General features: G+C 42.7%; 1 protein-coding gene across 3 annotated transcripts; it reads left to right on the top strand.

Moving 5' to 3' along the window:
- Positions 1 to 50,341: 50,341 nt before the first annotated feature.
- Positions 50,342 to 71,432, top strand: gtpbp8 (GTP binding protein 8 (putative)). Of its 3 annotated transcripts, none has more exons than XM_031279200.2 (8): positions 50,342 to 50,476; positions 51,543 to 51,742; positions 52,590 to 52,743; positions 54,493 to 54,591; positions 61,450 to 61,580; positions 63,872 to 63,971; positions 67,346 to 67,464; positions 71,231 to 71,432. In XM_031279200.2, the coding sequence occupies exons 2-8, from the start codon at positions 51,573 to 51,575 to the stop codon at positions 71,319 to 71,321; spliced, it is 864 nt and encodes a 287-aa protein (XP_031135060.1). In that variant the 5' UTR covers positions 50,342 to 50,476; positions 51,543 to 51,572; the 3' UTR covers positions 71,322 to 71,432. The 3 variants fall into 3 exon arrangements, with proteins under 3 accessions (XP_031135060.1, XP_031135064.1, XP_031135061.1); XM_031279201.2 differs by having other exon boundaries at positions 50,351 to 50,476; positions 51,567 to 51,742; XM_031279204.2 differs by lacking the exon at positions 67,346 to 67,464.
- Positions 71,433 to 72,089: the final 657 nt, after the last annotated feature.

The raw sequence follows: 72,089 nt of genomic DNA, 5'->3' as shown, positions 1-72,089 counted from the left end.
GTGGGGAGTCACATCAGGTTTAGCATTCAGGATCTATTCCTGCATAGCCTGAGCTTAATCTGACTGAATCAGATTTTTATTAAGAAAAACTAACTTCTCTGCCTCTTAAAGTTACAACCTTTTTTAATATAACAAACCCCATTTTTGACACTATTTACTGTAGAAAAATGTTCTCTGGTTTATTGGCATTTCTTTAAACCAATCACAATCGTCTTGGGCGGCGCTAAGCCCCGGGCACAATGACTTTGCTAAATAGTCTCGGGAAGGAACTTGTTTTGGTAGAACATGTGTACGTTCAAAAGTAGTTTTAGTCGTGCAACAGAAAACTCAGATTGGACAGATAGTCTAGCTAGCTGTCTGGATTTACCCTGCAGAAATCTGAGGAGCAGTTAACCATAGTCCTCATAAATCCATTGAGTTTAAAATGCCAACACAAAGAAAGAGGAAGGAGACGGACATCCACATAGACTAGGTCTTCACTAACTCCTGAGGGGAAATATCTGGTAGCTAAATGCTCCACTATCTTCACCAGAGCGGTTAGAGTAAACCAAAACAGTAACATTGTGGATCCTAAAACCATCCAGATCCATTGTGGTTCCCAAAACAATGAGCTGAAAGATGTTATTAAGGTCTGTATAGAAGAGGGAACTGTGATACATTTCTGCTGGTTCGTTACTATGAGGCCCTTTCACATCATTCACATCGTCATTTGATCGATTTTTAACAGACAATCATCGATTTGTGTGGCTTTATGCTAACGTTAAGTGGACAGAACAAGCTATAGAATATAATGAACCAATATGTGGTATTAAATAAGGAAGCAATATTCATTTGTCAATGAAGCATGCGGTTTATTGAATAGGATTGTCACTGCATTGTCTTCACTAGTGCCAAGCCGCACAATATATCATTGATTGTCTGTGCTAATGTAGCTAACATTGCAGATGTGGCTATAATAAGCCTTTTGATTTACCACCTTATAATATATCTGTATGTGCATGTAAAAACAATTTTCTAGTCAAGAAATAGCAGACATTTTAATGTTTCTTTTCTCTAAAAAAAGAGGGACTTTTGTTCTGAAAGATAGACAGAGAGAGCAAGAGAGAGAGAGAGAGAGAGAGAGAGAGACAGATTGAATGTCTGTTGAGTTTTCTTTTCTCCTCATGGCTCTTGGTTGTTCTCCAGCCGTGTGTTGGCAGGAGGATGTGGCAGGAACCATTAGGATGAGAAATGACAGTGAAGTCTGGGCCAACCTTCAGGGCTTGCACAGAGGAGAGTCCTAACAACCACATGCACTCAAACACCACACACACACATACATACACACACACACGGTGCAGAGTAGCCTACATGCATATGCATACAACGGTAAACGTCATGTCCGTCCCCGCTTCACCAACATTCTCACTGTGCCGGTGCTCTTTTGAAGCAACCTTCACTATACTGGTTGGCAAGCGTATTCATCCTTGAACAGTTAAGAGAAAAGGTTGACTTTATATGTCTGAACTTCTATCTGCAGTGGCCATGTGATCCAAAGAGAGCCGAGTCGTGCAGACAAAAGGAGAGAAGCACTTAGGGATAACAACCACAGTAGACTTCTCACTTCAGAGCTGTTTCACTGCCACCAAGACTCTGTGATTCACCATTAAGCAGACAATGAAGCCACTCTGACAGCCCTCTTCAAGTCTGTGTACTGTAAGGCTTTATGCTGGCGACTGGAACTCCCGCACTCATTACTGAAATTGAAAGCATCACTGCAGATCAATGCAAATGGGTTCCCTGGAAAGAATCGTTTGGAATCTGGGTAAGAGTTAACCCAACATTACATCTTGTATATTCATTTAAAGGTATAGAAAATATGTATGCTGCCAAAGATGGAATATGCATGTGTGGATGTCACAGATGAGAAGACTTCATGTTATATTCCCAGAAACCTACATTTTGTTCCAGTTGGAAGAACGTCATCAAATGAATGAAGGATTTTTCGTTAAGGAGCGGCTCACAGCGATAGACAACCGACTCAGTTAATATCTATGGCAGGACAGGAATTTAATTGGGGCCATGAGGATCTTGGGGGCCGTGCCTCTACAGTTTGGCATTTTGCCCCTCAAAAAATCACATGGCCTTGATGCCCTGCCCGCACTGTCCCAGCTAATTTTGCCTTTTTCTCCTCTGCCACTTTCCTGTCTCTACAGTTTTGGACACAATTGTCTTTTTTTGACATTCCAAATTGTTATTTCGCAACATCAAGTGAAACTTGATGTTGCGAAATAACAATTTGGAAATCCATTTCCAGCCTGGTATAAATCGCTTGAAGACTGAGCCATTTAATATTGACAGTTTTACACAAATCTAGTAGCACGGTCAACCAGTAGACTTAATCAAACTCATCCTGATTTGCCAATGCCGCAAAACTGTGACTGAGTGAACTGAGAAGAGTAGCTTGACTGATCTGAGGTTATTTGATGGCCTTGCTGCCCTGGAATTTGGCTTTTTGAGCCACGAAAAACTTGATAACACCAAAGGCCAAGTGGCGTTGCCCCAAAATTATGAAATTCCAGGCCTGACCTATGGAATGTTGCACTTTTTCAATGCAATATCCATCACGACTTACAAGCACTCTCACAGTATTGTCAAGTGTCAATGCAGATACAACAATCATGATATCCTGCCCCCTTCTAGTGAATGTGGTCCAACTGGCTGTGTGTGGCATGCAGGACATTAGGCTTTCACACAGAAATTTTAAAGCTCACTCATCCTCACATCATGAATATAGGCCTCAGCCCAGAGGCAGAGCACGGTTCTGCTCTTTCAGCCGTGATCATGTTATGGCCTCTCCAAGGAATCTCTGAAGGCCACAGGTGCAGGTAGAGGCAAGGGTCTCGGGGAGTTCATCCCCACACATGGTGCTGTCGTCTCTGGGACTCGGGATACGGGATCAAAGGGCCTTGGCAGCTGTGGTTGAGGGACATTATGAGGGTGTGTTGGAGCTAGTTAAGTTCCAGTGGCTCCGCGCCGACATTGTCCAGGTGGATTCACGCACCAGTTCACAAGGACACACAGAGAAACACAACACGGTGCCACCACCTGCAGGCTCTGGGTCCATCATCTCACTTTATCTACTGGAGACATGCGGGCAGGGGAGGAAGTTGGGCATACATGCACATTTGCATATTATACAAACAATGACTTAAGTTAAATAGCCAAGTGTTACTAAACCACAGAGCTACTTACATGAAAGTGGTTGGTAACCACATTGTTTTACTTTTATTTGATATTTTTACTTTATATTGCTTATTTTCAATTTCTTTAGTTTTCTATACTGTCTACTACTTTTGCACTAATTAGAAGGTTTTTGTTGTATTGTCCTAAGCTTTTTTATTGTATATATCATCTTTTATCTTTGTACTTGTACGTGTACTTATTGCACCGTGGGTCTGAGAGAAACTTATTTTCGTTTCCTTGTCTGGCACATATTGCAGAATTGACAATAAGAAAAAGTTGACTTGTCTTGATAATAAACCACTGATACTACAATAGTGTGTGAATGAGGAAAGCAAACATTTGCGGTTTTTACTAAGTCAAATTTTTAGACACAGTGGAAGACATAATGATTGCAGGCAAGTCCCCAACAAATGTTCAGTGAGTAAGCATTCTACACACACATTCAGTTAATAGTTTGCTGTTGTATGCTCTTCTTTTTGCTAAATGGGCTTTCATAATGAAGGAAAACTGTTATGAAGGACACCTCATACTAAGCAGGTGGAGATAGGGGCGGGCCTAGAAGGGGAACATGGGGTGGCATTGGCCCCCCTTGGTGCCCCCCCCAGGCTAGGTGCTGTCAATTGGCTGCCTGTTCTGCCAATCTCCCCAGCCCTTGTCACATGACCAATTAATGTTTCCATGGTGACTATCTAAAATTCTGATACCATGGAACCAGCACTGGAATTGTTGTTTTTTTGTTGTTTTTTTAAGTGGCAGACTGAGCCTATAGTATAGAAAATGTGCCCCTGGATGTAGATAAAGATTGTTTGAATTGTATTTAACGCCATCAACAAGAGTGGTTATTCTAAAAATCCATTTTCTGCTTAGACTCTAAAATCAGTCAAAAATCAATAAAACAATACAAATTACGTAACACACATGGCCCGGGAATGATTAATGGACAAGACCCAACCTCCCATCCATCTCTCTCTCTCTCTCTCTCTCTCTCTCTCTCTCCATGGCTCATCTGTGTCCCACACTTGACCTCTCCTCCCCTTGACCCTGTCTTGAGACCCAGGCCTCATGTCTTTTCACAGTCCATAGACAGGAAGTCAGAATGATCTATGTTTCTGTCTGTGTGTGTGTGTGTGTGTGTGTGTGTGTGTGTGTGTGTGTGTGTGTGCGTGTGTGAGTGTGTGTGTTTGTGTGTATGTGTATGTGGAGTTTCACCATGAAGAGTTGTGTCCGGGAATAACTCTGGCTGAATTGCAGCCTCTTTCAGAAAGCTAGCATGACGCTAACTGGAGCATAGAAAGCTAAAACAAAAAAAGTTTTCAGTGGTGCTTGTGCCCAGCTGCTGCACTCCTTGAAAAAGTGACGGATTGAGCCATTACAAGCAGGAGACACTTTGCAACGGCTGTTAATTAAATAAATAATTTTAAGGAATGACACATCAATATGTTTAATGCACCAAAAAAGTGCCACTATGGGGTCTTATTTGATGACACTGCTTCAATATAGCTGACAGAGCTGACGTAGTAGTCAAGGGCTGACACTTTTTAAAAAAAAATCTAATAGGAATGAATACAAACCAGCATGTAATTTGTTCATTACATGCTGGTTAATTTGAACCCAAGCCACATAGCTTAATCCTAAACTTGAATAATCAACGTTTTGTTCAGCTGCAGCACACCCCCTGCCTCACTTGGCTGATTACTGTAGGAGTTACAACAAGTCAGGAAACAGAGATCTATTTTTCCAAAAAGCCTCAACACACTATTTCTAAGATGATTAATCATTTAGCACAGCTCACCAGTTTTCTCTATTTTGCGTTAGCTAAAGAATTACCATATTGAACCGAACATAAGACAACCCTGATTGTAAGAAGATCCCTTTTTCAAGACTCATTTTTGGAAAAATGCTTTTTGAAGACCAAAAATTGTTTAGGAAAGTGGCAGGAGCGCTTCTGGTATCCTTTCAAACCACCGGTGCTCATAGAACGGAATAAAGTTCAGGGAGAAGAGGAAGAGTTAGTTACCAAAGAGTCATAAAAAGACCATATTCAGGCTATCAAGGTTACAAAAAGTGGTGTATGGCCTTTAATTCATTAGGCAAAAAAGTAAAGGAAACCTAGTACACCATAAATTGTATGGATAAGGACATTTTTTTTAAATCTGGAATATTTTTAGATGAAATTGTCACATTTTAATGACATACAATGTAATAACAATTGTAATACATTTGTAAATGAACAAGTTATGGTATTAAAATACATTAAAAATGAAAATAAACCATTGTCTATTGGTATTGGTATCCATCTCATAGTAAAAAAAACAATGTAGCCCATCAAACAACGTTATTAACCATCCATCACCATGATCTTAAAATTGGCATAATCTAGGACTGTGAAGCTATGAATTTTTTCTTATGCGGTTAAAAGCATTGTATCCCCGGAGTTTGGCAGTCCACTCTTTGTTTATTGCAAACATGTAATGTAAGTGCACATTGTCCTTTTAAATCAACAAACTAAACTAAGTAGCACAGAGGCCTCGCATTGAATAGCTTATGGTCAGATCAGTCGAATGAAGCGCAGGGGGTTAGGGTTAGGGTTAACCTAACCTAATCCTAACCCATAGGGCCTAATTTTAAGAAAAATCTTAGACATGCGGGAACATAGGTGCTGGGGGAACATTGGGCTGATCCCCAAGACGGGATGGGTGACAATTGCTTCAGTGTCGTGTGAAAGTGGTCATTGATGCTGATGTGAGCAACCTTTATTGGCATCATAACTCCTCCTATGTTGATGGTTAACTTGGCCGACTTTTGAGCCACTTCAAGGCGATCACTTTGTGTCTCTCCATCTTAGCACTGTAGGCCGGGTGTTAGGGACGGTGGCTCGCTTCAGTCAGGGGAGGAACGTTTGTTTTACAGATAATGTATTTGGCACCATCTGTTACTGTGAATGTGTATTACTGACATGTAAATGTTGAGACCCCGATTATAAGACAACCCTACTTTTTCAGACATAGTTCCAGTATTCTGACCAATACAGTTGGCCTAATAGCCTATTTTCCTAACAAGGAAGTGTAATAACAAGGAAGTGTAATAACAACACTTTAGGAACCCCCCCCCCCCACTGGTGTATAGAGCACAGCCAGATTATTACAGTTCAAAATTTGAATAAAAAACATGACAGGATTGTGGGCCATAAAGGCAGCACGTCATATTGAAAAGTGCAAGGTGGAGACACTTTTCACTAGCAAGTTGTTTTAGCTCCTAACTGTACTTAACATGTTTTTATTTGACGCCTTGGCATGAAAGTGACGTACAAATGAGTTACTGTAGATCAAGAGAAGGAACACCCAGTTTTAAATTCTGCCTCACACAAATGCCACAAAGTTGCAGATGCATGAAGTAAGACATAAATGCAGGAACTGTTTCTTTTTTTACTCTTTCCTAAATTTCTTCCTTTTTTCAATACAAATTCTGTCCTTTAGAAAACACAGGTGTCAAAGCATGGGTCATTCTGCTTATACATTAGTTCATATATAAAAGACAAATAATGTGAACAAAAACAGCTGTCTCAATGTTTCTCGAGCTGCTGGAGCCTGGGGAAGTAAGAAGTCTCCTGTTACTTCATCTGTGGCATAGAAATGTCAATTTTGTCAAAGCCTGTTAGACTTGATTTCCAGTGATGCTTAGCATCCATTTGTACTTCAGAATAATGTCTTTTTTTCTTTTTCTTTTTTATATGCCTTGCCGGGAAGCATAAGAAGAAAAAGTACAACGGTAAGTTAATTAAATCTGGAACATTCCAGATTTTAATCATTGACTTGAGAGGTTACAGAATAGAGAGAAAAGCTAAACAGTGATTTTGTGCCCATGCCCACCTAAATAGAATGAGAGAAATGCATGTTTCATTTACTAGAAAGGTCCGTCTTCCAGAGGTTCAAAGGAAAAGCTGAGGCATTTTAAATTAGACATGGGGCCTTGTACTTCTTGACTAGTTTTATCAGTAATTGCATTACTCATCTCTAAATCACACTCTCATCATGCTTTATCGAACAAAAATTGGACATATAAGAAAAAATAATTAAGGTGCCCTTTTCCATCAAAGAAATTCATTTATAAATGCAGGAGACATGTACATGGACTTTTTTCTTTCTTCACACTGAGAACACAGAGCAGACTGAGCACTGCTCATTTCAAGCAATTTGGGATATTTTTCTCTCAAGGGCACTCACTCATTAAGACCCACCTTTTGTTAAAATGTAAGAGGCTTGTTGGTGACCACCCACAGACAGGGGTGAAAGTAATAAATTACATTTACTCTTGTTACTGTAACAAAGTTGTTTTTGTGTGCACTTTTCAAAGTATATTTTTTAGGGCTGTCAATCGATTAAAAGATGTAATCTAATTAATTACATACTCTGTGATTAATTAATCGAAATTAATCACATACATAATTAACGGTGCCTGAACCGATACTTTTTAACAAAGTAAAAAAAGGAAAGAAAAAAAAAGGGTACTAAACAACAGTCAGTGACATTAAAGAACGGCTTGTTTATTGCTAAGGCCATATGGTCAAAATTAAATGATTTAATAATAATGTATAACAATAACTTATGTCACTAGTAAATTGCTGTTGAATGAGAAAAACAACCATCAGATGGGAAAAGGACATTTACAATAACTTCAAATGCACAACGATACTGTAGTTTACCAATTTCATTGAACGCACCGTCTGTGTTTTTCTGACAACAGCAGCTGCAGATTGTTACATCCTGGTGTTGAATCCTCTACAGTAAAACACAGTCAAACTTTACACTGTTTAGCATTAGCTGTCAGCATTTTAACCGTGTTTAATCCAGCTACTAGCTAGCGGTAGGCTAACGTTAGCTGCTGTTGAGTATAGTGTTAACTAGCGTCACGTGCAGCGGTGTTTGTGTTGCCTGTATCGTCTGTTTCAGAGCATCAGAGAGAAGAGCAGACATATCAGTGGCACCAGATTTCGGTAGCCAGGGTTGGCAGGAAGAAGATTTTTACAAGTAAATGTTCCAATTAATGATCCAGGCAGCACATTCTCGTCTCCCTCCTTCATTTTACAGTCGAATGGTGGCTAGAACGGCTCCGGGTCAAACGTCAATATGGAATGGATTAATCTGCGTTATTTTTTTAACTAATCTTTATTAATTAATTTTGATTAATTAATCTGAGAAAAAATATTATTATTATTATATAGTTATTATAATAACTTATTTTGACAGCCCTAATTTTTTTTAAATTGTTTAACTTTTTAAGAAAAAAAAAGCTTTATTGTCATTGCACCACCATCTGACAGTCCATCCATCCATCTTCGTCCGCTTATCCGGGGTCGGGTTGTGGGCCAGCAGCTCCAGCAGGGGACCCCAAACTTCCCTTTCCCGAGCCACATTAACCAGCTCCGACTGGGGGATCCCGAGGCGTTCCAAGGCCAGGTTGGAGATATAATCCCTCCACCTAGTCCTGGTCTTCCCCGAGGCCTCCTCCCAGCTGGACGTGCCTGGAACACCTCCCTAGGGAGGCGCCCAGGGGGCATCCTTACCAGATGCCCAAACCACATCAACTGGCTCCTTTCGGCGCAAAGGAGCAGCGGCATTACTCCAAGCTCCTCACGGATGACTGAGCTTCTCACCCTATCTCTAAGGGCGACGCCAGCCACCCTCCTGAGGAAACCCATTTTGGCCGTTCGTACCCTGGATCTCGTTCTTTCGGTCATGACCCAGCCTTCATGACCATAGGTGAGGATAGATACGAAAACTGACTGGTAGATTGAGAGCTTTGCCTTCTGGCTCAGCTCTCTTTTCATCACAACGGTGCGATAAATTGAATGTAATACCTCACCCGCTGCGCCTATTCTCCGACCAATCTCCCTCTCCATTGTCCCCTCACTCGTGAACAAGACCCCAAGGTATTTAAAGTCCTTCACTTCAGGTAAGGACTCATTCCCTACCTGGAGTAGGCACTCCATCGGTTTCCTGCTAAGAACCATGGCCTCAGATTTAAAGGTGCTGATCCTCATCCCAGCCGCTTCACACTCGGCTGTGAACCGATCCAGTGAGTGCTGAAGGTCACAGGCCGATGATGCCATCAGGACCACATCAGCTGCAAAGAGCAGTGATGAGATCCCCAGCCCACTAAACCGCAACCCCTCCCCACCTGTCCATAAATACTACAAAGAGGATTGGTGCAGCTCTGGCGGAGGCCAACCCTCACCTGAAATGAGTCCGACTTACTGCCGAGAACCCGGACACAGCTCTTGCTTTGGTCGTACAGAGATTGGATGGTCCTGAGAAGGGACCCCCCTCACCCCATACTCCCGCAGCACCTCCCACAGTATCTCCCGGGGGGCCTGGTCATACGCCTTCTCCAGATCCACAAAACATGTAGACTGGATGGGCATACTCCCAGGCTCCCTCCAGGATCCTTGCAAGAGTAAAGATCTGGTCCGTTGTTCCACCATCTGACAGTATTACAACAAAATTACGTTGGTACTCCCTGAATATTAAAAAACACAACAAACTAAGAAATTAGAAATAGAATATATAATCTGAAATGTCCCAGCAGTGGATAATTGCTTAAATTGCTGAAGTACATTTCCAGGATAAGTAAGGCCCCTTTCCTCCCGCTCTGTGTCGCCGTTTTCAAAATCCCTTCACTACAGGAAACAACAACAAACTTCGAGCTAGCAAGCTACACGCAGAAAATGTCAAGTTTTCAAAAGAATTTGAATCATGCAGCAAGGCAGGCCTGATTGGTTCTTTCAGGAATGATTGTAAAGATTTATAAAGAATATGTTTACGGCATTTCCTCTCTAACTGGGATGTTTTGGGACAGATTGGTGGGATGGCTGTGGATGAAGTACACACGGAGATACACTGGTAAGAGCTAATGAGGTTTAACCATGTATCAGCTAATTTAACTAACTAATGTAGCTAAGTACATTTACTCAAGTACTGTACTTAAGTACAAATGTTGAGGTACTTGTACTTTACTTGAGTCTTTTCTTTTCATGCCACTTTCTACTTTTACTCCGCTACATTTCAGAGAGAAATATTGTACTTTTTACTCCACTACATTCATCTGACAGCTTTAGTTACTAGTTACTTAACAAATGAACATCTTTGCACACAAATCACATGTAGTTCATACAATCTGATGTTTTAAGTCCATCTGAAATGATTAGACCATTAAACACACAACTGTTTGGATCCTTTACACTTTCTAAAATGGGAGGATTTTTCTGCATTGAGTACTTTTTGATACTTTAAGATTGTGATTGGTTTAAATAAACAACCCAGAGTGTTTTTTTCTCCTATCCCAGAATGTATCTGTGGTGTATCCAGACCTTACTCCACAGCGCTGTGGAGAAAGGTCTGGCAATGCGAGAATACTTAAAGAGATACTTTGCCGATTTTCACTCAGTGTCACTGCAGTGTGGGTAGTATATGCAGACGAACAGTGTTTGACTTCCCTTCAGGTTGCCAGCGCCCGGAGCACACGGACAGAGGGTTTGAAAAGATTGTTTTTACTAACAGCTTTCTGAGTTACCAAGGAAGTACACACAATATTTTCCTTGATGATTTCAAATGAGCTCCAACAAGCGAGCCAACATTGTGGTAAGACAAACTGAGTAATAAAAGTACAGAGTATTACTTTTTAGTTTTATTTTCTTGAGTCATCAGGACTTTTTGAAACGCTGTATCACCCGATTCTATAATTAATAACAATTTTCCTGTATGGCATTCAATCCTTGTGGTTCAGGTTCAGGTGTTCAGGTTTTAAAATGAGATTAATAGTGGCTAAGTATGAATGCATGGGAGATTTTAGCTCACAAAAACAGTCTATAGCTATATAATTAGCTAACTAGGCCTATTTGTACCCTATTCAGAGTCACATGCCTAAAGTTGTTAGCTACTGTAGACACATCCTAATTTTACATTTTTAGTAACCCCTCACCAATTTGCCTCCTATGCGGATTCATCAGATTTAAAGAGGTACATAATCCTGTCACAAATTAGAACTGAGTGGGTGGGCTACACATGATTTGATTTTCCTACTCATCTTTCACAAACACTTGCTTTAACAGTGAAAGTACAGTATGAGCTACTGATTGTCATAAAAGCGATGTCAACTACTCCTACGCAAAAAAAGGAAGGACAACAAAAAAAAAGGTGGGGGAATAAATGGCAGTAACCTGCGAACCATGGGGGGAAGTAGGCAAACTACCAGAAATAGAATGGAGGAGAACAGAAAGAAGACTGGTGAGAGGGCTTCAGTAAGAAGATATTTCATTGACTTCTTTTCTGAATATAAAGACTTTAAAAAGTAGGTGAGACAACCCACTCTTTCTTGTTTCAAGAAGTGGATGACGTGCTGATCCCTGGAGCTGACTGGGCTGAATATTTTTTATCCCCTCCTTGTCCTGCTTGGATCTTGCATTAAACTTGTTCTTTCAAACATATTCCCTTAGAACATGGGCGTCAACCCCCGCGGCCCATTCTAACTTCCTTCCACATCCAACAACGCTAACTTAGACCAGTGGTTCGACAACTTTTTTTCAAAAATGTACCCCCTTTGAAATGTTTTTTTCATCCAAGTACCCCTTGACCAGCACAACACATTTTGTAGAAAAACAATGACTACTTATAAAGAGGCACAATACAGCGCTGCACCATCATGTCTGATAACTGACAAACACTTATGCTACATATCCAATGTTTAGAATCACTAACTGTGTGTGTGTGTGTGTGTGTGTGTGTGTGTGTGTGTGTGTGTGTGTGTGTGTGTGTGTGTGTGTGTGTGTGAACATCTATAACCTATATCTGATTGGATTTAATTTATTTTTATTTGACTGTTTTTTGTATTACTTTATTGTAATACTTTTCTTAGTGTCAAGTGCAAAAAGCATTACATTCTTTAATGTACTACACCTTTTTCCCATATTAACATTCAATAGAAACACCAAGGGGACAGACAGCACACAACAGGGAAGAGAAGAAAAATAGAAATAATAAAAAACACAGAAAGACAGAAAATAAGACAGCAACAAAACGCACACAGAAAAGAGGGGGCAGCTCCACTGTGTGTGTGTGTGTGTGTGTGTGTGTGTGTGTGTGTGTGTGTGTGTGTGTGTGTGTGTGTGTGTGTGTGCGTGTGCGCGTGCGGGCATGCATAGCCATCTACAGAAGGCACTTATTAGAAAGTTTAGTTATTCTTCTAACTATATGCTCTGGATACAATTTATTCCATTCTTCTATTTGATGTCTGACTGTTAGAGTGAGTTTTTCCATTTCCAGTGTTTGTTCTATTGTCTTGTACCATGTTTGAAGAGCAGGGGATTTGGCTTGTTTCCAAAGCCTAGTTACTTGCTTCAGTGCCGTTAAGGTGAGCATTTTAAATATGTATCTGTCCCTAGCATTGATCTTGAGGTTTGTATTAATTCCCAAAAGATTTCCGGGTGTGAGTGGAACTGTAATGTCAAGTACATGTTTAAGATCACTCATTAACTTTTGCCAGAACACCTGAATTACTGAGCAAGTAAAAAATATGTCTGATTTGCTTTTCTCTCACTGCATCCTCTCCAGCAGTTTGTTCCCTCTGTTGCTGTGTTTTGTTTTACATCTGGAGTAATGAAATCTCTTTGACTTATTTTCAAGGCATATTCTTTCCAGTGTTTAGGGTTAGGGTTAGGATTAGACTATTGTGTTTATATTAACAAAGTTCAAAGCTAGCAAACACATTATAATAAATATAATACATTAGTCAGGGTTATCTTTTTAATTGACACAAATTTAAAGCAACATGACTATGATTATCTTTGGGTCTGGCACACTTCTTAAGCATATTAACAGGGTTGGGCCCTGCAGCTGCAGAACCATACTCCCTGTTGAGACACATTGAGGAAGTTGAAAGAATGAATTATTCAGACCTCCGCCAAGGCCACTTGTCCAGTCTTTTATGATATGCAATCTGCAACAGCAACCACTAACTATATATGTCTGGATATATTTCCAAAACTATTAGAACCAGCTTTCAGGACCACTATTAAACTTATGTTGCGACCACTATTAAACTTATTGCATAATGCACAATATAAGGGTGACGCTGTGGAAGCTAACACCATAAAGGTGTGATGATCAATCACAAAAACTGAAACTCACCATCTAAACTTCGCTGCTGAGTGTCTGTCTGTGTCCTGGGTCCTGGGTCACAGCCCCCCCCCCCCCAATCCACTGGGCTAGAGTGCTGGCAATCTGACAAATTTGATTTCCATTGGATCAAACCACTCTCACTTTGCTACCTGTTCTGCCAATCACTGCCTTTCCATTTGGTAAATGGATATATACTTTAAACACATATTGTATGACAACTGTGTACTTTGTTGAAATGTTGAGGCCAGTTTAGAAGTAGAAACATATTGAACTCACTGTAGAGCACTTGTTGCTGTGAGAAAGTAAGTAATTTAGCACAAATTAGTACAAATTTAGCAAGGCAGTGAAGGAGGCTAAACATCGGTACTCTGAGAAGCTCCAACGCCAGTTCTCAGCTAATGACTCTGCGACTGTCTGGAAAGGACTTAGGCAGATCACCAACTTCAAGCCTAAAACCCCCCACTCCTTCAATGACCGACACCTAGCCAACGACCTGAACGAGTTCTACTGTCGATTTGAAAGACAAAAGGACAGTCCTGACACCATCCCCCACGACACCTCCCTACAGCTACAGCCACTGTGCATCACCTCCACCTCGCCCACCTCAGCAGGGTCCTGGGCCCCCCCACCAATGCCCTCCTTAAAGGTCCCCTCCACCTCCACCCCCCCTCCCACCTCAGTGACGACTCTCTCCATTCACGAGAGGGACGTCAACAGACTCTTTAGGAGACAGAATCCCAGGAAAGCTGCTGGACCGGATGCTGTCTCCCCATCCAGCTTGAAGCACTGCGCTGACCAGCTGTCTCCAGTGTTCACAGACATTTTTAACACCTCACTGGAGACATGTCACGTGCCAGCCTGCTTCAAGACCTCAACCATAATCCCTGTCCCCAAGAAGCCAAGGACCACAGGACTTAATGACTTCAGACCCGTCGCCCTGACCTCTGTGGTTATGAAGTCCTTTGAGCGCCTTGTGCTTTCACACCTCAAAGACATCACCGACCCCCTCCTGGACCCCCTGCAGTTTGCCTACAGAGCCAATAGGTCTGTAGATGATGCAGTCAACCTGGCCCTCCACTACATCCTCCGGCACCTGGACTCCGCAGGAACCTACGCCAGGATCCTGTTTGTGGACTTCAGCTCTGCCTTCAACACCATCATCCCGGCTCTGCTTCAGGAGAAACTCTCCCAGCTTGGTGTGCCTGACTCCACCTGCAGGTGGATCACTGACTTCCTGTCTGACAGGAAGCAGCATGTGAAGCTGGGGAAACACGTCTCCGACTCACAGACCATCAGCACCGGATCCCCCCAGGGCTGCGTTCTTTCTCCTCTGCTCTTCTCCCTGTACACCAACAGCTGCACCTCCAGTCACCAGTCCGTCAAGCTTCTGAAGTTTGCGGACGACACCTCCCTCATCGGACTCATCTCTGATGGAGACGAGTCCGCCTACAGGTGGGAGGCTGACCACCTGGTGACCTGGTGCAGGCAAAACAACCTAGAGCTCAACGCTCTAAAGACAGTGGAGATGGTTGTGGACTTCAGAAAGAACCCAGCCCCACCTGCCCCCATCACCCTCTGTGGCTCCACAATCGACACTGTGGAGTCTTTCTGCTTCCTGGGAACTACCATCTCCCAGGACCTCAAGTGGGAGCTGAACATCAGCTCCCTCGTCAAGAAAGCACAACAGAGGATGTACTTCCTGCGGCAGCTGAAGAAATTCAACCTGCCAAAGACAATGATGGTGCACTTCTACACAGCCATCACTGAGTCCATCCTCACATCCTCCATCACCATCTGGTACGCTGCTGCCACTGCCAAGGACAAGGGCAGGCTGCAGCGTGTCATTCGGTCAGCTGAGAAGGTGATTGGCTGCAATCTGCCGCCGCTCCAGGACCTATACGCCACCAGGACTCTGAAGCGTGCTGGAAAGATTGTGGCTGACCCCTCCCACCCCGGACACAAGCTCTTTGAGCCACTCCCCTCTGGCAGGTGGCTGAGGTGCATCAGGACCAAAACCTCACGCCACATAATCAGTTTTTTCCCCTCCGCCACTAGTCTTATCAACAAGGCCCGGAATCCATCCTGACTCTCTCCACACCCCACCTCTGGCTCCTCATGCCACTGTACCTACTCTGCTGTAGCGTCCCTTTTCACTACTGTTTAACTTATTTTACTATTTATTTAAATTTATTTTATCGTTATTAATACGTACTGTGTGTATATGTTTATACTTATATTGTTTATATCTTTTTATCCTTCTTATATTTGTATGTGTGACATGCTCCAACAACACCATGACAAATTCCTCGTATGTACAACGTACTTGGCAATAAAGCCCTTTCTGATTCTGATTCTGAAATATATCACTTTATTTCTGTTCTGTTTCCTGTTATCTGAAAACTGTGTACAGCAAGGTTTTCTTTGTTGAAGTTTGAGACAAGTTTATTGTAAGTGTATTGCACTTTATTTTTATACAGTTCTGTAAAAAAAAAAATCTTCATTGCTCTTGTCATGATAAATTACTGTTTCCATGATAACTATCCAAATGTTTGCCTTAAGAGCCCATAGAAAATATGTATTGTATTTGGATACACCATTTGCTCAAAATAACAAGTGAAATTAATAATCAATGCAATGTGTTTTATTTAGCAAAATTATATTCTGCAGGCTGCCTTTACAGCACGGCACGCATCTCCCAAAGAGCTACCCATCAACGTTTGTATTTGAGCGTTTTCCGATTACAGGTATCCATCTCTGTCTGTGAAATTCAGCAGGCAATGTGTTTAGGATTGCCTGTCTGTAAATAAACCAGAGGACAAGACTGCAATGCTGTTTCCATGGCAATGAGCAGCAAACTAAAGTCAGTCAAGTGACAGTTGGAGCACACTTCCTGGGCAGAGCGACAATTACAGTGGCTGTCAGAGCACCAAAGACCATTATAAAACGGAGCTACGGTAGGGGACTTATGGTTTGGTCTTCTCTTCTCTTGAAGAAAAAGGTAGGAGGGAAAATGAAAGTTTCAATTTAACAGCGTTTTATCCATCTAATTGTCTGTCTTTTACCAAGCAGCATTAGTGTCTTTCATCTCAGGAACAAAGCCTCAATACCAGGTTTTTTATCATCTTTTCTTTGTTTTGCTATTAATTAGCAGAACTTTATCCTCATACACTGAGGTTGGAAGAGCACAGTAGTCTATTAATTCAACACTGACATTAATTCTTTCACTTGCCTCTGCCCTCAAAGCCACCATATCCACTTCATTATTCACTTCTCACTTTGAGTAGCAGTGGGTCCCGCATCGCTCCAAAGCCAGCTGGTTTATTTATTTCTTCTATGTGTTAAGGACGTCAGAGGCGTTGACCAAAGGGGTTGGTGATGTAATGTAATTGATGCTGATGTTGGTGACGATCGTTGTTGATTATATTGTGTCAACTTTGTAAGGCTGATATGCACTTTTCCTACCCTGTGTAGACTACTTTGACGCTGCTATCCATGCACCTTGCTTAGTACTTGTATAAGTCTTTATCCACGACGTTCCACTTCCAGGATTGCTCCGGATGTCCCTCTTTCAGCCGGATGTCTGTTACCTTATTGGTGTTGGCATTCTAAACTCCGGTGGATTTTTTGAGGACTATGGTTAACTGCTCCTCAGATCTCTGCAGGGTAAATCCAGACAGCTAGCTAGACTATCTGTCCAATCTTAGTTTCTGTTGCACGACTAAAACAAAAAAAACTTTTGAATGTACACGTTCCACCAAAACAAGTTCAAGTTTTGCAGCGGCACCGTCGCTCCGTCCGCCGCTTAGCACCGATCATGACGATTGTGATTGGTTTAAAGAAAAGCCAATGAACCAGAGCACGTTTTTCTCCCATCCCAGAATGCTGTGTGGACTAGCTAGACCCTCCTCTGCAGCGCTGTGGAGGAAGGTCTGGAAAAGTGCGACTATACTTGTATATTTCTCTTCTCATCCTGTAACGGTTGTCTTGTATGTCTTTTATGTGTTTATACCTGCCACACACCCAATCGCCTTTCGGGGACACAAATAAAGTTGAAGTTGAAGTCAAATGAATTTCACCTTCCTTCATAAAAATGTTGTTACCGTGATCCTCCGTCACAATTGTTTTTTTTGTTACAAACTGTGACTGTATGTTCAGATGTAGCCTTACATTTTATCTGATTGTCCTGAGGCCCCACACAGATTCTAATAACTGATGTGTGAGAGACCCAAGCAAGAGCTGGCCACAACAAAAGAATAATTTGACTAGTCACCTCTCTAAGCCCCAGGTAAGACGACAGGTAATTTTGCAGAGTATTTGCCAGATTAACCTGTGTTGTTTTACCGGGGCACATTATCAACACGCCCCACTGCTGCAATCTTCTCCCTCGATAAATTACACCTTCCTATCGCTCTGTATCAGCATTCATCTGAGTGGGGGGGGTTTGGGCTGTGATCGGAGCATGGAAAAACTACCTTTCCTGCTTGAAGGCATTCGTCCTTCTCAACTTTGTGTGCATGTTTCAACTAAAATTGCATGCAGTCATCTTGTTTTGTTGTCAAAAATAATTTTAAAGAAACATATCAAGTTTTTTCATTTTTATATATATATATATATATATATATATATATATATATATATATATATATATATGTTTTCAGTTTGATTCCAGAGGATATATTATATTACAATCTGTTTCATATGCTTTTATAACGCTTTTTTATAAGAGCCTTTACTCTGTGTGTGTGTGTGTGTGTGTGTGTGTGTGTGTGTGTGTGTGTGTGTGTGTGTGTGTGTGTGTGTGTGTGTGTGTGTGTTTGTTCTAATTCAGGCTTCATAATTCTGATCAAGAACTGCTTCATTCCTTCATTTTAGAACAAACTACACAGGATTTCCTGGTTATTTGCAGTGGGGGAAAAGTCACATGAATATTTAATCAAGAAAGAAAAGTACTTGCCTTGCTTTTTATTTCACTGTAATTTAGATTTTTCTTTTGAGCCTCTGTACATTTTTGACATTGGTATGATTACACATATGTTTTCATTGACCTTCTTACTAAATATCTAACTGGTAAAGTCTTGACGTTGATAGCATGGTGCCACATGGTGGTCTTACTCTAGCCACACATACCACAGTCCACTGTTAACTGCAGCCTTTCATTGATACAGGCTGTGTAAAAGCATGCAGTCTGCCAGGCGTTCGCCGTCACCTGTGCTGTTCCCAGTTGTCGATGCCTGCAGCCTCCTGTCAGCATCACCATTATCATGAAACTCAGTTTGGCGCTGGGGGGAAACGAGTGACGAGTGAAAGAACTAGAGGCGGCCGGGGAAGGAGATGACGACAAAGTCCCAAACCACATTCTGAATCAGAGCCCCCCTCCTTTGGGAACTAACTTCTTGTGGACTCAGCACTGCACCTCCAGAGGCCCAGGACCCCGGCGCTGACGGATACCCAGGTGGTTGACCGTGAGGGAGGAAGGGCCCATTAGCAGATGGAAGAAGGACCCTGAAGCCGACAGGGTTAGTGTGAGACGTAGCACAGCTGAAGGGGGCAACAGGGCTGTCATCATCACCGCGACGGCCCAAAATGGAACCCAATCCCCATGCTAATTACCAAGAAACCATAGGCAGAATTATAATGAAAAGATGCTGATGACACTCCATTTTGTACTGGCCATTTGTCTGCGTCAATTTGTATTTCACCATGTAGTTTAATAAAGTTTTATTACAGACATAAAAAGGATACTCAAAATATGAATAGTGCTTCTCTTTAGGCCTGTGTGCTCGCTGTGCCTGTGTGATACTATGGACAGAGTCACAATATGCAATGCACTGGCCCAGTGGATCCCAAAGTGGGGTCCGGGGAACCCCTGGGGTTCCAGCGGGTCCCCAGAAAACAGGAGAATCATTTATTTGCATCCATTTATTTTTATTCCATCCATAAATAAGACAATGACACAATGTGGGACTATTTCTGTAATTGGTTTCAGACACTTTCGGTAATAAAACTTTTAAAGCAAAAATCAGATGCTGGACCCTGGGACAAAAAACATATCAAATGGGGGTCTGTGGTGTAATTTGTGTCAGTTTAGGGGTCCTTGATGTGAAAAAGTGTGGGAACCACTGTACTAGCCAACATGGTCTCATCAGTGCACTCTAGCTACACGGCAGTTCTGCTACAATAATGCCTAAACAAATCTCTTCTATTTGTAGCAGCTTTATGCGTGAAAATAAACATTATCTCCAAGAAAATATAAATCCATTTAAATACCGTTGTTTAAACCTAACTTCACAGACACTGCAAGGAAATAGAGCAAAATAAACTTTGTACCTTCCCAGGTGAAATCCCGGAACAGTAAAGAAGAGTAAATAAAGCTAGTAAAGTGCAACACACACACACACACACACACACACAAACACATGCATGCATGCACACGCACACAAAAAGTCAATAGAATTCCTTTGAAAATAACAAATCTTTACAGGAAAGTGTAAAAAATGCACATCCAAAGATATAGAAGATGTGTTTTGATAAACCCTTCAAAATAGCTACCTCCACATATGATTTTACATTAATTTATATAGTTAATAATTTATCGCAACAACATAAACACTACTATACAAGTACAAATGTTCCTCAATGTCATTGCCGTGCTTATATGTCACCAGATGTGACAGACTTAGACCTGTTGTACAAACGTCTTCAGTACTTCATGAAAGCAGATAAATGTGCTCCAAAGTGCTTTTGCATACAGTGTCTGAAACTTTTTAAATAATATCTTCTCTAAATAGGCCAAAATATTCAGATATTTCCTCAGACCGACCCACACACAGCTGGAGCGCTGCAGTATTTCTCTTTATACTGACTCCTAAATGCTGTTTAGCAGTAACAGGTCACCGAGTCTTGACTGAATGTAAACATGTTTGACAGCAGCACCTCGCATCAGGAACATGATAGCAGCAACAAGGAGTGTCCCCAAAGCCCTTAAATCCCTCTATGGAGAGTGTCTTTTCGCACCTGCAGGCCATGAGCACCAACACCATGGCTTCAATCCATCCGCCTGTCTCCCAGGCCAAGGTCCACCATTTGAGGGGGTGGGGGAAGCCATCATTCAGCCCGGGTCAGCTCTCCTGGGATGGGATAACTTGGGCTAGTTGGTCCCCCCCACCCCCCACCCCTGGCTCCTCCAGTTTGGCTAATGCTTTAAACACCTGCCTCTATACTTTCAGGAGAGATAAGCTAGTTTTAGACAGTGGATCACAAGGGTTGCTATGATACAGACCTGTGCCAGGCAGTGTTTGCTAACCACTGTTAGTGTGTGCTATGACCGGCTCGGTGAAGATTGACTGCCTCTGGATGATTCAGACGGTGATAAAAAAAAAGCCTGTTATCTAATAACAAAAAAAATAATTTATACTGCGCCCCTTGCAGCCTAACATGCTTACCATGGAAACACAACGTCCATGGTTCAAATACAGACAGGGACCTTTGTTTGTTACATGTCCCTCTCTCCACATTTCCAGTCTGTCTTCAGTGCTAAATAATGGTTAAAAATGACAAATGATAATGATTTACTACTACTTCCATGTGACTGTGTCAATGGTGGTACTTTTTTAATGTAGTACTTTGTGTCTGTTAGTATTTGTGTTTCATTGTCTCATTATGGGTCCTTATCTGCCAATACTGTTTAACCCTGTTTGGGGTATATGCTCTATTCATTAAAAAAATAAATTATTTCCTGAGACACAATTCAAGCAGAATTATGCTTCATCTCTTAGTTTACATGAATACCTGATTTACCATGCCATTGTTGACAAATTATAGAGTGAAAAGATTACTTCTTTTAGCCCTGATTGTTGGTGGTGTTTATACCTTGCTGCACAGCTACAAAACCGAAAACATGTTGCTTTGTTGATGAAGTCTTTGTTTTCTAAAAACAATAGATTCAAAGAGCAAATATTGACTCTGATACGAGTGTTTTGTCTCAGCTCAGATGGTTGTAGTAAAATACACACAGTTATATCCGAGCTAAGGCCAGCATCTTATTACCAGAGTGGGTAAAAGACTTCATGTGAAATAGCCAGGATTTTCATTTTACTATTGTAGAAAGGATCTGGCGTTAACGTGCAGGACATTTTTAAGATACAATCTTTCCTCGCAAATTACCCCCTAGGCTGGTTGCCATGGGGATAGGATTAACTTATTTTCTTTAAGCATCCCTACAAAAAGAAAACAAACAGTAAAAGAGCCTTCATCAGATATGGCTCCCCCAGTTTGGGTTATGTTTCATTATCACCCAAGTGCTCAACAAAAGCTAAAAGAATCCAGAGGTCCCTCTATCGCATAAAAAGGACAGACAAAAAAATCTGCCAAACAACTTAGTGCAGATACAGAACAAAACTGCACTTCATTTTGCCTCTAATTACACTAATGGAAGTCCCTTTGTAGGCCTCAGTGCTTCCAAACCGTGGAGCTAAAAGAGGATAGGCACTCTGCTAAAGGCCCCATTGTGCTGGGTAAGCCCCTGGCTTAGACGGAGAGGGAGACAGGACCAGCTGTAATTAGTTTAGCTCCCTCGCTGCTTCACATCTTGCCAGGAGAGAGCTTTGCTCAGTGAAAGGTGTCTCCACAGGGCTCTGTGTCTGAATCGAGGGTGGATCATCCACCAAAGGTCCTGTGGAAAGAGGCAGGGGATCCCTTACGTCCGATCTGACATGCTGTGACTAAATTGGACGAGGGGGAGTCATACAATATACATGGTTAGATGAGTGAAGGGATCTAATTATGAAGTAGTAAGGGAGGATAGTGAGGTATTCACTCAGCCTCTGGGACCAGCAACCTACTCGTATAACTCTTGAAATAAAGGTAAAAAATCAATTAAACAGAAACCTGGCTGTACTGTACTTAGAACTCATGGTGCATATGGAATTTGAAAATAATTCCATATGCACAGAGGAACAGATGAATGGGATTAACCACATTAGGACAATTCAGTGTACATTTTCAATCAAGAATGGCACACAAAATCACCTTTAAATACTTCAATGTGACACACATTGCATTATTCCATGAGACAACTCCCACTCATCTGGTGCTTAAATAGGTTCATACAAACCAAAAACATATTTGTAATTACTGTTACAATACACAATGCTGACTGCAGTCCATACGGAATGGACGAGGCATTCATGGAAAACATGAAAAAAACCTGTGTATATCATGGGAAATATATGAAGTCCTGCCACAGTTTCCCTGGATAGGCTGGCGTTTCCCAATGTTTGTCTAAATCCTGCCTACCAGAGTTGTTTTCCATTTTCATTGAGGATTTTTTTTTCCCACTGTGGATGTTGTCTTTGGGAGGTGGGTTGTTCACACCTCAGTGAGCAGCCTCAATGGTACCCAACCCAAAGTCGGCCATTTTACCCAGCCTTTTGCCCTGTTTGAATGGATGCCTTCTCCTCCCATTTACCCTTTAGAAAAGGGCCTAAATAATCTCCTCTTGCTTTAATCAGGGAAGCTCAGGAGGATTGTACAGAACCAAGGGGTTTGTGCCTTTGTGCTGGCCTTGACTGTCTTGATTCCGTTGGCATTTTCTGGCAAAGTCCACCACCCTGGGCCTTTTTAATTTGCTCTCTATTGACTCTGTGTTAATTGGGTTGGGGAGAGATGCATCCACATTTCAACCCCAAGTTCAGTCATCTTAAACCTTTGTTGTGTTTTTCACACATTTCACAAAAGATGAACAACCTGCTGCGACGCAAGCAGTGTGAGGGAAGTGGAGGAGCCAGACAGCGAGGGGGGGGGGGATATTGGCAGAAAAGGATTCAGGATTTCGGTTGTATGTTTGAGAAAGGGTGAGATGACAGCCTGTTGGATTTCTAAGACGTTCAACACTGTCTTTCTTTTGGTATTATTGTGACTGGGTGATCTCATAGGTTAATAGGGCCACAAGTAACTATCTATCTATCTATCTATCTATCTATCTATCTAGCTGACCCCATTTCCCCCAGGTATTAACATGCAATATGTATTGCATAACCTGGATATGGAAAAATGTCAAGAAAGGTGTAATGCAAACTGATGCATTGCAATCGATTGTTGACGACGTAAGACTCGCAATAACCAAAGTGCATTTTAGATCTGGTGTGCTATGGTCAAAGCCTTTGTTCCCGTCCTTTATTTGTAAAAATGGCACGCTCATGCTGTGTGAAAAAGCTGCAATAACTTATTGCAGCTTTTCACAACTCACAATGAAAAAGGTTGGACCACAGGTCAAAGTGTTTTAGGTTTCCCACCAGGGAAAAAGGCCATGGACGAAGCTATTCTATCTAAGAGTAATGCTGGCCATAGCTGTCTATTACGCTGCCTTTGTCTCTCCGTAGGTGGTGTGCAAGGTTAGGGGGGAGTTGGGGTTCGGGGGGGGCTGACTGATACAAATGAAGTGTCCTTGTAAGAGCACCGCGGTGTTTAAGTGTGTAATCATTTGTTGCCTCCCTGCGGACCCACTAGCCAGACGGAAAGAAGTCAACGCTAAAAGAATCATGAAATCCCAGCAAATTTCAGAATGCACCCCAAGGAATCTCATTAAGGAGCTCCACACGTCGATGGCGCAGCCTCACACTGCTGTTTTTCTTAGCAGTCCATGGAGGATTTAACTGGATAATGGTATTGGTTTCACATCAGCGCAGGAGCAGGAAGACCACAGTGAATAAGCTGTGAGGACAGACTCTCTCTCTCTCCCCTGTTTCCCACTTCTTGACTGAGTAATTATTCCTTAAGCCCACCTACCCAGGCAACAAAAATAGAATTGATTTCCCATTATGTGAAGCATCACTCCTGCTGGGGAGGTCCTGTCAGGGTGACCAGGCAGCAAGCTGTCGTCTAACCCGAGAGCCTGGGACTGGCTGTGAGCTGCTGCACAGGGCTATCGATGTGATCCTGTGCTTCATTTACTAAAACAAAGTAGACACGCTGTTGTTACACCTTTCTGCCCCGGATGAGTCGCTTGGCCGCAGTTAGAAAAGGCTGAGATAAAGGGAGCCAGACTCACACAAACACACACTGCTGGGTTTATTGACTTTAAAGTGTGTGAGTTTTAAAAGGTCTCTGCACTGGTACACTATCAAGTTATGTTTGACTGTGGTGGGCCTAAATCAAAGTCAGTCCCATGGCATAGGTTAAAGATGATGCCAAGCTATTTCTTGAGTTGATATTACTTAACATTTTAAAGATATGAGAAAGAATCACATTAGGGACCAAACACATGGTAATAAAATTGTTGTTTTTCAAACAAACTAGAGCGATAAGTAAGCTTCCCCATATATAATTTCCACTAATATATGTGGAGCTTTTTTTCTGCATGAGCCCGGCACAGCCAGCTTACACCGTGCCAAGTACATAGAAACTCATTTGCACGCCAATATTCACTATTGTATGGTTTCTAAATGTTATTACTTCCATAAGTAGATGTGGATCAGATGGCGAGTTGTGTGTTGACTGTTGAACTGAAAGATGCACTTTGCATTGGAGAGATGGAGAGACAGTAATAATATAGAATGTTTCAAAGTCACAAAGTGCTTCATAGGAGTATAATTGTTATAAGTAAAATAAAATGTAAAGACGAGACAAAAATGAGACAACAGAACATATGACGTATGGTTATTCAACAGTGTCGGAGCCAGCACTTTATACAGGCACAGTCACCTTTTGCTTTTAAGTCAAGTGCAAGGGACAACCAGTAAGCCCTGGTCAGACGAGTGACCTACTGGTAATATAAGGAATGGAGCAGAACAGAGATGTGCATAGGTGCCTTACCATGCCAGGCTCCATATGTCTGAATCCTAAACTTGATAGGGATCCAAAGTAAAGAGGATAAGATGGGGAGTGATGTAAGTTGTCCGTCGTGCTTGTGTTTCGCTACTTCACAACTTATTCGGCAAAGGCGTTTCCATATCCAATTTAGCGAATCAACTCTTTTTCCACAAAGGCAAAAACGACCTTGAGCGAGTGTAAAAACCCTTTTTGCGCAATTAAGGATGTTTTATTGAATTTGGCTGTTTTCATTCAGCTATTTTAATACAATACTTGCGGTAATGGCATGGTCTTGAGCTTATGATGTGTTTCTAATCATTTTTGGACAGCAATGGAGCTCTATGGCACAGAGAAAAAAATCTATATCAGGCTTTAGATACACACACAATACTTCTTAGAAGAATCAATTCATTGTTGGTTTTGGTCTTTTTATGGGATGACAATAAGAAAAATATAGAACTTCATCAGTCTCTATTGTTCTTCATATTAAATGATACCAAATAATGGGCAAACCGGTACACACAAAAAGCTGGTAAAATACAGATGACTACCTCCAATACCACTTCTGTGTGTTGGTACATCAAGCAGCTTTAATCACTGAAACATTTGCAACATCAAAGTTTACCGTTCATGTTCAGTCTGTCAAATACGACCTCGCTCTCTCATTGCTGATTGCTGTGGGATGGATTCAGTGTTCCCTCAGCAAAGCTCTGCTTTCATCCCATTTCACAGCCACACTGTCCTCCTAAGCAGGTGCCAATCACAGCAGGCTAACTCGCCCAAAGCCCTGAGCGGCTGGAACTCATTAGAAAAAGCTGGGCATGTTTTGGTCCAGCCCGCATTCATCCAGAACCCAATGTGAGACATTCCTTGGGGCGGGGAGAGGTTAATCAGCAGGGCAAAAACAATGAGCTGAGATCCAGCAGGTAGGGAGGAGGAGAAAGAGGAGGAGAAGGAGGAAGAGGAGGGCGGATGATAGTCTGTGTCCGAGGGTGTACGAAGGACGGCATGGTGGGTCGACTGTGAAATGAGGAAATGCATCAGGAAATGGACAAGGACATCCAGGATGCTACACATTTCTGTGTGTGCGGCACTTTTTGCAATGCATACTAAATCGCAGCATATGAAGTGTGTTATAGACATGGAAGTGGTTGAAATGCACCATCTGTTACAAGTGAAAGGTCTAGTGTTTTAGTAAGACGGCACAGCTCTACACTGGCCTCTGATCACTTGGTGTGTCACTATTCCGTTGCATTCCTCCCTTTGTGTTACAAGGCTCGGGAATGTGTTCAGAGCAGCACGCTGCTGAATGTTTGGCTACAATAGCATGAAACAGAAATGCACTGACTAAGCTGCCTTTGCAGGTAGATATCAATATGCCCTTAACAAAGAATTCAGAAATCGAATAGAGTGCAAACCCGAGGAAATTCGAGGAAACGTGTTTTAGTTATGCTTTTTCTTATTTGCTTTGAAATGGTTTTTGGGAGGCTTCGTCTCTGTAACGTGGGAGCAGATCTAAAATATAATGGATTGTGGATAGCTTGCACAGTTTGATATGTACACCATGGCCTATTTTAACCGCTAATGATGCAGGCCGAGTGTCGATTCAAGGCCAGTCCAGCTGTAAGACTCGCTGCGGTTAGCTTTTCATGAGACACTCAGCGGACAAGCCCTTGGCCCTGGCCCATGCCAGGCAAGCCACATTTCCCTAGCACCGCCACACATATGGGACAGAAATACTGACCAGCAAACATAGTTATAAAAAAGAATGATTAAAATAAGACACCAAGGATCTACATTTTCTTTGGTGACTCTAGGGAAGATTATTTACAGTGATACTGTTTGCAAAAGATGTCAAATGCCAGTACACTCTTGCTCACACTCCACCCTCAAGGATTTTGAAACTCCTCTGTCTTCCCCTGCTGCAGCTACTGGACACATTCATTAGCATATCTGGTCATTTTCCCTTGTTAACATGCACCAGCCTTATTAGTTTGTGCCTCAGTTATCAGCCCGTACCATATGCTGTGTAGGTGGTAGCACAGAGTCTAGACAGATCCTTTGGCAACTCTATCTACGTGCCCCGAGACTTTCCTCTTGGTTTGACTGCTTCACGACATGAGTTTATTCATCTCCTTCTATGTTTGATAACCCTCCCGACCTGGGCACTGTGAGTGTTTGCGTGTGTTTGTGTGTGTGTGTGTGTGTGTGTGTGTGTGTGTGTGTGTGTGTGTGTGTGTGTGTGTGTGTGTGTGTGTGTGTGTGTGCGTGCGTGTGCGTGTGTGTGTGTGTGTGTGTGTAAGTGCCTGCATTGCTGAAAAGGCCAATGATGCAAATTCTTTCATATTTCATTTTCATATTTTAAGCCATGCTAGCGGTATGACCCATGGGATGACTAAGTTGGTCGGTTGATCCCCCACTTTGGGCCAGACTGAAATATATCAAAAACTATAAGATGTATTGCCATTTTTTAAGGACATGCCTGTTCCCCAGAGGATGAATTCTACAGACTCCCCTCTTCTTTTTTTTAGCTCCATGATGTGGTTGACATTTGTGTTTTTTTTAAGTGAACAACAATTGAATGGATTGCCATTTAATTTGGTATGTTCCCCACAGGATGAATTATAATAATTTCAGTAATACCTTAATGTTCCCTCTAGTAACTCCATCAGTTAAAAAGTGTTATTTGTCTAATATTGGTTTATGGCCAAATACCTGCAAAGCTTACCACATTTCTACCAGCCTCAGCTCTATGTTTATTACTATTAAGGTGACGTTAGCATGCTAACACACTGAACTAATATGGTGACTATGCTGAACACCAGTTAACGTTGTCATTGTGAGCAAGTTAGCATGTTGATGTTGCATTTAGCTCAAAGCACCAATGTGTTTGCATGTATCCTGATTATACGTGCAAAAAGGTTTTGAGGATTGAAAAATAAATGTGCAAAAGTCTTTATGGGTAAAATCCCTTCTAACATATCCTAAAATCTGATACGTACCCTAGAGCTGTCACATTGCCTCCACACAGATGTGTAACGCTTAAATGGGGCTTCATCTAACGTAACGTGTAACGATAGTTAGCTAAAAATAGGCTATCTCTACTCCATTCCTTGCATGTTTGCTCTATTGTGGGTTTTGGGAAGGCGCTAATGAGACAGAACCTCCTCCAGAACCTTTGGATGCAAACAATCGCCATGCACACTGCTTTGGCATGTTGAGAAATTCAAAGCATGACTGGCCTGCTGTGTCTAGCTACAGTTGCTTGGGTAATGATCAGTTAGCAAATGTTAGTTATGTCGTTATACATAAATAGACAGTTTTGGCCAGACAGAAATGATAAATCCAAATAATCTAGGGCCTCATAGGTCATTTCCCCCCCATGTTTTTATAGTATGGTTTAGAGGAATAGAAAAGAAAGAAAAGTTCTGTCAATCATCCTAATGTCAGTTGGCTCACAGTTCCAATGTAACCCCTTCATAAATCTTTGAATTTAACACAGATATTATTTTACAGCTAATAAATATGTATCCAATGAGAATTGGATTTCTCCAACAGTTCAAGTGATTTTGTTGCCAAATGACCACCCTGCTCTTTGGGTTCCCACAGTGACCTCATTATGTTCTAAATTTATCGATTTGGTTCCTTCTCTGTGGTTAGCTTTCCTAAAAACCTCCATGGAGCTTTGACTAGCATAGGAATCAATAGTTAATGACTGAATGACAGATCTATTTTTTTAAGCATACAGTATGTCAAAAAACACCAGATGGAGCCCATTTGTGGTCAGATCAATGTTCCCATTAATTTGTCAAAATGTTGTCCTACAGCTAGTACAAGACTGATTATTTCATTGCAAAGAGTTGATGGGATTTTCCTCAGTGTAAGTACACGACCACCCCTTCCCAGTCTGTAGGGGGGAGCAGTTGGACCTCACCCACCAGCAGCAGAGAAGTTACCAACGTGACATCAGATCTCACCTGCAGGGGCTCCATGATCTCAGCTGAAGCCAGATTTCAGATAGAGGGGACGGGTTGTCCAGACAGGCTGCTTGGACGTGGGCCAGCCGCACAAGCTGTGAAAAGGTCCTGCGGCCTCCCTCACATACGCCGGCGCTAGATTTGTTCTAGCTCCTCTTTACTTCCCCCGCCATCTGTGGTCTTAATGAAGCTGTCAAGAAGCTGTCATTCACTCATGAGTGGCTGTGCTTCACAGCACGACGGCTAAAATGTAGCCAACAGGGACTCAGCAAAGCCCTGAGCCGTGGCATAAAGTTTCAGAATTGCTGCGTAAATGACTTTTTAGCGCACCAGACATCATCGGTTGTCAGCATCTTTTTACCTGTGATGATACAAGCTGGTTGAATCAGAGACCAAAGGCACACCATTGCTTGTATTCGTTCTCGGGAGAATAAACTCACAGGGTGTGTGAAATGAATGGGCAACAGCAAATCACAGCATGCCATAAAGTCTTGGACCAGAGCGAGATGGTAGTCGTGAGGAACAAAAGAAAAAGTCCTACTGTTGGTGGCGAAGGAGTCATGGCAACGGCAGACCGCTGGGTAGTTGGTGAATGACAGAAGGGATTTTGATTCTTGTTCGCATGGTGTCACACATGGCTGCAACAGGGACTGGAGGCTTTGTGGCGCTCTGTGTATCCACGCCCTCCTGTTTATCGACTGCCAATGTCCATTGTTTTTTGGGGCAAAGTAGACCCTCCCTCTGTCTCAAGGTAATTCACCAAAGACAATCTGGAGCTCGTGGGTAGGGGAGGGTATGGGATCTGGGTTTATTGGACACACATTTGCTTCTTTGGTGTTCTTTTAAAATAACCATAATGCTGTGGTTGTTTAAAAGAGACTGCACTGCAATGTAATAAGCTAAAATAACACCATTACTTCACTAAGTGAACTGGAATTACATTGATTTTCGAAGTGGTGTCTAAAGATGACGTCAAAATAATTGGACCTGATTCGAAACTGACCATGGAAAACCTACCTAAAGCAGATGTGCATACATGTTTTTTTTTAAAGAGAGAGACAATCCAAAAGAGGCCTGAGGACTAACAGACTCTATCCAAAAAGACCCCAGGATAATTAGATGCCATTCAAAATTATTTTGACCCAGCCCAAATTGGGTTCCTTGGAAATCAATGCATTGACCGGTAAAGACTTAGTTGTAGTCCAAAGTGTGTGTCATATAAGAACACCAGTCGACTGAGCAGAAGTGGCAAGCGTACAGTAATGCCTCATGTATCATAAGTCCAACAGCCTGTATTGTATGTGGGTGCATGTCCTTGGAAAAAAACCTTCACTCTTAATTACTGTTCTAATCCAGTTTTATCTCTCATGACCATAATTTCCACACTAATGTCATAATCACCCTCAGGCTGCAGCTCTCCTATGATGGTGAGTTGAAGAGGAAAAAGACAAATTGACATAGATTTGGACACAAGTTCAATGTCTTTGAGGGGAGACTTTTTTAACCATGAGAAAGTGTTGCGGGCGGGTGTCGCTTTTTCCGCTGGAGCTTGTCGGACTTGTGAGAGGTGGAGGGGTTGGAGGCTTTTTGCGAGATGCGCGGTGCCAAATGGGGATGAGTAGGCAGTCCAAAGAGCCAGAGGTTGTTCTGGGCCTATGAGGAGCGTAGCCACGCTGACGTTAGCCAGCTCTCCCCTTTTATAGAGGAGAAGTAGCACAGAGCCAAAAGAGGCAGTATAGAGGGAGCCAGCCAAAGATAGCAGGACATCTTAGCGGCTGTGGCCCATTCTCATCCGCAGGCTGCTAAGCCTGGACAGACACCCGCAACCGCAGAGCTTGGAGCGGACCGCTGCTCAGTCCCTTTCATTTAACCAATCACTCTTTCATTTCTCCGACTCCAGCCTCTCTCTTTCACTCATACACATCTGTCTCTGTCAGTTTCTCCCTCCACCTTTGGCTCCCTCTCTATCTGTCTTTTTCCTTCAAGCTTTTTTTGGCTCCCCCACTTGTCAATCTGCTAAACCTATTAGGTATTACTAAGAGGGCAAAAATGTGGCTTAATGAAATAACACGGGGAGTAACACCCTGCCGTGGGTGAAGATGAAACCGGTCTATTTATGAGTGCAGAACAAATAAACTAGCTTTGAGGGTGTGCCTGGACTGTGTCTGCCACAGAGTAGTGGCAGGGCCCCAGAAAGCAGCACTTTTCTGTTCAATAACGCTTGAGGAAAATCCATTTCACTCCCATAACTGAGGTCTTTATGAACAAAGAACATTATGGTTGGCTTTAGCTTAGCAATGTTTCTGCCCACTGTGCCCAAGGCACAAAATTGTAAATTGTATGTATCCAGGGTTGACTTTTAGTCCAAATGTCTGGTCTTGTTGTTCAATACTCAGCTTTATGATTTAAAGTAGCATGTTTATGCTGCTGAGTGCAAAAATAATGATCCACCGTCGGCCATTAATGGAAATATCTATCCTCAAAACCTTTATCCCTGGAAGAACAGCTTTATACGGTACCTTGTGTTTCCAGCCATGGATTGACTAGTGTACATTTATTTCTTTTCACAGATAGCTGGCATACTGTTATGGAGCCATACTGGAGTTGATATAAAATACTGTTACTGTTAATGTCAGGTTTTACAATTTGAATCAAAGAGCAAGGGCTTCTTTCTAGATTGTAGAGGCAATACACATTATTTCACCGTCAGAACGCCATGAATGGACCAGAATGCAATGCAGCCACAAGAAATGCTGTTCTTCATTGCTGCTCTTTCCACCTCGAAGCATAGTGACGCATGTTCTCTGAAGACTGCTGAAAGGCATCTATCTAATAAACCGAGACATATCTGTATGTATGTATGTATGTATGTATGCGTGTGTGTCCATGTTTGGGGGCGTGGTTGGTGGGAAGGTAACCTGCACGTCACACGCAGACATCACAGGCAGAATGCTTAACAACACTTTCCTGATGCACGAGCAGATAGCTGAAAGGAACATCGCGACTGTTGTGTGGAATAGGGTTGGCGAAAAAAGGCCCTTTGCTTTTCCGCTAAGAGAAAACTCAATAAAAAGTAATTTGCCACAACTATATAGTATTAAGTTGCCGTGAGCTGTAGCCTACATTCACCACTTCTAAACAGAGGCAGAACATAAGGTAATCTCGGATATTATTCCTTCACAGCGTTTTGCAATGCAAGAAAATCTCAGAGCTGAACAGGGCAGACACAGCACTTTTCATCAGACTCACCCTGGGTCGGGTTAATTAAGTCTACTGCTAACTTATAATACTAATAACATTACCCTCGGAAAAATACCCCCGCGAATCAAATCCATACTTCACTGTTAACCGTTAAGCCACTAAACCTGTATGGAAATTAACACCTCTGCTGAAGTGTTAAATTTGTTAACGATCATAAGACACAAGACAACGTCTCTCTCTCTCTCTCTCTCTCTCTCTCTCTCTCTCTCTCTCTCTCTCTCTCTCTCTCTCTTTGCACACACACACAAACGGTCTGGTTCCGGTGGTTGATGAGCGCAGATATGTGCTGATTAGCTCTCATAACGGGCCAGGTGGGTAACACACTGCCATGAATCCATGATGCTAATGTCTGATTACTCCCCATTTCCATTGTGATATTTTGTGATTACATTCTGAATCTGCCACGTTCTCTGTCAGGTAAATCAGTAAGTCAGTAGCAGGCTATACAGTTGAGTTGCATATTAAGTGGTTTGGAGTCATTTTGTAAGTTATTTTGGGGTACAATTTGGACTTGAAGAATACTACAAGCAGCAATACCACAGGCCAAGCAATCAGCCCGTTCCAAACAGGCACATTTTCAACGGGCACTCTACTAGTAATAACAATGACCGGAAATGTAGCATGAAGTCGTGTTGCTATGGTTACCTGTAAACACTGGTAAAAAGCAGTGGTTATTTTGAAGCGTCCTGAAAAAACAAGGAAGGGGTCAAAGGCATTGACCATGAGTCAGTGGATGGCTGACCAGTCTCCATTCTTTATACTAAGTTAGGGTAAACATAGTCTCGCATTGCCAGAACCTCCTCCACAGCGCTGCGGAGGAGGGTCTGGCTAGTCCACACAGCATTCTGGGATTGGAGTAAAACGTGTTCTGGTTTATTAGCATGTATTTAAACTAATCAAAATCAACATGGGCAGCACTAAGCTCCGGACGGAGCAACGGTTTCTCTGCTAAATAGCCTCAGGAAGGAACTTGTTTTGGTGAAACGTGTACGTTCAAAAGTTGTTTTAGTCTTGCGAGAGAAAACTCAGATTGGACAGATAGTCTAGCTAGCTGTCTGGATTTATCCTGCAGAGATCTGAGGAACAGTTAAAAGTGATGTAGGTAGGATTGTGAAGATCCAGGACTTAGCAAAGAAATTTGAACATCGACAACTTCTCAGTCCCTCCCCCCTTTCCGCTAAAGCCCAAAACGGTCTCCTAAGCCCCTCCCCCCACAAGGGAGAATGAATTGCATGAGCAGTGATTGACACGCAATTAGACACCCCGGCCCTGATTTGTGCATCTGAACAGGGAGCGGTGGATTTTTGCAAATCGCACTACAGCCTGTAGGTGGTGCCAGAGGAGCCGGATTTTTTTTTTTAAATGACCTGCTTCATGTAGTTCTACTCGAACATAGTCAGTTTCAGCAAATACGACAGCACGTTATTTTTATAAGTCTTACCTACTGCACCTTTAACCATAGTCCTCATAAATCCACCGGAGTTTAGAACACCAACACTAAGAAAGAGGAAGGTAACGGACATCCGGCCGAAATGAGGGACATCCGGCGGATCTTCCGGCGGCACCGGAGCAATCCCCTTAATGAATTGTTGTAGACTAAGCCAAACATGTCCTGACTCCAGCTCTGTACTTAACCCAGACCAAGATTAACCCAAGATTAGTATAAATCCTCTCACATACTTTCAGAAGCATAGCAAATAGGCAAAACGACCTATTCCCTTACTATAATTCAGTCCTGTTCAGTTTACCCTGCTATTCCTCCACCCTTTCCTCTACCTTCTCTCCTGTGTGCATGGCATCGGCCCCGCCTGAGTGGTAGCTTAGTGTGCCAGCACGGAGCTCAGGAGATAATGTGCACAGCTACAGGACAGATTTATTCCAACATGGCTGGCCATGTACACGGCCAAAAGGATCCCCATCGCCTCCCAAAGCAACGCTGTCCTTTGGAGCCATGAGGACAAAGAAGGGGAACGAGCCACGGGGGCCTCAGCAGCACCAAAGTATGCAGTCAATGGCATGCCGAGAGACCCTTTCCACAGGCTCCTTCTTTCTCATTATACACCTCCATCACTTCGCTCTGAGGACTCTCTCTCTCTCTCTCTTTCTCCCTCTCTGTCTCTCTCTCTCTCTCTCTCTCTCTCTCTCTCTCTCTCTCTCTCTCTCATACACACACACATGCATGCACACACGCACACACACACACACACACACACACACACACACACACACACACACACACACACACACAGACACAGAGATCAGTCATCCATACAGATTACAACACCCACTCAGGGGGTTGTGGATGGGTTCTTGTCTGAGACTCTCACTATTGCACTGTTATTTTTGGAGCACCTTTGTCTGATCATCATCAGACATATCTGCTTGTACTGTAATACAATCCACTGTAGCCTACAGACTAGCAAGAGGCTTGCCTGTATACACTCTACAGCTAACGTGACATGACGAGCAGAATGTTGAGGATTAAGCTGCAATAAATTATCAGGGAAACATGCTTGAAGGCCTGGAGTGATACACCTCTGATATTTGTAATCAACAAAGCCTGGAGTCCTTTTCTTTAATCATATCTTGAATTAGTCTTGCAGTGACCTGAGGTACAAGTATACCATATTTCAGTATTTTCCGCAGTGCATAGGGATACATAGAAGCACAGACCATACTGTATTTCCAAAGTCAGATTTTACAATAGAAATATCTTTTCTTAGGCAATACATGTCCTACTAAAACAATATTGCTTTAACTTTATTAACCGTAACATTTTTCTCCAATACCTTTAGGTTAGTTTTATATCATAATAATAGTGCATACAATTAAATGTATGTTTTTATCAGTGATAAAAACTAACCAAAACTAACTTTAGCTTTGTTTAACTCATTCATAAAACAAAAATAAGCCAGTAAAATACTTGCAACATCCAATAGGAAATCTAATCTTTTTTTCTAATCTTTTTTTTTTTTAAAGCAGTAACAAGTTGAATTTTTAACAGGTTAAGAATAGGTGAAGTAGCTCTGCTGACAAATCTGAAGAATCCCTCTTTGGGAAATAGTCCACATTAATCCCAGATCTTTACAGCCATTTTTGGCAGGCAACCACAAATTGAGGTCAGAAAATTCTTGTGGCCACCACATTTGAAATACATTAATGTTGTTTAACCTTGTCCCTTTAATTCCCTTCGTTTTTCAGGTGAGAAACCAAGCTGATTTTGCTACAGTAGCCAAGTAGCCAGTTCCCAAACCTGACCGGTTGGCAGGCTGGTCGCTTTGGCTTGAATGCAACTAATAAACTATTGAGTTGGGGTTTTTTTATTTGAAAAAAAATGCTAAGCTATCATTAAAATCAATTATGTGTGTGGTAAAGTGGATTTATTTTATCCCACTTTACTCTTGAACCAAATGTTGGAAATGTGTGCAAACCTCAGCCCGCCGCGGGCTCAGTTATTCAATCTGGACTTTAAAAAAGTGACCAGGAAAAACTGAGCTGAGAACAGTGGAGATAAATAGTAATAAAATAATGAAAAAATAATAAAAAGTGGGATGAGCCTGAGTAACAAGCATTAGGCCTATACCTCCCGTGTCTGGCAATCTCCTGGGAACTCTTGCAGAGCAACAGATGGTAAACTCTGAATGACTCAGCCACGGCTCCTCCATGCGTGGTCCTCTACTGTCACCTGCTGGCCACATGCAGGACGGATAACTGTATTCAGAAATACAAATAATAGGAAAAAGGTTGCCTTTAACAGACCTTTGTGTTGCCATCATGTGAAATGCCTAAAAACAAGTAGTAAAATATTAAAATCAATTCTAAAACTCACAGGTTTAGAATTTGAATGGCTTAGAACCCATTTGGTCCAATAATTGAAGTTCAGACACCCATTGTGAGTGATGATGAATAGATATCCATGCAGACTCACACTCTAATGATAAACACATGTGAGTCTTCCCACTATCTGGGCCAATTATAGACAGCCGACACTAAATAATCTATCACAGGCGTATAGAAAAATGACCCACCCGATACAAAAGGAGGATGAAAAATGACATGGAATGTGAAGAGGTGAGAGCAGATGGATTATGAACTATAAATGTATAACAAATGAACCGAGCAGGGGGGCTCAGGACTGCCAGACCCTCTCAATCAATCAGCGCTCTAACAAGACACGGGGCAGCATGTTGTTGACTCGCGGGCAGCAAAGCTCCTCGCTCAGAGGACAGTGGCACACACAATCATACACGTCTATGCAGAAAGAGATACACTACTTGCAAAGTTAGTCTCTCTGTTGTTGTGTGGCTTTGTGATGTTATAAAAGATAAGAGAGAGATAAGATGAAGATAAAATAAAATGTTATTGTCTGTTTACACAGAATTTTGTTCTTGCATCATGAGCCAGCGTGTGTTTTATTTTCTCTGTCTCATATCTCTCTCCTTTTTCTGTCTGTCTCTCCTGTCATCTTAGTAGCCACACTGGTATGACTAAGGGGATGGCAATGGTGGCGGTTGTCCACCACACCTGTTTTATATCTAGCACCAGCAGCAGGTTGATGTTTTTGGTTCCAAGTGTAATGTCTCCATAACACTTGAATTGGTTTCTATGAAATTCAGTCCAAGCATTCATGTTCCTCACAGGAAGGATTGTAATACTTTGGTTGTCCTCTGACATTTCCTATAGCGTCCCCATCAGGACAAAATGCATCCATTACGTTTGTTTATGACAAAAAACAACAACTGCAAAACTGATTCTGATCATCCAAATTAGCCTGGTTAGTGCTGATGTGCATGGACGGAACCCTCATGGTAAACGTTACAAGTTCAATAATAACATGTTACACCTTAACAGATTAAACCTACCCCAACTTTTATCCATTTTACAATTGTTTTTTTTTTTTGGCATGGCTGTAGACTAAACACATTCTAGTCAGGATCAAGGGAAGTACATTTCCAGGATAATTGCCTAACTTCGAGTTAGCAAGCTACACGCTGAAAATGGCTGAAAAAAAGTTTTGAACAAAATTTGGATGGTGCAACAAGGCAGGCCTGCTTGGTTCTTTCATGGAATGATTGTTAAGATTTATAAAGAATAGGTTTAGGGCATTTCCTCTCTAACTGGGACGTTTTGGGACTGATTGGTGGGATTGCTGTGGATGAAGTACACATGGAGATACACTGGTAAGAGCTAATGAGGTTTAACCATGTATCAGCTAAATTAAATAGCTCACGTTACTGCATTGTGTCAACAGTTAACTTTTAATATTGTATGTGGCGTTTTCTTTTCAAGGTGCAAATGTTCCACCAAAACAAGTTCTTTCCTGAGCCTATTTAGCAGAGCCACCGTCGCTGCGTTGTGATTGGTTTAAAGAAATGTGTTTTTTTTCTCCTATCCCAGAATATATGTGTGGTGTAGCCAGACCTGACTCCACAGCGCTGTGGAGACAGAGCTGGCAATACGAGACTCACCTCATTCAGACTGGATTTATTTCTCCAGGGCAGGTGGGGTAATTTAAATATTAAATGTCTTGGGTGGTCTGCCTTTGTATGACTGATTTTGTCATTTTTTATACGAACCTCACAGACACCCCTCCCTCTAAGCTATAATAGGAATTTAGAACAATTCCAGATATTGATAATATAGTTTGTATATAAATGCTAATACTATTAATAGTAGTAACTACAAGAATGTTGGTTTTCTCATGGAATACTGATGTCTGTCACAGAACCACTTCCACGTTATTAGACAATGGCTCTAATGCCATGCGGAGTGATGAAGCTAGTGAGGGAAGAACAGGGCTAATATTTACTGCACCTCCCCCTGGAACCTGAAGCTCTCGTTCTGTGTTTACCTTCCCTCACCTCTCCCTCTCTTCACACCCCTCTCATCCTAATCCTCTTTGCTCCGGCAGAGAGACTCTCCTTGCTCTGTTTTACTCTGTGACAACACACAGACGATGTCTTTTAGCCTCTCTCTCCGGTCTGCTGTATCCTCCCTCTGTACCACCACATAGCCTATAGTGCGTTCCATTTATCCAGAGGTGGAAAGTAACAAGTGGGGGCAGCGTCCATCTCCAATAAACACATTGTGAGTGCAGGCTGTGCTGTCAGAGTCCAGCGAGTCACAATGACCCAGCAGCGTGCATACCGGCCGCCCTGAAGTCATGAGGGGCGGCCCGCTGTCTGAGACTTTCTTTTACAGTCATTTTAACTCCTTCCTGCTCAGGGTGAGAAGGTCACGGTACCATCATTTCTATGACAATAATGACACATATAGAGTTTCAAAGTGACAGGAACTATTTCCGGTGGTAACGGAATTAAAAGCCAAATGTTTCATGACTCACATTTGGCTAACTTCTACGGCTTAGATGAGCATAAACATTTTCATGGTTGAATCATCAGTACAAAAGATGAACAAATGTGTGTCTGGTTCTTTGATAAAAAAAAGTCAAAAGTACAAACCTGTGTACATAAAAACTTAGGGGGAGGTTAACTACAACTCCCAAGGAGCGTTTTGAGCAGAAACATCCAATCACAGGCACACGTTATTTTAAGTGTGCAAAGCTGGTAAAAGCTCAAAATTATAGTGTTCAGAAAACTAATAAAACAGTCTGAGTCAGGGTCAATTACAGCTCAGATTCACATCTCTGACTGGCGTCTTCTCCACAGCAACAGCAACCAAGGCTCATGGGTATTATAGTACAGAGCTGTCCACCAATATAAACTGACTTCTCATGATTTCTCAGAAAGGAGGTTAAAACAACTATAAACAACAAGCTGCACATTAGCTGACCTGAACATTTGTGAGTGAAAATGTGTGAGTCTACTCTACAATGACAGGATAGACTCACATATTTTTCAGGTCTGACTTGAAACAGTCGTTGCATGTGCCTAGGTATGTTGGTTGAGTACTGTAACTAGTCTCTGTACAGGCCAAATCCCTTCCTTACATCATTTCAATCATAATCTCGTTCTGTATAAAAATGAATACCAAAGTTCAGCTGAATTTGTCAAATCAACAGGGTTTTTTCTAAAAGTTACAGTCAATATACATGTGGACATGTCACTATTGTTTGAAGAAAGACTGAAAATATGTGAAACATTAATGTTTAACCGCTAATGCCAAAGGTAATTGTTCTTCAACTGAATGTTAAATTTTATTTGCCTGGTAAAACTTTCCACTTTCTCTGTGGGTTTCCTACACATTGCTGACAGTAAACCTATCATTGCTTTTTCACTTTTGTGTCAAAAAGAAAATAATGCACCCGTGTCAGGGTCAGCACACTTATGCGAAAAACTGTACAATGGTAAAAGAGCGAGCTAAACCCTACATGCATTCAAGCGTATGAAAACCTGCATGGATAGACCCTCTCGTGCACACGTCCACACATGCACTTGCATTCCCCTTTCCCTCTCAGCTTCCTCCTGGCTCAGCTTTTATGAGGAGAGCAGTGTGAAACTGACACGGCCATTATCTCTCCTGTAGCTGCCCCTCCCCTGCCCTCCCTCTGCCCATCTCTCACATAACAGGGACAGGAGTCAACTATCAGAATGAAAGGACTGCAACCGCTTTGTTAAAGACTCTGGTTAAAGTTCACTGGTTGGGTTGTGAAGCTATGCTAATACCAGCATGAGTTCATAGGGATCTGGTCTCAGAAAATAGACTGTAAAAATAAATTGACGAAGCTTCCGGGACTGAAAAGTGAAGCCAATGCTGAAGCTTCTTAAACATGCATTCTATCTCATTTCCAGCAGGGGGCAACTCCACTGGCTCCAAAAAGAAGTCTGTTTCTATAGAAGTCTATGAGAAAATGACCCTACTTCTCTTTTGATTTATTACCTGAGTAAACATTTTCATAATGAGTTTATGGTATCAATCGATAGTTTGAGATAGATAGTTTGAAAATCTGCAACTTCCCCCCTTTAGCGTTTAGCTTAGCACAGCGCCAATGCAACCATAACTCGCTTGGCCGCGTCATCCTCCCCAGCTCCACCCTCTCGTCAAAAACCATAGCCAAAAAACAAGATGAGACGCCCGTATCACCAAACCGTTAATATAATGCATCCATGCGCCAAACTCAAGGCTTCAAAATGACAGTCCACAAACCAATGGGTGATGTCACGGATGCTATGTCCACTAATTTTATGGTCTATGGTCTCAGATCAGGGGTTTGGCATGCTCTTCTGGGAGTTTTTGTGGATGTGACCTGCATAGTCTATGCATTTTCTTTCAGTTTGACAGTTTTTTTTTTTTTAACATTAACTGTTCTTATTTTTAGATTCTTTATAATAAGATCCCTTGGATTAACTGTCTCCATTAACCACGACAACCCATCGTCCATCCATTCACTTGAGAGCCAGAGCTGGCAATGGCCTACCTATAGGTGAAAGAGCCATTATTTTTGGTTACGTGAAAATGGAGCCTCAGGTTTCATTATTTTTATGTTCTGCTACTTATATTTTTGTCTGGGGTCAACCATGTATCTTCCTTAGACAATTGCAGCCAAATGGAAACCTCTCCCGCCTGCAGTCATGTCACCTCCCAAGGCCCCGGTGTTATAACTCAGAGAGTCTCTGCAGAGGGCCTTGCCTTGCTGCATCACCTTCATTAACCACCGTGCTGGAAGCTTCTTTGTCATCCCTGCTTCGATGACTTGCCTCTCAACTCCGGCTTAGCTTCCCGGAGTTTATTTTTCCACTTATCTGTTGTGAGGACAGAGGGAGGCAGAGACAGAAGGAGAGAAAAGGGAGATACTCGGAGCTCGGGCTGTGCTTTTTTAATCTGTTATTCTCCTGTATTGGCACGGGCGTCTCCAGTGTGGGGATTAAGAATCCAGACAGAGTGATGGAGCTCGGCGCTGACCCCGAGGGCGGCTGAGGACTGGAGGAGGAGAGGGTAGAAACAAAATAAATCATCTCTGTGGAATGAAAGAGAGGAAGACAGAGACACAAAGAGGCGTGGAGGAGGAGGATTGTGTGTGTGTGTGTGTGTGTGTGTGTGTGTGTGTGTGTGTGTGTGTGTGTGTGTGTGTGACAGACAAAGAGAAGCAACAGAAAGCAGAGGAAAGAAGCGAAGAAGCGATAGAGGGAAGAGAAAGTGAGGTGCTGGCAGCAGTAATGGTCTTGCTGAGGGCGGGAGCAGTCTAAATCCTGAAACATGACCTAAGCAATCTGAAGGTTACCTCACAGAGTTGCAGTCTGTGCTGATAACCAGCCAAGGGGTTGCCGTGTAGGAGTACCACCGTGCCTTCACACCTCATTTCCACATGGATGATTTCATCAGATGAATAAACAAGTCCAAGGTTTCGTAGATCCGGGCCTATCAGCTCAGAGTAATGGTGTATTCTTCAGCATCTTACGGCAGCAGAGAGGCTACAGTGCTGCTTCTGAGGGAATGGTGTCCTGTGGTTTTAAATTGGTCTCGGATGAATTTTCATTTTCATTTTGACCCAGCAGGAGAGAGTTCATGAATGTGCTTGTTGTTTCAGGTGTTATTTATTGTTGGAGCATGTACACATCACTTAGACTACATTTCCCCTTGATCTGTAATAGACTGTATTATCAACAAACCCTCTGAAATAAGCACATTGCATACAATGTGCCAGGAATCTAATCACAGGGTCAACTCTAAGACAGCTATTATTAAAGGTCCCATAATGTAAAAAGTGAGATTTCCATGTCCTTTTTTATTATAAAGCAGGTTGAGGTGTTATATATAGCCTAGTTAATACTGTGAAAGTATCAAAACACTCAATCCACAGAGAACTGCACACAGCCCGTATTCAGAAACTGTGCTTTTAAATGTTGTTTGTTGGTTGTGATGTCACAACTATACTATATATATAGGTAGAAAGTGCCGCTACAATCATTCCCCGGCTGCAATGACCGTGCAGAGAAGCTAAGAGCGCAGATGCAGAAGACCCGGAAACTCTGACCAATCAAAACAGACTGTGCTTTTTCGTGAGGGGGTATTAAAGCGACAGGTGCTAAATCTGAGCTATTTAGACAGAGGGTGAATAAAGATATATTTAGACAGACAATATGAGAAAAAAATAATGTGTTTTTGTTAACATTAAAGCATGTAAACATGTTCTATTAGAAACCCAAAGGACAGGTACAGTATGAACCTGAACATGAGCATTAAAAAGGACCCTGTCTCACCCTTAAAGCATAGGTTTGGATTTTTCCATGTGTTTCCCCTTCTTTAAACCCTGCCTTCGAGTTTGGCCGTTTTAAAACTTTAAAGGTTATTTTTTTGGGCATTTTCAGCCTTTGTTTTTTACAGGACAGCTGAAGACATGAAAGGGGAGAGAGAAGGGGGAATAACATGCAGCAAAGGGCCGCAGGTCGGAGTCAAACCCGGGCCAGATGCATCGAGGAGTAAACCTCTACATATGGGCGCCTGTTCTACCAACTGTGCTATCCGGGCGCCCCGTTTTAAAGCTTTAGTGTGTAACTTTTTGACATTAATAAATGTCCGTTACATTCAAGCCATTTCCAAATGAGTTGCTACAAAGCTAATTAAGACTATCAGCTCCACACAACTCTCTCTGGATTTCTCAGTATGACTATGTTCAGAAGATTGTGTCGTGCGGTGACTTTCCCGCGCAGAAGCTCGAGTGAAGATAATGACCTCTTCTGAATAGTCCATCATGTTTTTTTAATCCTCCGTGTCCTCCTTGGCTACTAGCAACTGTGTGGAGGAGGGAGAGACCACGGAAGGCTTGTATCATGTGGAAGCGGCAACAATTTTCTGGTCATTACTAAGAATTCCTCATGGGGGAGACAGAAAACTACGCACTATAGCTTTAAGAACAGATATGAACACTTTTGCCAACCAACGAGGTCAGACATGTTGTACCGAGTAGTTTTTTTCAAGCATAACCCGACCCTTATTGTTGCTATTGTGCTCCATAAAAACAAACCTACATGTGACTAATGAACATACAGCATTCCTCCACCACAGCTCAGCGAGGTAATACTGCTGTTGGTATTTTGTACAAAAAAAGGAAGATACCCTCTTGATTTGGCTAACTCAGACTGCAGAAGCCTCTTATTAGTTTCGAGACTGTGGGATTTGTCCTATATCTCTTAGCTGGCATTCAAATCAAATAACAGCACTGCTTTAAAAACAAATGTAATCAGACGTGTCCATTGTTGCCTGAAGCAGACCATGAAGTAGAATCCAGGAGTCTGAAGGCTTACCTGACACTGTTCAGTGGTTTTTCTCAATGAGGAAGAGTTTTACAACTCTGGAAAATTATCACAGCAGCAATCTTTTTTTTTTATCATTGCAAAGTAAACAGAAAAATTGCAGTGGCTACCAGGATGTGTGCTTGCACATTTCTATTGGCCAAAAAGTGCCCTGCCAGGCGATACATGTGATGTTACATTTTGTTGTGGCTAAAGTAGAGCCGGTTTTGTTTTTGCATTAACTGAGTGTTCCCATTCAAGTAAATGAAGCGGCTGTTTTTTCATGCAGTGTTGTGCTGGAATAATTATAAATAATAAAAAACAGTAACTCTTTTATCGTACATGTAAGTCATGGTTTTCAATCCAAATCCAAATTAAAATGCGAATTAATGTGTGTTTCCATCCTCTACAGTTACGTGAATATTACGGTAGAAGTTGCTAATTCTACAGTCTGGTGCCATTAAACCATTGCAGGAGAAAGATGACGTGATTAAGAGTCAAATGGCAAATATTTCAGTTTCTTTCATTAATTGACATTCATTTGAGGAAGGTTACAGTCTCCTCATGGCTCCACACAGGTCTGATGTTTCCGTCTCTTCAGTGAAGCTGAGCCACACGCCTCATCTATTCACTAAGTCTCTTTCCATTGCACGCCGTAGTTTCTTTTTAGCGGTACACATACTTTTCCACCTCAGCCAAGTGTTTTTTTTCTTTGTGTTTTTAATCAGTTGTTTTATTAATTATGCATATTTACACATACAAACAGCCTCCTTTTCTGTAAAAATGTGAAAGTAAAGTGTCCACTGAACACTGGAACATGTACTGCTGCTGTTGTTTGTGTGGGTCTTTCTTTATACCTAAACAACATGAACATACTTTTTACCCTGCTGAGATTTGGGAGGTGTTGGCATTGACTCCTCTGTCATCCTCCGTCAACCTCAGAATGCCCATTTCAATTTCTCTGCACAGATGCACATTTACATGCATGCAGCACTATAATTCCAGCCTGAACAGATCACTTGTCTTCCCCAAATGGAAAACTGCTACTAAATCAATAACAATCGGAAGAAAAAGAGATTGCTTTAAACATCAAATACTCCAAATTCTTGCTCTGTGTCTTTTCCCTCATTGTCTTTCTTCTGTAGAGCTCACAGTGTTACCCCCGAGTCTCTGCACTCTGACATCTTCTGTGTTTTGTTTGCCTGTGTTTCCTTCCTGCAGCTTTATTTGTCGAGATTGTTTCCTGGTGCAAGGTCACTCCTTTCTCATTCAACCTCCCCTTCCTCGGCGTATTGATGCCAGCAGAGCCATGCTTCTTGGCCGCTAAAGCTGAATCGATATCCCTGAGCGCTCAGTGCTTGTGCTCTAATATCCTCCAAACACCACCTGCCAAAATATTTATGCTGTATTCATGGGAGATGCTTAGAGACAGACACAGAAGAACAAGGAAAGACACAGCCGGCGGCTTGATCTTAAATAGAACACTGGGCAGCACACATGATTTATAGATCATTGCAATTGTTATTAAATGTTGAGTCAGAACTCTTTCAAAATTGGATATCTGAAGAGGACACTTACTCACTCAAATTGGAATTTCATGATATTAAATTTGGTACTATGATGAAGGTCGAAAAAAAGAAGAAATTATGTATAATTGTCTAATCCTGATGACCAAACATGTAATAGATTCACTGGTTCTAAACCTTTATTTTTAACCTTTTATTTAAAAAAAACAAAAATAAACTGTTAAATAAAAAAAATCTTCAACTAACACTAACTTGGACTTGGACTCTAGCTCAGAGACTTGAGACTTGACTTGGACAGCTCAGAGACTTGACTTGGACTCTAGCTCAGAGACTTGAGACTTGACTTGGACAGCTCAGAGACTTGAGACTTGACTTGGACTCTAGCTCAGAGACTTGAGACTTGACTTGGACTCTAGCTCAGAGACTTGAGACTTGACTTGGACTCTAGCTCAGAGACTTGAGACTTGACTTGGACAGCTCAGAGACTTGAGACTTGACTTGGACTCTAGCTCAGAGACTTGAGACTTGACTTGGACTCTAGCTCAGAGACTTTGTATCTCTGATATTCGCTCGTCTTTTTGTACCACGGATAAGTGAAAAGATTGTATAAGCCTGTTTCAGTTGGTACACAATAAAGTTATGAAAAAAAGAAATTGAGTCAGTACAGCTAACAGCTCAGTTTTTTTAGTCTTAGCTTAGTCTATTTTGACGACGTTTAATTTCCGGGATTGTTCAGGTGCTCCCGGAAATTCCGCCGAATGTCCCTTATTTTTGGCCGGGTGTCGGTCCCCTTCCTCTTTCTTTGTGTTGGTATTCTAGTCCAATCTGAGTTTTCTGTTGCACGACTAAAACAACTTTTAAACGAACACATGTTACACCAAAACAAGTTCCTTTTGCAGAGGCACCGTTGCTCCGTCCGAAACTTAGCGACAAGACCTTTGTGATTGGTTTAAAGAAATGCCAATAAACCAGAGCAGGTTTTACTCCCATTTCGGAATGCTTTGTGGACTAGCCAGACCCTCCTCTGCAGCGCTGTGGAGGAAGGTCTGGCAACGCGAGGCAATCCACACACTGACCACTGACCCTGACAGCTTTCAGTGGCACCAGATGGGCAGACAAAACAAATACAGCCCTGCGTTAATCTCTAGTTGTCTTTTTGCCATGGAGGCAAGTGCATGTGACAGCTGTGTGTGTTTGTATGAGGTGTATTGATGATTTGACCTCTTGACTTTATCAACTTCCCTGTACTTCATCCTCCTGGACAAACAAAAGCTTTGGTATTTGGCTTTGGTTGTTCTGGTGGCGCACGTCCCATTGTGCCCCTGTTAGAGCGCGGCGGGAGGTATCGGCAGCTGAGCGGGGGGGCGGCCTTGTTGCTTAACATGCAAATGAGCGCTTTAATGGGTCTGAAAAGGTCCCTTAGGTCAAGCTCTGTGATAACTCAGTGTCCGATTAAAGTAGCTTCAGTGTGTGTGTGGGTGTTTGTGGGTGGCTGGTTCCTCGTCAAAAAAAGACCATAGGGCCTCTTGGTGGCTGCTGCTTTGTGCCTCCAATCGCAGCCGGCGTGCCAGCAGTCCAAATGAGTAAAGAAAAGTTAAAGACAAAAAAACGTCAAAAAAAGTGCCAACATTTTTTGAAAAAGCGTCAAAAAGGTTGGAAAACAAAATCGTAGGAAGAAACAATAAAATAAGCGACAAAAACGTTAAAAAAAACAACAACAAAAATGTTTAAAACTACAAAAACGCTAGAAAGGGCGACAAAAACAGCTTAAATCTTGCCTAGGGCAACAAATTGGTTATCTGTTGTACATCAATCAAGCCCAGTGAAAGGATTGCAACAGACAGAGGCCCAAAACACTGATGGATTGGAGAGAGACGGACAGCAGACAGGGACAGACAGAATGAGGAGCCAGAGAACAGATGATGATGATGATGAGAGGCTGGCTTGATGGTGTAGGTGGGCAGGTTGTTTGGGGGGGGGGGCAATCAATTTTGTATAATATCTTTTATTTTATTGATATGCACCCTGGGGAGGTAAATGCCATCATGGCCTGCGCTATAGATGTCTGCTTGGCGGACGATTGATTGGTCTGGCATTTGATCCTCTGGCTCACGGTGAAGGATGTGGGTGTGTGTGTGTGTGTGTGTGTGTGGGGTGGGGTGGAGTCATGAGAGCACCCATGGCCGCCCCCCCCCCTCACTTCCCCACCCCTGTCGATCCCTCTTATCCCCTCCTCTTTGCACCTTCCATCATCAGCTGCCATATATCCCTCACAGTCTTGTTTCCCACACAAGACTGCCTCTTAAAACCCCAGTGAGGTGTTGTTTTGTGAGGTTTTAAAGGTTTTTGTCTTGAGTTGTATTGTGTTAAAAGCCATATAAAAGGCAGAGGGCTAAAAACGTACCTATTAAGCACTCCATCAGCTGTCCGTGGCGGTGATTCCTTCTTGTTTTATTTTCCTGTGTTATAATGAAATGCAGGGTAAATTGCAGCCCTTTTGTTTTAGTTAACATGATCCCAGCACCCCTAAAAAATAACTGAAAAAAAAAAGTGTCTATTGTGAGCTAAGGAGTTCTGCTCTAGGAATATCCCAGCATCGTGAAACTAAACACAGAATCTACAGTAGATTTGTAAAACCACCTCACCTTTGTAGTAATGGCCCTGTGGATCAGCGTTGAAGGAAGTTTTCTCACAACTGTTGGTGTCTTTCTAGTTACATAGTTCAGTGTTTCCTCCTTTCCATGATGGTCCAAAATGATGTTAAAATGCACAGTTAGCACTGAGAATAACGTTTTTAAAAAATGACATTAAAAGGGTTCCAGGCACCACCCTAAAGCTCTGATCCTAGAGTCGGTCCTGAGGAAAAAAGTAATGCAGCTACCAGCCTTTAATTTGCTAAGTAATCCAAGGAGCACAAAACTACTCTTCCTTTTATTCTTATTTCAGTTGAAGACATTTAATGAACTGCTGAACACATGCGTGACACCCATTTAATGATGCACAAGACACACACACGCAAGACGGAGACGGAGAGAATAAATCAGTTACATATTTAATTGTCTAGTTTAATAAGGCACTCGGTTCATGTGAGATCTATATTCTTTTAAATGGGCGATGAATGAAAAAAGGCGCAGGCATTACCACACGGCACACGAGAATAAAAGAGTCCACTGCAAAAAGGACAGGGAAAATATGAGAGCTGTAATTGGATATGTGTGAATTAATTTGTTCAGTGAACATACTATGAATCACATCGGGTCATAAAAGCCAGATGGAGCACAGAGAGGATTGGCACAAGGTGGCGAAGGCAGATACATAACATGTCAGCGAGAGTGCAGAGGGATGCTTTCACAAGTCTGCACTGCCCTCATGTGGAGAGAAAAGGGTCAACAAAACCAGTGGTGGAATCTAACTGAGTACATTTACTCCAGTACTGTACTTAAGTATAAATGTTCAGAGAGAAATATTGTACTTTTTACTCCACTACATTCATCTGTTACAGCTTTAGTTACTAGTTACTTTACATATTAAGATTTCTAATATTGTTCTTTTTACTCCACTACATTCATCTGTTACAGCTTTAGTTACTTAACACATTAAGAGTTTTGTACACAAAACACATGTAGTTTATAAAATATGATGTTTTATTCTAAAGTAAACTAGCCAACAATATAACGGCTACAAGTCCAGCTGAGATGATTAGACCATTAAACACACAACTCTTTGGATCCTTTACACTTTCTACAATGGGAGGATTTTTCTACATTGAGTACTTTTACTTTTATTACTGTATGTACATTTTCTGACTTACATACTTTTACTTAAGTAATATTTTCAATACAGGACTTTTACTTGTAACAGAGTGTTTTTAAAGTGTGGTATTAGTACTTGTACTTAAGTAAAGGATGAGAATACTTCCTCCACCCTTGCAACAAACTGTGGGAGAGCAATGAGTAGATAACTGTGATTCATTTTGAAGTGCTAAGCAAAAAGAGAGATCCCCAAAAGTGTTCCAAATATTCTACCTTTCAAATAGAAATTGTGTTTTCAAACTATTAATCAAAGCTGCGATTCTTATTAGAACTGGTCTCTTCTCCCCATAGGAAGGAATGTGGAGAATGACTACTGTGAGAAGAAGACTAACCACTTTGTGTTCACGAACCTGTGTAACCTGACCACCGCTTGAACATGACTATTGATGGAAGTCCATTTCCTACTGGGAGACTCAGAGTAAAAGAATGCAGAGTGGGAGAGAAGCCTGGAGTCGCTCTTATCACAGCCACCTCCTATAACTAAATATATGGAGACATTTCTTTGGCGTGCTCCTCATAAACGTCAGCATTATAATCCTCAACAATCCCCACCAAGAGGGTGATGGAGGATGTATGTGACAGCTAAATGTGTACCTTTTTTTTCCTGTGGATAGGAGACGTTTTTCCCCCCAAAGAGCAGGAATGTTTCTGTATGTTTTGCCAGCCATGCATCAACGTGAAGAATGTAGAAAAGAGGAGTCATGCTCATTAGTTATGCCCCAATGCCCTATGCAATATTAGAATAGCACAGGGATAGAGATGTAATCGCAACGCCCTTGTTTTAGCCTCCTCAAGGTCTCACAGGTTTGTATTAGGACATATTTTCAGAGAAAACAGGATGTTCAGATGTAACAAACTGGGCCAGCAGTGTTTAGAAAAGGGTTTGCATCTTATATATTGAGCTGTTCATAATTTGACTGCAATAATTGCATACATGAAAACAGGGTTAAGTGGTTAACACACTCTGCGTGTTATTGCTGTACTCTTTTAAATATGTAAATGTTAAATGTAAGCACAGCAGAGGTGGATACTATGAATCTGTAATAGCAATATTAGCTGGAATTATTGTGAAAACCCACAATTTTTTTATATACACAAGACTAAAACACAGAAGAAACTACTACTTATACTACTACTACTACTACTACTATGACTACTATTAGTATGATACTAAATAAATAAAAAGCCTTATAAAAGCCATCATTTGTTTCTAGCAAGTTATGGCAACGTGTACATTACAAATGAATATACTTTTACTTTATTTCTGTTGGTTTATTAAATAAAGTAAGTCAAATAAGTAACCGAATGGTTTATTTATTAAAAATAACAACAACAGCGGAACCCTTAGCTTAAATAAGTTGTTTCAGTCGGCCTCAGTTGAGCGCTGCACACAACATGGAGGATAGTGAAAGGAGCAGTTATGATATCAGAGAATAACGCTCAGTTTTAGCCAAACCAGGTTTTATTATTTCAACATTAATCAATGAATATATTGGAATTTAGGTAAGTCGTGAAATTAAGTCGCATTTTGAAATGTCGGTCATTACAAGCATTTTGTAACGTTCACTGCTACATTCATGTTTTGCTAACGTGCTGCCCATACCGTTACCATAGACGGTATAACGTTACCTGTCCTCTTGACCCTGCCACTTGGATACGTAACGTTATGTACGTCATACGTAATTCGTATGGACCCTGTCTGTTTAGGGACTACATCTCCCACATTTAGAAACACAGCATTAGGTGTTAGGTTTATAAATGTGTGGTAGGTCGGCGTGGTGTTTTTAGAACATGGAATTTAACATTAACGTTAGCTCTTCAGTGTGTCCCGTGTCCTTTCACATTTCATGTCCTCGTGTTATCTTTTTATTTATTTATGTAGGCTATTTAAAGAACATAGGGACATCGCCAGTATGTACACACACAAACAGTCAATACCAGAGGTGCTTATACAGAGAAAATATATGTAAAAGGTAATAGAAAATGTGATACACATATAAATGAAATGTATCCTTGGTACATGATACATTTATCCAACACAAAATGGATCTTAATTGCCTTGTTATTCTTAATGTCTCTTCTAGTGTTGCTGTTTTGGGGCAGTTCTTTAAAAAGTGTTCAAAGTTTAGTTTGGAGTCTGCCCATTTCTTCTTCTTAATCTGGAATTTTCCCAATAACACAATTAACTGTACAAAAAAGACAATATCTTTATCCATCTCATTCCCTCAAAACAAATGTCTTTATCCTGAAATCGAATTGATTGCCCAGTTTTCCTTTGAGTATACATACAGTGAATTAACAAATGCCAGATTGTTTCTTCTTCTAGTTCACAGACAGTGCAAGCATATTCAATTTCAATGGTCAGAAAGTTACGTCTTACTGGAATCCCCCACGTTTTCGGTTTGTGGAACCACCATTCACACATGAATTACATTCAGATAACAATGTAATACAAGCTGAGTAGGGCTGACAGCACATCATCAATTCAAATTTAGCTGAATAAAATGTTTAGATGAGGCTGCACTTAAATGAAAAGTTGAGAGTGATAATCACGCCGTCCTTTTCTCAGCTGCAGCAGGTCTGAAATCAGCAGAGGAAGATGTTTGGTCTCCGTCTGTCCCTGTGGCTTCAGCCTGGGACACAGCTGTGTTCCGTCTCCTGGCAGAGTGTCCATAAACTTGCTTCACTTCAGAAAGCCACATTGCTTTCCCCAAAGAAAGTCCAAGGCTTACTGTACCCCTTTAGTGAGCTGGAGGCTTACCTGGACAGGTACTGCATTTTGTTTCTACATCTGAAATGACTTTGAGCTGGGTGATCTGGAGAAAATCAAACATCACGATATATTTGACCAAATACATCAAAGTCGATATTGCGGCAATATTGTAGACTTGACTATTGGTGCTTTCACAAAATATTTACCCAATGAGATTGGAGATAAATCATCACCAGTAATGTGGATATAATGACTAAGTGGGTAAAGGCAAATAACAGAACAGCTAGAACAGTCTGGTAACAGGGTTTCCGCAGGGTCTTCAAAAGTCAAAAATGTCCAAATCAAAATTTTAGTAAGTAGATTTGACCAGTTCTTAATGCCGAATATGTTCTACTCTACTATATATCAAATGTAAGTTACTGCTCTCTGGTTGCCAGTTTTGTTAATAATCACTTAACTTATATTTGTTTTTTGTTTTTTTATGAGGATGTATTGACAGGAGAGTTTTTGTTCCTTTTTTATTGAAAATGGAAGATGAGCATTTTGAGTAAGGGCTTACCTTGTGTTACATGAGCAAACTCCTCCATGTGGCTTTTGATTAAAAAACAGCAGCAACAAAACAAACCGCATCCCACATGTTGTAGAATTCACACAGTACACCTGCAGTCTGTGCCAGGACTGGCTATGTAAGGCTCATTTGATTGGACCAACTGTAAACGATTTTGCAGTAATCCAAAAGTATTCAGATTGTATTACATTGTTTTTATAATCCAATGGATTACGTTACTACTTACAAAATGGCCATGCCATCTGTTTTCAGTAACTAACTACATTTTTTAAGTAATCTGACCCAACCCTGTGTATTCTCTGGTAGCCTGAACTGTTGATTGGAATCATTCTCAGGTCTGTAGACAGGACACAGTTCCAGCTCTTTCATCCTAGTTTGGAGGACATGGTTAAAGCAGAAAAGCTCTTCTACTCTTCACCGTCTCATAAGATTGATTACTACATCTCTGCAGAGAGGCTGGACCATGTACCTGCACTGAAACCGCCGGAGGTTAGTGGGCAGCCTCAGTCACACTGTCACCACCTGGCTCACGTACAGCACTACCAACATGTCAGCTCCTGAAGTCACCTCATGTAATCGCTTTGTTTCTCTTTTAAAGTTTCTCTTTTATTATGCTTTTTGGCTTTTTCCCTTTCTTTTATTGTGTTATATATCTGTTTTGTGCACGTTATAGGTTTACAAAGTGAAAAAGCCCAAGTCCCCCCCAAAGGGACTTACCATCTCCAACAGAAAACACTGTTCACAAACGTGGTCACTTTGGAACACACGTTATAATGCTCGCCTAGCTGCTAGCGTGGCACGCCCTCATACTCTGCTTCTGACTGGCTAGTAGTCCTTACCTAGCTACTGTCAGGGCACGCCCTCATACTCTGCTTCTGACTGGCTAGTAGTCCTTACCTAGCTACTGAGCATGTGCGACTCCCAACAAAGATGGAACAGAAGTGAGATGCCTCACTCTGTAACTAAAACAGAGAGCTCAACACACAGGGTGAAAAGAGAAGCTGCAGCAATGTGCAGTACAACAAAAATATGGTGTTTTTTGAAAATTAAAACATGTAAACCTATCCTGTTACAACCTCTAAATACAATTATGAACCTGAAATTAATAATATGAGCACTTTAAATGTGTGAACTTACACAATTGGTATCGAGAAAAGTATCGAACGGGTATCAAAGTCATGGTATTACGATCGGTACCGGTATCAAAGATTTTTGAACGATACCCAACCATACTCATCTTTTAAACCTCTGGCTGTTCACATTGCCCTCCTGCAGCCTCGTACATAATTAAGTATCAGTTGACACTTGATGATAAATGAGCAGATTTTTAACCTTATAGACAGTAGTGTTCAGCGGAGGGTTCAGGACGGAACATTGTGTTGCCAGGGACAACGGAGTGTCTCTGGCACGCCACGGTAGCTCCCACTCTGCCTCTGTGCTCTGTCTGAGGATGATGTATTCGTAGCTTACTGGCAGCATGAGCCTCCATCCATCTGTCTGGTGTCTGAGAGATGGATGAGCCAGAGCCGTGTCCTGTGGGACTTGGCGGTCGATGGTACCGCAGTAGCAAAATGGTAGGAGCCAATCAGAGCGGCCTGTGAGTCAGAGCGTAGGTGTGCTGGCTGAATGAGGAAAACCTGAAAGACCTTTTTAAGGAAAATATTCCAGCACAAACTCCCACTGATCGTTGAATTCCTATTAAAAGGTTTGATCACTGACACGGAAGGGCTGGGTATCACCAATGGTTTTCAGAATCGATTCAATTCACAAGGTCCGATTCCATTACATTTCGATTGGATATCAATTGGGTGAGGGACATTTCAGTTACAATACCAATACAGCTTGGATATAAAAGAGATTCTAAGAGAACTTGTGCTGTAAATTGTACAAGCAAAAAGCAACCCTCAAATATTTTTATAATACACCAGGAGAATGTTTACATTCAGAATTGACACCCAAAAAGTGTGTTTTAAAGAACATTCTATTAACAGGACTAACACAAAGTCATTGAAAAGGCATATATTAAAGCTTTGGTGCGTAACTTTTTGATATTAAATGAAACAAAATACTTGAGTACAATCCTAGTAATTTTTACATTTTAAAATTATGTGTGATTATTTTTACTTTTTAACCCAGCCCTATAACACAGTCACAGTAAATTGCAATTTCAACACAGTATTTGAGAAGGACTTAAAGCAACGTGTGTGTGTGTGTGTGTGTGTGTGTGTTCGTTCCCAGGTGTGTTTCATCGGCAGGAGCAACGTGGGGAAGTCCTCTCTCATCAAAGGGCTGTTCTCCCTGACTCCTGAGGTAGACGTCCGAGTCTCCAAAACTCCAGTGAGTAGTTTTAGCCGACATACTGTCTGTCTGTTTCAGTTTCATGGTCCAGCATGTATTGTTTATGTAAGATGACATTATGTAGAGTTAATTTTTTTTAAAGTAAAACATGTTTTATACACACATAGTTGGGTGTCGAACCTCAACACCTTAGAAATGGGTCCTTAGCATCAAGTCTCAAAAACTTATATAAGACTAGAAAATGCATTTCCTGCAGAAAATGCTTGTGAATGCTGCAAAACTAAATGACTAAAGCTAAACTGGATGGCTGGCTTTGATGTGTAAGAACAAGGTGAAGTAGAGGGAATAGTTGGAAAAGTGGGAATGGTTTAAGTAGCAATTTCATTGACATATTAAATAACACCAAAAATGTATGAAAAAAAGTGGAATATTTTTAGGTTTTCTGAAAAGCTGACTGATTTGCTCGCTTCTATGTAAGAAGAAGGTGACGTTGTAGGAAAATGTGCAGAAGTGGAAATGGTTCTAAATAACATGCCGGCTTAAATTTTATTGAATATATATATTCAATATTTTCAGAAAGTACACATAGAATTTACAAGTTGTATAAAACGTTTAATGAATGAACGATGTGGAACATTTTAAGGTTTGAATGCTGCATTCACACAAATATTAAATATATATTAAACTTATATAAGAGAGGAAAAAAAAAGTCTTAGTGCTCCGACGTTGAAACAAATAATGAAGATGCTCTAAACACAAAAGTTCCAAAAAAGAAGAAAAGTCCAACGCACTCTTCTGGCAAAAAGTAAAAAAAAAACGCCTTTATTTAGATGGCTATTTCATTTCAAAATTACTAGTACATGTTACAATAGAGCTGAGTAACAACCCACACGCAGCGGCATAAACAGCCTTCAGGGTGTCTCACCTTTAGTAGATACAAGATGACAGGAGCCAGGTAACACATGCAAAGTATGACCACTAGATGGCTCTACAAAATATATAGAAGAAAAGGATAATAAGAAAAGATCTAATGAAAAACATGGGTGTGCAAACAGAAAATGATCAGTGACTACGTTTACATGCACATAATATTCTGTTTTTTGCCCTTATTGCGAAAAAGAGGATATTCCGACTAAGCTGTTTACATGGCTAATGAAAGTAAATATTCCACTTATATTCCCGTTTACATGTAGCCGTGCAAAATATGATTTTTTAAAAAGTTTACTAGCGGCGTTGGACTTGTTGGACTGTGTGAACACAGCGTCCCTCTTTCATTCCTTCAACCAGCTTCTTGAAAAGGTCGTTGTAGCGATGTTTGAGCATATCCAAAAACCTGTTGACATCCAAGTCTTTGATAATGTTTAAAAGTAGCTGTGTTTCTCCTTCTTATCGGCTCTGCAGCCTGGCAAACTGTTGGCTGGTTGGTTTGTGTACAGTAACCATAGCAACACACAGAGCTGACCATGAGCCGTAAACAGGCAAGAGGTCGTACACTGGGGTAAAAACCCTGAATTAGACGCATATTCCCAATGCGCTGTATACATGGCCAAAGAATGCTTCTCAAACCAGAATAATACTGGAATATCACACGTCTTAATCGGAAAATGCTATATTTGGAAAAAGGCCTTATTCTAAATATCCAACTGGAAGATGCTGTTTACATGACCTGGATCAAGTTTGATAGTTACGTTATTGTAACTCCAGATTCTATGAGTATAGGCGTAGCCCTCTAAGCCACGCTAGTGGGTTCATCCCTTCGCGCATGCGCAGTCGTGAAGATTTTCTTTCCCGCCCTAGCGTGCCGCTCAGGCTTCAACTACGTCCGCAAATACTGTATATAAACAGAGCGGACCCGTACCTCTGCTCCTGACATAAGCTTTTTCTTCAGCTAATGTAACATGGAGCAGGTGGCCCGGATCTTAGAGGGCTACGCCTATACTCATAGAATCTGGAGTTACAATAACGTAACTATCGTTCAATTTCGTATAGGCTTCGCCCTCTAAGCCACGCTATTGGGTTAGGGCGTTAAGCTGATGTAGTCAATGCCACCTGCGACCCAGAGCCCACAGTGGAACATAGACTAAACTTTTTTTCCCTCTGTCTCTCTCTCATGCACTGACAGGGGACTGTATCAGATAATCCGTTAACTAGGTAACGGGGCCTGCCATGGTAATAATTTGGCCTAGCCGAGAGGGCAGGCATGCATGATTGGTGAGGGTAGTACATGATTGATAATTATGGGACGCCCGAGTCCCTCCCAGCCACCCAGAGTAGGGGGGGGGGGGGGAGGACCCCAGGCAGTGCACATGCAGTGGCACATATCATGATTGTAGGAGTGCATGGCAGTGAGAGAGGATGTGTGATAGCGACAAATATATATATACATATGTACATATATACATAGGCTACACATATATGTGGGACGCCGCTCTCCTCTCGGCACCCGGCCCACATACGACGGGGCATCATCCGTCGTTGAGTGAGGATAGGACCGAGTGAGTCAGAGAGGGCTCGGACATATCCCGCAAATAGAAACGGGTGAAAGGGCATGGGGATGCCCAAGAGGCTGCCGCGCAGATATCGGCTACTGACATGCCTCTGAACAGAGCTGTTGATGCCGATAGTGCCCTTGTAGAATGTGCCCGGATGCCCTGGGGGGGCTCCGCCCCCTCCGTGTTATAGGCCTGGGTGATAGCCTCACACAGCCAGTGAGACAGATGCTGTTTTGACAGGGCCGCTCCTTGGGAGTGTTCCCTATAGTGTACAAACAGCTGTTGTGTCCGCCTTATGTCCGCCGTGCGTAAAACGTACTGTGATAACGCACGCACCGGGCACAATCGGTGGGAAACCTCCTCCACGTCGTTGTCATGAGGCGGGGGGGAAAAACCCTGGAGGGAAAAAACCCTCGACCGAAAGGAATTTGTTAAAATTTTCGGTGTGAAAGAAGGGTAGGCTGTAGGGTGGCTGCGCTCCCGTCCCCTCTAATGGAGAGAGAGGACGGTGAAACTGACAGCGCACATAAGTCGCTCACTCGCTTGGCTGACGTCAGGGCAAGGAGAAGCGCCGTTTTTAGGGACAGCAACCTGAGAGAGGCTTGTGCCAAGGGCTCGAAAGGAGGCTTCCCCAGAGCTCGAAGCACCAGGGCCAGATCCCATTGGGGAGTGAGAGAGCGCACGGCGGGTTTTTGTCGTCTGACCCCTTTCAAAAAATGCTTTACTAGGGGGTGCGCAAAAAACGTTCTCTCTCCATAGCCTTCGTGGCAGGATGAAATGGCCGCTGCGTAGGCTTTGACTGTGGACAGAGCCAGGTCGTTATCTACCAATGTTTGGTGATAAGTCAACACGAGAGGCAGGGGACACGATATAGGGTCTGTTTCACTCTCCGTGCACCAGCGCTGGAAAGCGGACCAACGCGCCGCGTAACACGCTGTTGTGGAGGGGGCTCTCGCGCTCTGAATACTGCGCACCACGGCAGGAGGCAAGCCTAACCTCTGCAAGCGTTCCCGCTCAGCAGCCACCACCTCCTCCCACCACCTGTGATTCGCACATTCCCCCCCAGCCAGTGAGGGACGCGTCCGTGTACACTGTCACGTATGACGTCACCTTGCCCAGGGGAACCCCAGCTGACAAGGTCCGGGGGTTCCCCCAATATGACAGGTCCAACTGTAGGGAAGGAGGAATGATCAGCATTCGCCACTTGTGACGTATGGGGTCGAGACGCTGACGGATGAACCATCTCTGGATTTTTCTCATGTGGAGAAGCCCCAGGGGGACCACCATGTAGCCCACGGACATCATGCCCAGAAGGCGCATGACGAACAGCACTGACACCTTTGCGCGTGGCGTGGTGCGCAACAGGAGAGAGAGCAGCGCGTCTTGCCTTGGTGTTGACAGCCTGGCTCTCATAACAATCGAGTTTAGCACTACGCCCAGATAAACTATCGATTGTGTGGGAACCGATGAGCTTTTCTGCCAGTTTATGGCGAAACCCAGTGTCTGCAGGTGCTGCAGAACTGCCACAGTGTGCAGCGCCGCCGTTTCCCGAGAGGGAGCCAGGATGAGCAAATCGTCCAGATAAAACAGGACTCTGACGCCTTTTTTTCTGCAACGGCTGAAGTGCCGTCTCCATGCACTTGGAAAAAGTGCGGGGGGCCAGTGAGTAACCGAACGGTAGTCGGTTGTACTGAAAATGGGCCCCTTGGAAAAGAAGCGCAGGAATCTCCTGTGTCTGGGAATGATTTGGATGTGAAAGTATGCGTCTTTCAGATCCACAGATGTAAATCATTCTTGGTGGCGCACGCATTCCAACACATGTCTGATGGTCAGCATGTGGAATGGGCGCTCCATGACAGTAGCTCCCCTAGCTTTGTCATGGCATCTGGCTCTGCCTGGGATGACACGGTTGTCTCCAATACGCCCGCGAAGCGAGGCGGGGGGGAGGCGAGCTGAAGTGTATAGCCCCGTGTTATCAGCTTTGACATCCATGAGTCCATGTGTGTCAGCCTGATCCATGCTGCAGGCGTGCACATGTCTGTATGTTTGTTTACGGACATGGTCAGCAAGGAGCGCAGAGCCCATTCCACCGCTGGGCGAGACGTGAGATTGTGACGCCCAGCCCATGGAGGGCTCTGACGAAAGGGCCGGTCACCGCCGTGAGAGGCGGAAGCGGTCACCGGGTCATTGTCTTCCTCGTCCCGCTGGCATGGCCGGGGGGAGAGGGATGACTGAGCGGCACCGTTCATAGTGAATGAGCGTTCGCTCCCGCTGTCTGCATAGTGAGAGAGCGGTAGAGCTCCGCGTGCAGCGGTGGGCTGGTGTGTGCTTGTGTGGGGAACGACTGTCATGTTGTCAGCGCACTGTTCAATGGGAACAGGGGCTGCTTGGCTGAGGGGAAACTGCTCTTTAGATGGGTGGGGTTGGCCCTTAAAAGGGCCGTTGTGTTTCCATCTCTCAACTGTATGTGGACAGACGTTTCCCACGCCCCGACGCCGCTGTTTGTTGGGGGGCTCGGGGGTGGGTTAGACCAGGTGGGGGCCGCCTTCATGGTCCTCCGGCTCCGAGAGGCCTGCCGGTCATGTGGAGACAGCAGTCGCTGCGGAGGGGGGCCGGGCGGAGGAGCGGAGCTCGAAGCCTGGGAAAAAGCAGCCGCAGCAGAGGCTGTGGCGCGCTTCCTTTCATGCCGGTTGTCATAGTGACGGCGCTGCTGTGGAGGAGCCGCCTTCCAAGAGCCGAGCATTCAAAATCGTTCCGCTTGGTGCAAATGGGACGTGGCTGTCTGTAGGCGGGGCCCAAATAGTCCATCAGGAGCTATGGGGCCGTACAGAAGCTTGCGTCTGATGTCAATGGGTAGCTGTGTCATATGGAGCCAGATGTTTCGCTGGCTCCACAGTCTGCCACGCCATGACTCTGGACAACGCCACCGTGGACGCCGTGGTCAGGGTGAGGATCGCGGTCATAGCTTTGCCAATCTCCGTGACTAGCTCCGGAGGAGGAGCTCCCGGAGTAGGCTAATGGCCATGGCGGAGGCGGCGGAGGCTAGCAAAGCTATATTGTTCTGTGCCGCGAGACCCTGGGCTGCACACTGGTGTGACCGGTCAGTGACCTGAGCACATACCTGATCCATGGGGCGAAGGAGGCGTAGGCTTCCGGTGGCCGGAAAAAAGTGGCCTTCGGAAGCAGGATGGACGCCAGACTCTGCTCCAGAGGGGGGACCGAAGGGAAGCCCGCTTCTGTGTCGCCTTGAACCCGGGTAAACGGGGCGTAGCGAAAGGCAGGAGCCTTCAGTTTCCCGGGCTGGGAGAGCGCCTCTTCCACAAACGGCCGAAGCTCCGTGAAGCGCGGCCAGAGTGGGGCCCGTGAGGAGGGCGGCTCCTGAGCGTAAACATCCCCGCTCAAGAGGCCGCGAGCGGGGGCTGGAAGCTCAGCCGGGAGCGCTATGCCTCTCTGGTCTGCCGCCTTTTGATGATCTCCGGCAGATCCAAAAGAGAGGGTGGAGCCGCCTGAGGCAGAGGGGAAGACCGCCGGAGCGGTGCCCTTGGCCATTCCGGAGATGGGGAGAGCCGCAATGGGAGGGCATCGATCCCCGTTTCGAGGTCCAGATCTCCCAGGGGGGAGGAGGGACAGCCGGTGACGGAGGCGTTATCCAAGAGAATCGAGCCATCGGACTCGTGCTCGTCGATAAAGCCTTCCTCCGGCGGATCCAGGGTGTTGACGGATTGCCGTCTGTCTGCCCAGCTGCCATCCCCTTCCCCGCTAGCCTGACACTCCAGAAAAGCTTCCGCCCGCCGATAAGCTCTTTAGATGGCAGGCGGATGCAGAACTGGCAGGAGGCGTCGGGGGTGAGAGCCTGACACTCCAGAAAGCTTCCGCCCGCCGGTTAAGCTCTTTAGATGGCAGGCGGATGCAGAACTGGCAAGAGGCGTAAGCGGCGCCAAGGCAGGTCTCACAGCGGGATGGAGGTCCGGCAGCAGGATGCAGCTAGTCCGGCAGGTGGGGCAGAGGTGAACACCGCTGGAAGTCGAGCTTGTCTTCATACTGCTAGCTTGAAGAAAAAGTGGGAGCAGAGCTACGGGTCCGCTCTGTTTATATACAGTATTTGCGGATGTAGTTGAAGCCCGAGCGGCACACTAGGGCGGGAAAGAAAATCTTCACGACTGCGCATGCGCGAAGGGATAAACCCAATAGCGTGGCTTAGAGGGCGAAGCCTATACGAAATAGAACAGAATATTGTCATATTGGGAATAATAGTGGAATATTAGTGTACATGGAAACGTACTGAGTGATCAGGTAATTGGTCTCTACGTACATAGATAAAGATATCAGTATATGATTTGTCTGGTTCAGAGTTGAACTCATTGTTTTTCCTTCCGTCTTCACTCCCTTTGTATTTCCTGGTCAGGGTCACACAAAGAAGATGAACTTCTTCCGAGTGGGCAAAGCTTTCACCGTGGTAGACATGCCAGGCTACGGTCACAGAGCACCCAAAGACTTTGTGGATATGGTGGAGCCGTATCTCAACACAAGGAAGAAGTAAGACATTTACTTTAGTTAGCTGCCTGAGGGAACAAGCGCTGTGTGCTTATTAGAGTCAAACAAACAGATATATGGACAGATATGAATCAGACTACTACTACTAGGTCGGGAGGAGATTCTTCTAGAAGACCATCCCAGAACTCTCTTCGTTATTATGGGAGGTGACATTCAACCATGAAGCCAAGAAACGCTGTCATTTTAAGATCACTCCGTCAGAAAGATACAGATTACCGATTGTTTGGGTGTGGTATAGTAATAGTCATAATTTACTAAAAATGAATTTTCTCATTCTTTGGATTAAATTAAAAAAAAAACATTGGATTTAACTATTTACAGAGACAAAGATGCAGAATTACAAATCATTCCTTATACCAAACCACTTAGTAGAAACACTCTACTCAGAGCCAGTGGCGGTGGCAGGATTTTTATTTTTTCTGCACTTACCTTAACGATACAACACCAGCATAAAACACTGTTGTTTCAGCCATGGCTTTGTAATAGTTGGCCATGCTACAAAGAAAGTCAATGGCATGGACTACATTTTCCGTCTTTAATATGCAAAATACTGTGGGATGATTTTTATCATTCCAAGATTCAAGAGTCCTGGACTAATGTAACTCCTTGAACATGGGAGTCATGTCAGTCTTCACTTTCATGTCAGCAGTTTGTGCAGATTGCTGCTGCAAGCTTGTTAACGGCTTCTGTAAACATGAGCATATTTCCTCTGTATTGTCTCCCTCCACTGGCTCCCTGTCAGTTTTAGAGTTAAAGGTGCACTGTGAGTTCCTGCATGGTTTCAGCTCGATTTCATTTTTGTCTGAAATGGTAGGCATCTCTCCTTGATCTGCTAGCTGCCTGCCCCCTGAACACACTGTGAAAAAGCCCGGTCTCGGGAGACAACACAGGGGTCGTAAACGTCAAACAAACACTAGAGGCACAGGATAGGCACCAAAATACAACAAACCACTCCAGCCAATCACCGACAAGATGGTTGGGGGAGGGGGTGGGGGTGGGGGTTAGTGACAGTTAGTCATGACAGTTACAGAAACATGGGGGGAGGGGCGAGCTTGCTTTTGTGATCATGCAGGAACTCATAGTGCACCTTCAAGGCTGATTCATGCTTCTTTGTTAAATCTACGGCGTGGCTATGTACGTAGGTACATGGAGATACCGACCCTACGCCGTAGCCTGATGTGCACCTCTCAAATAATGTAACTACACGTCGCGGCGACACACCTCGCTCGGCCGTGGCTTGGTAGCGTTGCAATTCCCCCGACTCATTTCCTGGTTCTCCTTCTCTGTAAACAACATGACATTAAGGAGAGGGTTAACTTTTCCTGCTCCAGATTTCCCATCATGGTCAGAAAGAACAGGGGAGACACTTTGTTTCTCTCACTATTCCTCTAGAGTCGGGACTCACTCCGAAGCTAATCGCTGTCACGCTCTCACTCTCTCTACCACACACTCCCCAGCATACACACATGCCAGCCCTGCTATTCTCTTAAAGAGATCGACACACACACCAACGCCCAAGTATAAACTTCAGGCCTCTTACGTAGGCTACGGCGAAAGCTCTGCGTGGAACCATAAATCAGCCTTTAATTTCTTAAGGCTTTACTATTTGTCTATAAAGCACTTCATGGATTGGCTCTCTCTTACCTATCTGACCTTTTAATTCCCTATACCCTACCTATGTCACTCAGGTCCTCTGACCGGTCACTTCTGCTCGTCCCTCAGGGCTCGGCGTAGGCTCAGGGGCGACTGTCTGTGGAACAAACTGCCCCAGCACATCAGATCTGCCCCATCTACCGAGCTGTTCAAATCACAGCTCAGGGCCCACCTCTTTCCCCTGGCTTTTAAAGTACTTGTTGCCACTACTATAACTTTTATAATGGCTTTTGTTGTCATGATTCTGTTGTGTGCTTTTTTGTGTGTTTTATTCTGCCTATATTTGTAAAGCACTTTGGTCAGCTTGTGTTGTTTTAAATGAGTTATAGAAATATTTGACTTGACTTCTGGATTGTACTGCCTGTGGATTGTGACCTCCCCCACAAGGTGGTGCTGTGTAATCACTGCACGGTCACTGTTTACTACTAACTACTTTAGCCATGATGAACAAAAACCCACAGAAAATGAATGGTCTTATATCCAGGGTGACCGCAGAGGGAAGCTATAGGTACTGGTTTGGTTTGAAGTTTACTGACCCTGTCTTCTACACCTGAAGAGCTGCGCTGCTAAACCCCTGTGTTCTTATTTTTATAAAAACTCTGTCTGTCTGCCTGTCTCAGTCTGGTGAGGACGTTCCTGTTGGTCGACGGCAGTGTTGGTCTCCAGAAGGCTGACCTGATCGCCCTGGAGATGTGTGAGGAGATCAGACGTCCATATGTGGTAGGACACACACACACACACACACACACACACACACACACACACACACACTATCTTCATAAATAGTAACATCATGTCTACTTAGTTGGAAAATATATCCAAATGAAGAATTCTGTAAGATCTCAGCTTGAAAGCAGAATACATGGAAACATCTAATGGCAATCATTACCCATATGCCAAATAGACATTAAGTTCCTTACATCAATACATTTATGATTATTATGGTACTGGAAATTATGGTCAGGCAGCAACAAGTTCTCTGGTCATTTGATCACCAACCTGTAACTTGTACTTTGAGTCACCTTTTTAATCGATAAGGCAAGGCAGCTTTATTTGTATAGCACATTTCAGCTACAAGGCAATTCAAAGTGCCTGACGTTACAAATGAAAGAGCAGTTAAAAAAACATTTGTTAAAGAAAATATAAAAACTGTTAAATTACAATAATACAGGTATGAAATACAAGAATAAAAGTTACAGTGCAGTATGAGAAATGAACAATTACTTTAAAAAGGCAGCATCAAACAGAAAAGTCTTCAGCCTTGATTTAAGAAGTGAAAGTTGCAGCAGTTTTCTGGGAGTTTGTCGGAGAAACTGAACGCTGCTTCTCCGTGTTTAGTTCTGACTCTGGGGACAGGAAGCAGACCTGACCTAGACGATCTGAGAGGTCTGGGTGGTTCACAATGTAGCAGCAGATCAGAAATAAAGCGTTCAGTGCTTTATAAACCAACAGTAGGCTTTTGAGAGACAGGAAGCCAGTGTATAGACCTGAGAACTGGAGGGATGTGATCCACTTTCTTGGTCTCAGTGAGAACTCGAGCAGCGGCGCTCTGAATCAGCTGCAGCTGGCTAATAAAGTCGATCAACAAAAAATTAGTCTGCAACTATTTTGATAATCGATTAATTGATTTGAGTCATCTTTTCCGCTTTTTCCTTAAGAAGAAAAGCCCAAATTCTGTGGCACCAACTTCTCCACTGTGAATGTATTCTGGTTTCATTAGTCTTCAACACTTGTCAAATGACCTGATGGTTGCATTAAACAAGACATTTAAAGATGTCACCTTGGGAACGTTTGGGAAACATCTTCCGACATTTTCTGGACCAAATGGTTAATAAAGAACAAAATAAGACATTAGTCATCATTAGTCGCAGCCCTAAACCGTTTGTTTAAATGCTTTGTCAGTGTGACACAGACATTAGACTTTTTTATGATTTCCAAGCTCCTGCCAGATAGCAAGTTGGTGTGTGTGTGGCATGTTGCGAAACGTGCCCCCAGGCAAATTCAAAAACAAACCATTAAAGGTCCTATGACATGCTGCTTTTTGGATGCTTTTATATAGGCCTTAGTGGTCCCCTAATACTGTATCTGAAGTCTCTTTTATATAGACCTTAGTGGTCCTCTAATACTGTATCTGAAGGTGGAGGGTGGGGGTGTGGCCTTGACCAGCTTGCGGCCATGGTTGTAGCTGTATTTCCTCATGGGCAGGCCAAATTATCTGGGCAGCTGTGGGCGGCGGGCAAAGCAGAGAAAGGGGAGGTAACCTTCCCCCTTATGACGTCATAAAGGGAAGATTCCAGATTGGCCCATCTGAGCTTTCATTTTCTCAAAGGCAGAGCAGGATACCCAGGGCTTGGTTTACACCTATCGCCATTTCTAGCCACTGGGGGACCATAGCCATGCTAGGGGAACTCATATTAATGTTAAAAAACCTCATAAAGTGAAATGTTCATGCCATGGGACCTTTAAAACAGGTTTGGATGCACAGAGGAAATCATTTGGCCAAAATGTAGTTTGCTTTAATCTTTGCTTGAGAAAAAGCAGATTACATATTGTTCATGCTGGAAAGTAGGGCTGCATGATATGAGGAAAATAAGCGATGTGCGATAACATTGTTAAATATGCCGATAACGATATTACTTGCGATGAGTAAGCAGATATCAGGGTTTCGCCCAGAAAAGTTGTTTAGCCCAGTGGCAAGAAACAGAACAACAGAATCATGGACGGGATCGCGAAATTGTGAATTTAAAAAGGGTACAAGACAGACTCCATAGGCCCCTACATTAAGTCAGAGCTAAAAGCTAACTGGAGATATGAAAATATGACTATATCTAACTTTCCAACCGAGCAGCCCCGCTGTAACTGTAATTTAAAAATGTCTTAAAAATACATTACAAAATAATTTCCAGTGATGTAGGCCTGGTGAGGGGCAACAAAGGCCGATATATTGTGCAGTCCTACTGGAAAGGCAGGGTGTCTGATATTTGGTGGAGGTGGTACAGTAAGCTTTCTCTCCTTTTTCACATTTTACTCGTCCTTAAAAGATCTTCATCATTATGTCCACAGTGAATTAATGCTGAACGCTCTCACTCAGCTATTTAAAAACTGCTGTCCCCTCTGAAACGCCACCGCTGAGGCATTATAATAAAGCACCCCCACTCTCTATGCAGTCAATTATTCATGCTCCCAGGATATTAAACACTCTGACCATTATCAAGGCTGTGACAGTACAGCTTTTAACAAAGATGATCGCTGCTCAAAGGCAACAGAAGCATGAAGACATGAACTGAAAGGGCCACTTTCAAACTGAAACAGGACTTTTAAAAAAAGGCTGTTTCTTTGCTGTGCTGTTGTTATACTGATGGGATAAGATACAGTTCTTTATACCAGATTAATAGCAGCTCAGGAAGTTGTATGTAGGGACTGTTGAATTTAGGGAACCATTTAGATCTATTCATTGATTTTCAGCATTCAGTATTATCTTGTGACAGAAGAGTTCAGAGTCCCTACACTGCAACGTAACTTAAATGAATGTTGATATCATAGACTGTTAGTCTATGGTTGGAACAGAAATGAAATGGGGAATTTGCAGCCCTGGAAACAGAGACAGTGCAGCGTTCTTAGCTGTGGATTCATTAACAAATGAGGGAAAAAATGAGGATCACAATGCTACCTGTTGTAATTTTGTAGAGCAACTATTATGATTATTGTTTTGAGTAATTTTTTCTCTGATTCCAACTTGTTAAATGTGAATATGTTCTAGTTTCTTCTCTCCTCTGTGACAGTAAACTGAATATCTTTGAGTTGGGGACATAAGACATTTTATGATGTCGTCTTGGGCTTTGGGAAACACTGATCCACATTTTTCACAATGTTCTGACATTTTTTAGACCGAAAAACTAATCCATCCATCAATAAAATAATCCACGATGAAAACAATCTTTAGTTGCAGCCCCATCATTTTTTAATGATTTGCTGACAACTCTTGTTTATCTTTAGTTTTCTGAAAGCTCTATGTTCTTTAACTTGTGTAAGTCTGAATATACGTATGGTATATGAAGGTAGAACTGTAATGTGCCAAACATTTTGTTGTGCAGATGGTGGTGACTAAGATTGACAAATGTGGCTCGGGAACACTGCTGACCAACCTACTGGATCTTCAGGATGTGGTGAAAACACACACCACGAGCTGCTTCCCCCAGCCCTTCCTGGTCAGGTAAGAGTCACCCTTTGTATCGGGCTGCTTAACCCTTCTGTAGTCCTCGGGTCAAATGTTACCCATTTTCAAAGTTTTTTTATATCAGAAATTTGGGTTTCTTACAATCAAATTGCCCCAAAATAACTCGGATGCATGCATGTGCGTTGTATGGAACCCATACAACATTCTTCGCAGGTAGAATTAATGATTACTTCCATTGAATTTTGGTTATTTAAATTTTATAGCATTTGAAAAATATTTTTAAATGGTTTTAAAACTGTATCCTGACCAAACCAGTCTGTGATTCACTTAAGGTGCTTACACAGCAACCAGACGGCCGACCGTCGGCAGTAAAGCCAGACGGACTGATCAGTCGGGTCCCCGAGGTCCAAAAAAATGCCTCAAAACACACTGAGGCGACACCGACTTGAGCGTATGCTCTGCACGTGCGCGAAACGTAATACGTCTCCATAGCAGCAGGCGGCGCTTCTCTGTATTGTTGCCCAGAAAATGAAAACCGGCAGCTGATTGGACGAACGCGTCACATGTTTTTTTTTTCTCCGGAAATTCACAGCCAGACTGTCATGGCGACTCGTTCAGAATACGACATATTGTACTAAAATAGTTCGCCGAAACGTGTTTCTGAAAACATTTTAAGAGAGAAATAGGCCGTGCAGTTGCTGAATCTGACTTCATTTCAGATCAACAAAGGTCAGTTTAAAAGATTTTTGTCAGATTTTGAGAGGCTCATCTGCTCGCCATTTCTGGGTGAGTCCCGACTGCTCTGTCTCTGACTGAACATGTCGGGTCGGCCAAAATGAAGGCCGACGGCTCCTCGGACGGACGACCTTAAAGGCATACTATGCAGTTTCCGTTTTTTGTGAAACAGCTACCCCTAGAGTCGTTGTGGAGTACTTGTATTTAACATTACTGTCGTAAATACCACTTAGGCCAAACAAAACAAAAAAAACACGATTATTTTGATCAATATTGAGATCCCTTTCATTTTTCACGATTATTCATTGATTTTAGAGACAAAATATTTGTATCGCCCTTTCACATTTAAATCAAAAGAGCAATGCTTTCCCTCAAAAGGAATCTCTGCCTCAAACTAAGACTGTTAACTTATCCACAGTGCATCTACTAGAAGCTAAACATAAATACAGTTGCACCAAAATGTTTTACCCAAACTTAAATCAACAGAGAACTGCTTTCACTTTCACCTGGCGACTTCAAATAAAAGACTTTAAATAAGGGTCTTCTTCACCTGAATTCAGTGCATCTCCTAGAAGCAAGTGTAAATAAAACTTTACCCAAAAGGGACTAGCTCTTCACCTTCTGCTCCAGGCATTTGGTTTCAGTTTTTGCCCATGTGCGCTCTGTTCTATATGAGGCTACTCTGGACTGCAGCCGCAGCGTTCAGGTTTTCTATGAGCAGGCATTTTAAATGTCAATATCGCAGTCGCTCATGATCATATGAAGCCCAAATTGTGATCTAAATTAAAATTTGAATAACTGTACAGCCCCTACCCCGTGTCCTTGTGCTTGAGATACATAAGAAGTGGAGCCACTCATAGAAAAACAGCTCCATAGTACTACTAGAGGTCCAAACTGCCCAGGGAACCATACTGCTGACTTTGGGAAATGTCACAGATCTCATAGCAGCATTTAAATACCAGCCACTTGTGCAGTTCAGTTTTTAGTTTATTCAGTTTATTTTGAACATTTAAAAAAATATATATTTATATATAAATAAGAACATGTACATTTCAGTAGAGGCAAGAAAACCAACACAAACAAAATCCTCAGCAAACATGTCTTTTTCCCCTTTTTCTATGTTTATACTTTAGTTAAATACAAAACAATTCTTCACTTATTTATATATGTATATATACACACTTACACACACAAGTACATATGCATACACATACTGTATTCACACATGCATACTAGGGGTGTAACGGTTCACAACATTCACGGTTCGGTACGTTTTTCGATACAGCAAAAAGAAAGAAATGCCAGAAAAATTTACTTGATTTTTTACAGTTTTTTTATTTATTAAAACTAACATCATAAATTATTATCTTTTTTTACTTTGAACAATGACAGAGCTTCTGGGGTGTCTTCTTAGCAGCATATAAAACAAAAACAGCTCCTTATTTAGAAATCTACAGTTACAGTCAGGTAGCTTTGTGTTGCCCTTGACGTCCAGCTGTCTGCTGTCAGAGCAACAGCTGGTGCTTCAGACAATTGGACTCGTGAAGGAATAGTGTAACGGGGCTCAATTACTTTAACCATGTTCATAAAACCTGTGTTTTCCACTACAGAGAAGGGTCTCATATCCACGGCTACAAATGTACCAATCACTGCAGTGGTGTCTTTAGCCCTTTTTGAATGAGATGGAAGTTGCTGCTTAAATGCTGCGGGGATAGTTTGTAGTGTGTGTGTTGCTTCTTGTTTTCGTCTAGTTCCAGTTATTGACACACTGAGGTGATGTCAGCGTAAATGAGTTGACCAGTTTGTAGTATTCTCACTGGTGTAGCCTATTCTCGTGTAGCAGATGCGACATACATTTGTTGTTTTTATCCACCGCTCTCTTGCCATCACCCTCATAACTTACAGGGAAACCAAAGTGGCTCCAAACGCCAGACCTGTTGGTTATTGGATCATCTTCTAATTCTGGACTGGTATTAGTCACATTAAAGGACAATTCCGGTGCAAAATGAACCTAGGGGTTAAAACCATATGTGTCTCGAGTCAAACGTTCTCTGGGATCTGTTTTCATGCTAATCGAATGTGTCTCTAGCTTTAAACAAGCTACTGCAAAACCGGTGGTTAGCTGCTAATGCTAACTTTTGGGGCGGAGGGTAAATCGCTATTTCTATACCACTAACAAGGCTCAAAATATCACCACACTTCAACGGTAGCATAATGAGGGTCCCTACATGCAAACCAAAGCATTGAGAACTTTGTAAGTGTACAGACAGTTTATTAAAAAGATAGATTATAAAGACTGTAGCGTTCGTGTATAAAATAGTGATTTACCAAGTGCCCCGAAAGCTAGCATTAGCAGCTAACCACCGGTTTGCGGTAGCTTGTTTAAAGCCAGAGACACATTCGATTAGCATGAAAACAGATCCCAGAGAACGGTCGACTCTGTACACCTATGTTATTAACCTCTAGGTTCATTTTGCGCCGGAATTGTCCCTTAACGTTACTAGCCATATTGCAGCGAGCTAGTTCAGAGTAGCATGCCTGACTGGAGTAGAGTGATTTTAGAGTGGGAGGGGCAGACAGCACGTTGCCTGTTACGTCGTTTGGGCTGCCTTGTTGAGTGCAGCGGCACTGACAACATTATATTTCACACAATTTAACCTCTTTTTTTTCTCTAAATGAAATAGGATTAGTACCGAATGGTTCGGTTTGTAATGCGTACCTAATTGAAAGCCTCCTACCGATCGGTTCAGTATGAATACATGTATCCTTACACCCCTAATGCACACATGCATTTTTGTTTTCCCAGATATCCCAGCTAACTAATAAAAGTGTCATGAAATCCTGAATTACAGCTTCGGATTTCTGTTCAAAATATGTATTATTAAACATTATATTTATTGCTGTAACAGTACAATAACTTTTTTAAACAAGTCCACAATAGAAATACTTTAAGGTGTTGATTCATTTGTCGAGAATAAAAGGAGTGGATGGATACATTTAGCAGTTTGATAGTCTCCATTCTCTCTCTCTCTCTCTCTCTCTCTCTCTCTCTCTCTCTTTGTAACAGCTCCCTCCACTTCTGGGGGATCTACCTCCTGAGATGCTTCATTACCCACGTAACCGGGAGCCTCAGGTTAACAGACACTGCTCCCAGTTGACCAGAGCCTGACTGGGTGGAGCTGGGACTTTCTAAGCTCCACGTACATTCACATGCTTCTAAACTAAACTTCTTCAGAGGCTTTTATTTTCTAATAAAACATAAAATACTCCTTTTGTTGGTTTGGCTGGTTGTCCTTTTACTTTATAGTTACACATTACATAAACTATGTCGACAAGTTTAATTTCTGGGATTGTTCCCGTGCCGCCGGAGGTTCCACCGGATGTCCCTCACCTGGCTTTCTAAACTCTGGTCTATTCAGGAAACATCCTCCAAGCTAGAACTGACAACCAAATTATGTTTATCTTTTTTTTTTTTTTAAGTAAAATTGTCACCATACACTTGACATCCATTTTAATTCCAAAGCTGGCCTCCCTACGTACACGTTCCACCAAATAAGTTCGTTCCCGAGACTATTTTGCAGAGGCACCGTGGCTCCGTCCAGCACGTAGTGCCGCCCAAGACGATTTTGATTGGTTTAAAGAAATGCCAATAAACCAGAGCACGTTTTTCTCCCATCCCGGGATGCTGTGTGGACTAGCCAGACCCTGCTCAGCAGCTCTGTGGAGGAAGGTCTGGCAATGCGAGACTACACATTACATTACTCTTTCAAGAATGCAGGCAGATGCACATACTGTAAGTACACAAGTTTGGCATCTCACTCCGAAATCATTGGCATTAATCTGCTGCTATAACAGCCTCCACTCATCTGGTTTCATCTGGCTCCACATTTTGGAACCTGGCTGCTGGGATTTGCTCCCATTCAGCC

Source organism: Sander lucioperca, chromosome 8 (assembly GCF_008315115.2).
Source record: "Sander lucioperca isolate FBNREF2018 chromosome 8, SLUC_FBN_1.2, whole genome shotgun sequence".
In the NCBI taxonomy this organism is placed as follows: domain Eukaryota; kingdom Metazoa; phylum Chordata; class Actinopteri; order Perciformes; family Percidae; genus Sander; species Sander lucioperca.
Note: the sequence above shows the minus strand (reverse complement) of the source record. Positions and strands in the feature narration are given on the sequence as shown.

Excerpts from the sequence above, each read along its gene's own strand:
- gtpbp8 (XM_031279200.2), top strand. The coding sequence starts at position 51,573 with ATGTTTGGTCTCCGTCTGTCCCTGTGGCTTCAGCCTGGGACACAGCTG. Across the intron at positions 52,744-54,492 it reads CTGCACTGAAACCGCCGGAG|GTGTGTTTCATCGGCAGGAG; the intron begins GTTAGTGGGCAG and ends GTTCGTTCCCAG. Across the intron at positions 61,581-63,871 it reads TATCTCAACACAAGGAAGAA|TCTGGTGAGGACGTTCCTGT; the intron begins GTAAGACATTTA and ends TGCCTGTCTCAG.